This window comes from Adiantum capillus-veneris, chromosome 29 (genome assembly GCF_014529385.1).
Source record: "Adiantum capillus-veneris isolate H3 chromosome 29, ASM1452938v2, whole genome shotgun sequence".
NCBI lineage: Eukaryota > Viridiplantae > Streptophyta > Polypodiopsida > Polypodiales > Pteridaceae > Adiantum > Adiantum capillus-veneris.
In genome coordinates this window covers 30013989-30086077 of record NC_140959.1, presented here as the reverse complement: position 1 = coordinate 30086077, position 72089 = coordinate 30013989, and the positions used below count along the sequence as shown (strand labels likewise).

At 43.5% G+C, this 72089-nt stretch overlaps 1 protein-coding gene across 1 annotated transcript; it reads left to right on the top strand.

Annotated features, from left to right (window-relative positions):
- Positions 1-18980: 18980 nt before the first annotated feature.
- Positions 18981-58839, top strand: LOC147418978 (uncharacterized). The gene is made up of 3 exons (XM_086505363.1): positions 18981-20227; positions 55657-56208; positions 58283-58839. Exons 1-3 carry the CDS (start codon positions 19349-19351, stop codon positions 58376-58378), a joined length of 1527 nt encoding a protein of 508 aa, XP_086361489.1. The 5' UTR covers positions 18981-19348; the 3' UTR covers positions 58379-58839.
- The last annotated feature ends 13250 nt before the right edge of the window (positions 58840-72089 follow it).

Sequence of the window (72089 nt, the reverse complement as noted above, 5' to 3'; positions counted from 1 at the left end):
ACAACTTAATTGTAATGAAATGTGGGAGTTGGTTGAATAGCCAAAAGGCAAGAGGGCCTTACCTTGCACTTGGGTTTACAAAAAGAAGTTTACATCTGATGATCCCAAGCCTAAGTACAAGGCGAGATTGGTTGCTAAGTGATTTAAGCAGTAGACGGAAGATGATTTTGACGAAATCTTCTCTCTCGTGATCAGGATGACTACATTGTGTATAGTGCTTGGCCTAGTAGCCATTGAAGACATGGAACTTTTCCAAATGGATGTGAAGGCAGCCTTTCTTCATGGTTATCTAGAAGAGGATGCTTACATGAAGCAACCTGAAGGTTTTGAACAGCCTAACAGGGAGGAGCTTTACGATTTAAAGCAGGGTTCAAGGCGGTGGTATCAAAATTTTGATGCTTTTATGCAATTGCAGGGTTTTAGAAGGAGTCAAGAGAGTCATTCCTTGTATACAAATAAACTCAATGATGGTTGTTTGGTCATTCTCATTTTATATGTAGATGGCATGCTCATTGTAAGAAAGTCCAATGAGGAGATTCCCAAATTGAAGCAAATGTTGAATAAAAACTTTGCTATGAAGGATTTGGGCAAAGCAAATCATTTTCTTGGTATGTGTATCAGGAGAGATAGGAAAAAGGGAATTCTTGAGTTATCTAAGGAATCCTATATCCACAAGGTCTTGCAGGATTTCAATATATAGGGGGGAAAGGCAATGAGTACCCAGTACATACATATTTGGAACTTAGCAAGGAATATTCTCCCAAATCAGATGTTGAGAGAGCTGAAATGGCAAGTGTGCCATATTCTTCCATTATAGGTTGTCTTATGTATGCTATGGTAGCTATGAGGCCAGACATTGCATTTGTAGTGGGAGTGGTTAGTCGGTATATGGCTTATCCTAGCAAATAGCATTGAATAGCAGTGAAAGACATCCTTAGATGCTTGAAGGGTAAAACAAGCACGTGTTTATGATTCAGTAATAGTGATGCATCTATTGTTGGTTAAAATGGATGCAGATTATGCGGGTTGCAAAGACAGTAGGAGATCTATATCTGGCCATATTTTCATATTTGCAGGAGGAGCTATTTCTTGGACATCATTGTGAAGGAATAGATTGAAGACGTGCGGGTGTGGAGCGAAGGTGGAGAGAGAGAGCACGACACAAGGATGTGGGGTGGAGCTCCCAAGTCTCATTGTATGAGCACATTGTGAGAATCAATGAGAGCTCCTTATTCTTTGTATGTATAAAGAATAAGGAGATAAATGTGGGCGGCCGGACACTAGCAGGCGGACATGGGCAAAGTATGGTGAGGCACACCGTCTTTACCTAACATTCTCCCACTAAAGGCTATGTGCCAATAAGTGGCGAGAAGACTAACCTACAACTAGTATATACAAGAGGTGAGAGAAGACGGCTCTCAGTCTATGCCCACTGGCTCACTCCAAACACGTGAGTGCATCTTTAACCGCTCTGGTGGAAATGCAACATGCATACCACTAGGGCTAGAGCAATGATGACATTCCTGATGCAGGTATCCAGTGACGACCTACATGGCTCCACAATGCACAATGCCAGTGTCAGTCATCGTACAACTGACAACTCCCACTGCAAATGCACCAACTGCATAAGCAAGATCAGGTCTCTAGACCAAAAGGTCAAACACGAGAGACCCGAAAGCCGACGAAATATGCACTATGTGTGCCAACCTATCCTTGTCAGCAACCTCAGTGCCATATGCATCCTCATCATGAACCACCTGACTATGCATCACCATGTTAGCATCGTCGTCTGGCAAAGGCATATCTGCTGGGAATGATTGCAAAACCAAAAAGTCAGCACCACTGCAATCACATAAGCTATGTAAAGGACATTGTCACCCTCAAACGTATCAGACGCATCATAGGACAATGCATCGGTCTCTGGCTCAATTGATATCACCTCAACTAATGACTGACCAAGCTGTGTATCCCCAGAGATACCAGTGTCTGCGTGAACATCATCACAAGACAATTGCACAACCTATTGTCCATGCAGCACATTCGCAAAAGAGACATGTCTCGTCTCTCACTGCAAACATGGCTGCAAATACACAAAGATTACACCGCCTCGTGTGTCAAAAATATGCAAAGGGTATACCAGACCACTCCTAGCACCTCTTGTTATCACCAGTGATCCCCTATGCATCTGGAATGACCGCTCTCCAAGCAGTACACAATGTCCACTACTCTGCAAACTGACGCACTGAAATGAGACTCTGACTGAGTCCTGGTACATAACGAACATCTCGTAGCGTAAGCAATGCATCACTAGGTAAAGACATGCATACATCTCCAGCACCCTCTATGTCATATGTTGAACCATCAACAAAGTGCACACAACCAAGTCTCCCACAAGAGAAAGAGAAAAACAAATCACGACGTGGAATCATGTGAAAAACTGCATGCTCGTCTAGTAGAAAACACGTAGACAATGTGCTATCCCAAGACACAAAATAGTCTGAAGGCAATCTAGACTCAAAAATGACATGCCCTTCACATACATACTCTCCAACATCTGTCCTCATAGTAGCACCATGCATCTGCCTCTTTTGTTGCCTCATACGCCTGAAGCAACGCCGCCTAATATGCCCATTGTCGCCGCTTGGCTAACATGTTAGTCGCGATCGTGAGCGAGAACCGCCTCTAACCTGAAGCTTCTCCATATCCATGCCAAAACAATGGCAAGCAATGCTCGAGATCACAAGCTCTCCCATCCGAGAGCAAACCACTGTCTCAAGCAAAGCAAGTGAGCAAACGGTCAAGCTCACTAGCCTCTACAATAGGCATACATATCTGGTAAAATTTCGACAGAGTCTCCTCTATAATTGGAGCAAAAAACTCAACAGTAAATCGCAACGCTGGTCAATCTTTTTATGACATATTTTAAGCCTCTGAGTCAAGTCAAAACTTAATTTGGCCTAAATTCTCAAGAAAATGTAAATAATCTGATTTTTTGCAAACTCTTGAAAATTTAGCTCAAATGCATCCTTAAGCTTATCCACTGGTTCATACAACTTTTATGAGCATAATCTCTAGCCGGATTCAGTGGTTGACAGTCTTTTGGTGCTATTTCAAGCCGTAGATCTGAAATTTTGCAACTTCACATAAACAACTCACAGAGGATTCTTTTGGAGTGAGCAATGATTTGAGATCTCACCTCGGATTCTACTTACCCTACTCTTACGTTCTATTGCAATTGGGTTGTGGAAAGTATTCATAGACACTTGTTTTCTTGTTTTTTATGGTTTCTTAGCCTTGATCTCAAGACTTGTCTTGTCCGTCAATCATTCTCAAAATCCTAACCTAATCTTACAATCCTATAAGGTACTTAGCAAGTACAATCTACTTCCAAGCTACCTCTACACATCAAAAGATGACACTCTTAAGCTATACGGCTTTAAAGAGAAAGTTTTACTAGGTGATCCTAGAGGAAGCTAAAGGATAACTACACTAAGCGCTCTTGTTCTTCCCTAGTTTAGGTCTATTCGTCCCCGACAACGGTGCCAAATGTGGATGGGTTTCCTCACCTGACTCTTATTTTATTGCAGACATAGCGAGAACCACGAACATAATTGTCAATCCATGGGACGAAGCTGACTCGACTAGTGCATAGAGGTTAGAAGAGGGTGTCAATCTCTTGGAAAACAACAGACAACTCGCATCTAACACAAGCTACACTCAAATGACCTAAGTCATCAATAATCAGCAAACAAAACACGATCGTTATAGCATCAAATGACATCTAAATGTTACGAAACTTCTAGGGACAAGTATATAAGACCTAAGCACATATGCTTATGCTCTCAAATCTTACTTTTGATGAAGTGCAAAAAAACGCGATTATTAACAAAAGAGAGATTTTGACCTAGTCGTTTCTGACCCCGAATGCATCTAAATGCTTAGCAATGATGCCCCAATACCTCGCCTATGCTTACTTTGTGATTTCCTAGCTTAAATTCCTACTTATGATGAAATTAGGCCGCGGGTTGGCGACGCCAAACGCTACGATTTACCATGATATGTTTACGTCAATGCGTAGAGTTGTTACCTACAATTGAAATGCAAGAGACGACACTGCAATGTGAAAATCGACAAGGGAGTAGGAAGCATGGAAGGAGAGAATTGAGCGTCGTTAACTCACGCTGTATATTTCTTATCCAAAACTTAATAATAACTATACAAAATTGGCTTTTATACCTTAGCCAAGGTTTCTTTGGTTAAAAACTAATCATCTGGGAGCTCTAGCTAAGGATAAATTGATACAATCTAGAAGTTTATAGCTCCGGCTCATCGATTACAATATCCACTTGGCAAATAGGAGTTAAAATATTTTCGATTTATCAAAAGAATAAGTGTTTTAACAATAAAGCTCCCAAAAAATGTTACATGGGTTAGCTTGCTGCTAACAAAATTACAAGTTTTGTGATCCCAAGAAGAATGGGACTTGGGTGAAGTATAGCCATGCACTTTTGTTGGGTTAAAAAGGCACTTTTGCTTGCTTTAACCCAAAAAACCACAAGCTTAAAGGTAAAAACCTACTTTTTTCAATTATCTCCTAAAGAGGCCAAAGCTTGCTAAACATTCTGAAGAAAATTCTCTCCCTTCCGCATGACAATTGGCAACTCGTACTGCACAACAACCTATCATTTGTTACAATTGTTCTCACTCCATTGCTTGCTGCGAAAGTTGCAATTCAAGCTTTCAACACCACTTGCAGCATCGATTATAACTACCCATTAAATTTGTGGCAAAATGCCCTCCTATATATTGCTTAATGTAGTAAGGATCCAAGCTTCTCATATATAAGTAAGAATATAACAAGAGAGACCTAAGAAACACCTTTGCATGTGGCTTGAGAAACTCACACTTGCCTCTAGCCAGAGGTGCATACGCTTACATGCAATTTACAATGTTGAGAAAGTGTTTCACTTTGCATATATTACTTCTTAAAGAGTTGATCGATGCCCCATAGTGTAGATCAATGCAGTACTGACTAATACATTGGGTGAAATTAATGTCAACATCTGTTGGGGTACCATCATAGCATAGCTCCAATGTCCAACAATAAATGTCAATCCAGAGTAATGAGCTACCCGGCTAGGCCATGGAAACACTCATCCATTTAGTGAGCTAATCATGGCAGCACGAGCGATGACTCTACAAGGTGAGCTTCTTGGCCTATGGAGGAGCTAAGCCACAAAGATTGACAATCTTCACCTCCACTTTTCTTCACCTCAAATCAAACCAATCACACACTAACGATTGCAACGACGCACACATCACTAGTCACATCATGCAATGCAACCTAGGCATATTGACTCAGTATTCTTTATAGCTTAGAACTCTCATTGAGCCCATAACACATTACAATTATTACAATGGCTTGAATAAATAAAGAAATTACAATACATGGCCATTTTGGGAAAATATGAAAAAATGTATAACTCCAATCTTCACTACTTCTTTGTGTTATCTTTGATGTGCACTTGTAAAACTCGGGCCTTTAGCAGCTCTTGTTAACTAATGTCGGCTCAGTTAACATTCCCCCCTTCTGAATTTAGTGCCCGTCCTCGAGCATTGCGGAGAAGTGTCCGTGGAGGTCGGAAGGTTGTTGATTGATTGTTGATGGGTTGTATTGGGATGAATCTATTGATGAGGATCATTCCGATGTAGCATCTTGAATGTCCAAGTTTGTCTCTGGTGTGAGAGATGATTTGTCCATTGTAGCAGCATAGTGGCAAGGCTTTCTTTTTATTTATTAAGAGTATGTACAAGAGGAGAAGAATGGTGAGGTTCTAGTTTAGGGTCTAATACCTGGATGAACAAAGGGAAAAAACCCAGCAAGAAAAAAGTGCCTTTGGGATACGTTCATAATCGGAGTACTTATTAGCATGGAAAATAGTAATAAAGTACTAAAGGGATTATTTGTTGATAGAAGTAGAAATAAGAGGACTGCAAATATAAGAGTAGCATGATGGGAGGTTGGTTTGCATGTTGTAGTCCACTCAAGGTGCATACATGGACGCAAAAAGGAGTGTCTAATGCATATGTCCAATGATGGGACATCCTATATGCATACACAAAAATGCATGGAAAACAATATGTTGTGCAAGAAAGATTTTTGAGGGGTTCTTCCAAAAGAAGGTGTAGCTATAAAAGCATATGTCGTGGCTTTACAAGATGGCATCCGTTTATGAAGGGTTTTCGATGTTGGCAAGGATAGGTGCTCTCATCTTACTTTGCACCATGCGTAAGCGTTGAACTCTACGTCACTCCACCATGATGAAGTTAATAGACTTTGACTCTTATGCTCCTCTAGCATGAGCGACACGACTTAGATATGCTCAAATGTTAACTCCCTCGTAGCATAGCTCCAAAGAATCAACAAAATTATCAATCCAAGGATGGTAGCGACCCAGCTAGGGCATGGAAACATCACACATGGGTGATTGTGTGAGAGAAATGAGATATAATTGAGTGGGGAAATCACATGAGATTATCTACAATAGGAAGAAGAGAGAACTAATGAAGGCGATTAGTGTATGCACACACGCTAACCCTTATGCTAATCAAGGTTGCTAATTGTTGCATTCTCTACTAATCCTCGTGGTCACATCCTAATCACAAGCACACCCAAGCTCATGGAGTTATGATTAGAGCAATGCATGCACAAATCCTTAATTTGGGTGATGGCAAGTTTCAAACTCAACACCCATCCACACACACACGCAAGCTATTCCTCCTCTCTCCTCCTAATGGGATCGTGACGGCGCGGACCTCCAGCCTGGCCAACTTAGTGTAATTGACACTTGGCCTTCTTTATGCCTTTCCCTACTTCAGAATATTGCTACTATGGTAGACTCGAGTGTAACCTTATTTCTAGTATCATTTGAAAACTTCAAGATATGTTGATTAATCAGTGGTGGTGCTAAATTACATTCATCCTCGGTAAAACTAAGCAGATAAGTATTGCAATTTTCAACTGTGTCAAGACAACACTATCATAAGTCTCCCTATACTAACTCACTCAAATTTGAATTCCAAAGGCTTGATTTCGAAGGTAACTCAAATATGGTTGCTAGTTTATTACAATAAAATATTTGTTGATTTCTCATCTACTTTACATGTCCTTCACAATAAATGTGCTAGATGTTTACTAACGATCTCGATCTGACTACGTATGAAGATGACTTTTTGCAAAGTTGAGGTATTTTTACAAGTACTTTGAGTTTATGTAATTAGATAAGTCACTTCCTCATCCAACCATGTAGATTTATTTGGTTTTTTGAATGGCTAACATAATTGCTTCTCTTTGGTATTGATATAATATGCTTTTTGATTACTATCATTTAGCAGTGTCTCAACATTGATGGCCTTCTTACTAACTTTGCTTCTATGATTACTTGCTAAATCTTTGAGATGTGAGAGATCTTTTAGGTATGTAAATTTGTTTTGTGCATCTAAGGAAGCACCTCTTTTTTAAGAAATCCACATAAATGAGCAATCAAGGAAATTTGAGCAATGCACATAAATGATCAATCAAGGAAATTTGAATAACTAAATAGCATAGTCGTATCTCTTTACTCAAACTTACTTCAATTCAATGACAGACAACTAGCAAATGAGATATAGCTTATACCATGGCCAATTTGTTGGTCACATGTACACATATTCACCGGGTTAGGTAGCGTATAATTTGCTACAATATTGCAAAGACTAAAAGAAAATTTGTAACAATGAACATGATTTATTAGGTATATGATTTAAATGGCACATTGATGTTATTCTTAGTAGTTGATAATGGTGTGATTTATTATTAAAGTGTTATATTAAGAAGTTAGCAATGCTAGTATTTTTGTTGGATGATTTCATGCATGGGGAAAGCTCTATGGTATCTACAACCATCTTGACTCCTATTGCAGTTTGTTTATGGAAACTATGACCATAGAATCTTTTTCTCTCTCCTCTCTACAAGTTTGCGAACACACCTCCTACCCACTTGTTATGAATACATGTAGATATTGTGCTCAAAAAATGATAATGCACCTTACTAGTACATATAATACATGCAAGAAAAACCATCAAACTCAAGTTTCTTTCAAATAGATTGCAATGAACTCATCTCTGTTGCACTAAACTCCATGAATGAAGTAGTCCTTTACGTACTACAAGCATTGAGCCCATGGGTCGTCAAAGCATAGTCAAAAGAGAAGACTAGAGAGAGAGAGAGAGAGAGAGAGAGAGAGAGAGAGAGAGAGAGAGAGAGAGAGAGAGAGAGAGAGAAGTCACCTCATAGTGATTCATATATAACATTTATTTCTCAAATATATAGAGCAATGTCTTCTACGTCTTGAACAATGTCTTTCTATCCAGTTTGAGGGAGGTGCCCATAGAAGCACTCGTGCACATTATTCAGCATTGCATAGATGCATGTGTTGGACCGTCAGGCCCAAAATTTAGGAAGAGTGACCAATTTGTGTCAATTTGTATGGCCGCTTTCAAGACTTTGGAAAATCGCCAAAGCGTACTTGAACGCAACCTCTCTGCACTAAATGTAAATGTTACTCAATTCTTCAAAATGCACTTTGAATCCACGGGGTGTGCCAAGTGTTATCAGGCTAACCCAATAACCAACAGAAGTAGGTCACTAGGCACAATGCCAATGTAGATCAGACAAACCCCATCGGCAATTACAAAGGCAAGCCACCACATAGTGATTCATATATAACATTGATTTCCCAAATATATAGAGAGCAATGTCTTCTATGTCTTGTGCAATGTCTTTCTATCTAGTTTGAGGGAGGTGCCCATAGAAGCGCTTGTGCACATTATTTAGCATTGCACAGACGCATGTGTTGGACCATAAGACTCAACATTTAGGAAGCGTGACCATTTTGTGTCAATTTGTCAATTTAGGCAACACCAACCACAAAGTCGTACTGCCTGTGACTAGCCACCATTGCTAAGAATAAGATTTTGTTAACCTAGCTATATTATGGGCATGATTTGACTTATATTGATGTGGACTTAGATTTGATTTATACTATTGACACATTCATGATTATATCATGATGACATTGCTATGCTATTGATGGATCTTGGTTGTTGGGTGATGATTGTGACCAAATTGATACATTAGGGTATGATACATGTAGCTTATTCAAGTGGTATGGAACACTAGAATATGTCGTATGTGCACAACTTAAGGCACGACCAAGATTGTTTAAGTTTGTACGCTTTTTTGTTTTTTATATGTTATGCTCATGATATGTAATTTTGACCTCTTTTTTTTACAATTCATGACTTGCAAGTTAATAACATAGCAATTGAGAATAGCTGCTCTCTTAACGAGAGAGTATACTATGGTATTTATTTATGGCACACTAATGTATATTTAAGGAGTGATTGACAGGTTGAAAGCAATATCAATTGTTGGACTGCATTTGAAGATCTAATGGATGGTGTTATATGCACATAGATAAGGCTCTATTATTTGAAATTGAGACATTTTAATTTATAAATACTCTCTCTCTCTCGCTCTCTCTCTTTATATATATATATATATATATATATATATATATATATATATATAACTCTTCTAAAATTAATAGGCTCACATCGCTCCATTGAGGGATCCATAAGGGGGGAAGTAGTCTTTACCCCCAGTATTGTGTCATCCTCCTCCTCCTCCTCCTCTCAATCTCTTATCTTCTCTTTTTGCATACATGCGAAGCACTCCAATCTATGAGGCATGCATGTCCTCTCTCTCTCTCTCTCTCTCTCTCTCTCTCTCTCTCTCTCTCTCTCTCTCTCTCTCTCTCTCTCTCCAACAGACTTTGTTGTGGAATGATTGTCATGAAGTGTGATGCATGGTCTTCACTCTTTGTGTACTATATACTTGTGTATTCAGATGGCCGCTCATTCTTTGTTGTTGCATCTTCAATATGGAAGCTATAGTTTTTGGACATTACTAGAGAGAGGGCCCTTGGGATGAGCTACTTGAAAATGAGCTACCTATAGAAATATCCTATGAATAGGATTGCTAAGTGGTGATTCATGATGCTATGTCCTACACTTTTGCAATGAGGCCTAAGGGAGCTTTGATGAGGTTTATGCTATAGAGGTTGTAGTTTTAAAGGAATCGCAATTGTAGTCTTGTTTGTAAGAGACCCAAAAATTTGTGTGAATATGTTGGCATATTTGTACACTCTTTTTGCTACAATATTGCAAAGACTAAAAGAAAATTTGTAACAATGAACATGATTTATTAGGTATATGATTTAAATGGCACATTGATGTTATTCTTAGTAGTTGATAATGGTGTGATTTATTATTACAGTGTTATATTAAGAAGTTAGCAATGCTAGTATTTTTGTTGGATGATTTCATGCATGGGGAAAGCTCTATGGTATCTACAACCATCTTGACTCCTATTGCAGTTTGTTTATGGAAACTATGACCATAGAATCTTTTTCTTTCTCCTCTCTACAAGTTTGCGAACACACCTCCTACCCACTTGTTATGAATACATGTAGATATTGTGCTCAAAAAATGATAATGCACCTTACTAGTACATATAATACATGCAAGAAAAACCATCAAACTCAAGTTTCTTTCAAATAGATTGCAATGAACTCATCTCTGTTGCACTAAACTCCATGAATGAAGTAGTCCTTTACGTACTACAAGCATTGAGCCCATGGGTCGTCAAAGCATAGTCAAAAGAGAAGACTAGAGAGAGAGAGAGAGAGAGAGAGAGAGAGAGAGAGAGAGAGAGAGAGAGAGAGAGAGAGAGAAGTCACCTCATAGTGATTCATATATAACATTTATTTCTCAAATATATAGAGCAATGTCTTCTACGTCTTGAACAATGTCTTTCTATCCAGTTTGAGGGAGGTGCCCATAGAAGCACTCGTGCACATTATTCAGCATTGCACAGATGCATGTGTTGGACCGTCAGGCCCAAAATTTAGGAAGAGTGACCAATTTGTGTCAATTTGTATGGCCGCTTTCAAGACTTTGGAAAATCGCCAAAGCGTACTTGAACGCAACCTCTCTGCAATAAATGCAAATGTTACAAATCTTACTGAGCTACTTGTGAAATTTATGAATTCACAGACGACTGTAGGAGCCCCAGCTGCCACGGTTCAAGGAACCCAAGCTCGCATGACTCAAGGAGTCCAAGAGACAAGTGCTTTTGAAGATGCAGAAGGTAGAAATGCATTGCTTAAGAATATCACTATTCCTGAGTTTCACGATGAAGAGAGTGATCGCAACAAGGATGCGGTCAATACGTTCTTACACAAATGGAGTGATATTCATAGGTTGAGACACACCTCGGATATAAAGATAGTTGTGGAAACAAGTTTATCTCTTAAAGGCAAGGCCTATAAGTGGTGGATAACATTTCCAATAGATGTTCGTCCTCCGTCTTGGGCTGCGTTTCAAGCTTCTTTCTCCAAAGAGTTTTTGGACTCCAATGAAGAGGATAAGGATTGGTTAGCATGGGATGCCGCATGTCTGGCCTCTCTCTCACTCAGTACCTTTCCAAGTATCAAGAAATCATATCAAAACTAGAAGGTCTAGGTGAATTCCAAAAGATACGGGGTTTTAATAGGGGTCTTGACAAAGACTATCGTCTTCATGTCAAGACCAAACATCCAAAAACTTTGGAAGAAGCCATCGATCATGCCCAAAGATATGATGATGACCAAGAGAGGAAGGGAAATGTTCCCTACTCTAAGAATACTTTTGCTAAGAGCAATGTGGCTAATAGCCAATGGGGAGGTAGATCTCCCACACGTTCCAAGAGGAATAAGACACAATCTACCTCTTCACGTCCACAAGAGGCTAAGAAGCTTAAGCAATCACGAGATACTCCACGTGGATCTCTCAACACTATTGATTTTGAGCGTGCAAAGAAACACAATTTGTGTTTCAGATGTCTTTTGGATCAACATGACACAAAGGATTGTCCTCTTTTGCAAGGCAAAGAAAAGGCCATGCACACGGTGCAACGCCTCACATTAGGTTCATCTCCTAAATATTGTGTTGTAGAGGTTCTTCATATGGAAGAAAAGCACAAGTGTTGTGTGCCTGCTTCAATGTGGCAGCCCACCTTTGGCCCCCATGAGTTGATTCGCATGCATGGCACTATTAAGCTAATCAAGAAATTGAAGCTTACACAGACTCTTTGCTCCCACAAGTATGTGGTAGAATAGAGGTCTAGAAATGATAAAGAAGTATGGGACACGGTAGTTCAAGGGATTGAGCTTATTGTTCAAGATCATACGATGACACTTGACTTTCAAGTTATGAACATTGACCATGCTGATGTAGTTTTAGGACGGGAGTGATTGCATAGTTTATGAAACACATTGCACACTAGTTATGAACAAAACTCCTTATCCTTTATGGCCAATGGTAAACATGTGCTTTTGCTTGGTGAAAAAACTATATCATATGCACCTCTTATATGTATAGCCGAGCTTTCTATTTTACAGAAAGCAGATTTAATAGATGAAGTCTTTTTGTGTTACTGCTTGTCTCCAAGTCTTGTGAATTCTCAAGAGCAAAGTGCTGTGAATTCTAGTTATGGTATGCAAAGTGCAATGAATTTTAATGATAAGCAAAGTGTTAACAATTCTAAAGAGTAAAGTGCTCTCAATTTTAATTCTATTGAGTAACGTGCAATTGTTGTAAAACAAACATTATAGGCATTACAAGATTCTTCATCCTAGCATAACTCTAGTTTACTTTCTCCTTTTGCATGACAAAAGCTAACTCACTTACTCACGGAGTATAGTAATGTATTCTCAAGTGATTTACCACCGGGTTTAACCCCTACACGTGATGTACAACATTGCATAGATGTCCTGCTGGGCACTAAACCGGTGAGTAAACCACTTTATTGTATGAGTGCTAGTGAGGCCAAGGAGGTTGAGAGTTAGTTGGCTGACTACCTCGCCCATGGTTTCATTAGACCTAGCACTTCATCTTGGGCATCACCGATTCTATTGGTAAAAAAGAAAGATGGTACTATGCACATGTGTGTAGATTATCACGCATTAAACGCCATAACCATCAAGAACAAGTATCCTCTGCCTCCAGTGGATGAGTTGTTTGATCAACTCCATGGGTCAAGATACTATACAAAGATAGATTTTCGTTTAGGATACCACTAGGTGCGTATCCTTTTGAAAGATATCTCTAAAGCTGCCTTTAGGACGTGGTTCGGGCATTTTGAATTTTTAATTATGCCTTTTGGTTTAACCAATGCTCCAACTACATTTATGACACTCATGGATAGTGTCTTACATCCCTATTTGTTGTGGTTTTCCTTGATGACATTCTCATTTACAGTAAGACTGAAGATGAACACATAGAATACTTACGATTAGTGTTCGAACAGCTACAAACTCACGCTTTGTATGATAAGCAAAGCAAGTACGATTTCTTTAAAACAGAGATACATTACCTCGGTCATGTGATCTCTTATTTTGGCATCAAGATGGACACTGACAAGGTCGCTGCCATTCTTCGATGGCCACATCCCAACACGATTGAGGAGCTTCAAATCTTCTTAGGCATGGCTGGATTTTATCGACAATATATCTGTGATTATGCCAAAATCGTTGTTCCTATGGTGGATCAACTTAAAGCAAAAGGTAAGACCTTCTCTTGGGAAGAAGCCCAACAACGCAGTTTTGAACAACTCAAGGTTATTGTAGCCACTGCTCCCATCCTAGCAATTGTTGACCCACTTAAGCTGTTTGTGGTAGAGACTGATGCTAGTGATAAAGCAATTGGTGCGGTACTTCTCCAGGAGGGCATACCTAAGAGAGAGCTCTATACCATAATTCACGCTTTATGAAAGTGGCGATGCTATTTATATGGTGCCGAGTTTGAATAAATTTTCGATCATGAGAGTATAAAATAGTTTACTACTGAAACGGACTTGAAGGGTCGTAAAGCTAGATGGGCAGAGATCCTTCAAAACTATGATTGTAAGCTACAATATCGCACGGGGCGATATAATGTAGTAGCGGATGCAGTAAGTTGGATGCCGCATATTAATTCACTCGCTTTCACGGAAATAAAGAGTGAATTTTTGGACTCATTACATGGCAAGTGTGCACAAGATCAATCATGTGCTAAAGTGTCGAGTGCAATTTTAAGAAGGGATCCCTCACACTCACATATCTCTGCACAGACAAATCAACATGTTTTTGCATCCGTAGATAAAAACTCCAACACACAGAGCTCCACCCCTACTCAGGAAGAGCTTAGGCGATGGAAGAATTTTTCCATTGATGATGGCTACTTACTGCACAAGGGTAGAGTATGTGTGCCAAAAGACTCAGACACTAGGCGCCAAATATTATTTGAGTATCACGATAGTCCAAGTGCTGGTCATCCAAGTATTCGTAAGACGTATGCCTTAGTTCGACGACAATTTTATTGGCCAGGCTTACATAATGATGTTTAAGAGTAGGTACTAAACTGCCAACAATGCCAAGTTAATAAGACATAGCACCTCAAGGTAGGTGGCCTTTTACATCCTTTAGAGATTCCACAAGGTAAGTAGGAGAGTATCTCTATGGATTTTGTAGGAGGACTACCTACTACAAAATGTGGTCGGAATTAGCAGGGCTATTTGTAGAGCATATATAGAGACTCTACGGTCTTCCAACTAGTATCATTAGTGACAGAGGTCGAAAGTTCGATAATCACTTCTAGAGAGCTGTGTTTCAAAAGTTGGAAACTACACTTAATCTTAGTACGGCTGATCATCTAGAAACATATGGTCAAACCGAAAGAGTTAATCAAGTGCTAGAGGATATGCTACGAGCAAACGTTAGCAAGAAACAAACCAATTGGGAAGACTACTTCCCTATATTGGAATTTGCTTATAATAGTTCAAAGCATGTGACTACAGGGTTTAGTCCATTTCTGCTTTTATATGGTTTTCAACCTAGATCACCCGTTACGGTGGGGTTGGCTAAGGAGAAGATACAATAAGCGAAGGATTTTCTCCAAGACCATTTTGATATGCTTCGAGTTGCTCGACAGAATGTTAAGCAATCTCAAGATTGATATAAGAAGTACGCAGATGAGTAACGTCGTCTTACCACTTTTGAAGAAGGAGACAAGGTTTTTCCTCAAGGTTCCGGAGCATTCAAAAAGTCTGAAGACATGAAAAGTTGCTAAACTTTCACCACGCTATTGTGGATTGTTTACCATTCTCAAACGTATAGGTCAAGTGGCCTATAAGTTAGCTCTTCCCTAGCACTCACGAGTTCATCCTGATTTTTATGTTAGCCGTTTACGAAAACAGCTAGGACAAAATGATAATGTCATTGACGTAGGTGTATTAGTTGACCTTATCGAACCGTCAAGCATCCCTCATGAACCCGAAAAGATTTTGGATTCTCATGAGCTTCGCACCAGACATCATGCCAGATGACATGTGTTGGTAAAATGGCTAGATAGACCTGAAGAAGGTTCTACATGGGAGAATGTCTCCGCACTTAAGAAACGTTTTTCTACGTTCATTTTTGAGGACGAAAATGATTCTCCAAGGGGGTGGGGGGGGGGGTAATGTAAGGACATGGGTCCTATGGGCAAGGCCATCGGCACGACCGAACAATGTATATGCTAGGGGGAGGCTGTAAGATAGCATCGTTTGGGTGGAGACTGGCATACCCATTACTCTCGTCCTTTCACCTACTCCTGCAAGCTCTCGCCATCCCCATATTCATAGCGCAAGCCATGGCTACCCTGGCTATCACTCTTACACCTCCTCCTTGATGTGGCAATCAAAAGCCCAATAATGCACAAACACACTTGTATACAACATCCTTCCTATTCAATGTTGTAGCTTCAACAACTTGTGCAAGTGCATTTAGATAGTGGGCCGCGATAGGACATAGCAAGCGATGTGCAAGAAACACAAAGATGCAATATTGAGGGCATATTGAAGTGCCACATCTACTACAGCCACTTCTAAGTGTAAGTTCTTCTAGCCAATGCTCTTAAAGTTTTTTAGCATACTCTCTTTCAAAAGTGGAAGCCCACACTAGAGACTAGGAGTCCCCCACACTAACATAAAGGAGGGTGTGCCTTTTCATGATAATATAACTAAGAGAGAATAGCACCCCCCCCCCCCCCCCCCCCCCCCCCAAAACATTCGTCTGTAACGATCGTATGTGCAATATGTCTGAGTATAAACACTCGTAGTGTAGAACGTCAATGGATGCGACTTCACACTCATACATGGATAGAATAGTTTCTAGAGTGATATACATTGTTTTATGTTGTCTATGTTTGCAGGGAGGTATACCACTTGGTGTGCGACATTTTTAATCCTCTCCTATTCTTCTAATGTAATAGCAGAGGATTAACACTACTTGCTACTTTCAATTCTTAATATGGAATCTCCACAAGATACTCCACCCACTCTCCATTTCAAAGGCTACACAAAATCACTCATAATTTCAATTTTCATTATTTGAACTCATCATGTTCAATCAACGAGGGTCAAGCTAAACCACTAGGCTATAAGCCTATGGTGGCCTTAAGCATTAAGAACAAGGTGAGGGATCACGAGGGCCTGCCAATGGAAGTACACGAACTGCACATCATGCACTAACTCTGTAGAAGCTTAGTTCATCACGGCTGTCAACTTAATCGCGTGACTCAGCTCTCTCTCTCTCTCTCTCTCTCTCTCTCTCTCTCTCTCTCTCTCTCTCTCTCTCTCTCGTCACAATCACAGCTGTCCGAAAGTACTACTGCATCTCGGCTTCATCTCCCTGAGGCGCCTCGCACGTGCAGTATTCTCTCTCGGGGCGCCAACTGGAGCAGCTAGAGCACGCATCAAAACCTCTGCGCGGCGGCCACCCCTTCTGCTTTTAATCGACTGTTAGTCCCAAGCAGGTTGTCTCCTGCGTGCAAGGCAAGCCCTCACATCCAGACACAAGCAGCTGTCACTCGCTCGTAGTACTTTGGTACTCTCACTCCAGTCACGTAGTACTCTGGAGTCACGGCGTCCCGAATCCTCTCTCCTGAGTCCTCAGTGAATCCAGCTTGGATATTCAATGCTTCATTTGGCTTGACAGTGAGGACCTTGGGACTCCTTGCACAACACGGCATGCCATCGTTTCTGCGGTGTGGGACTCCACAGTACGTCTTCTACGACTATCTGCCCAACTTCTTGCAAAAGCTCTCCACGTGGATGACATCTGTGAAAGAACGCCCAATCGAGCCCAATACTAAGGCCTCTCTTGAGCAGGCCAAAAAGAAGACTAATGTGCCCCCCACGCGCGCTCTCCTCTTTTCTTTTCCTTCACCCTTCCCTTTTACTTTCTTCCCTCTCTCAAAAAACGTTTTTACCTTGTAATTTGATATCAAAGGAGAACTTTCATTCCAACTTAAACTCCCTTTTCCTTTTCTAGTGCCCAAGGGATCTCTTTAGATTCCATCTAATGAAAACGTTGGTACTACCCAGCTCTACTTTCAATTCTTTATATGAAATCTATGGAGATGCCCTTCGCGTCCCAACCTTTCTCAAAAAAACATCAAGCAAGTGCTCTCCCCCTTTCCCCCCACCTTACGCGCTTGTTGCCCTGCCTCCATCCTCAGCATGCATTTGCGCTCAGACAGAGTTGCCCTATCCGTTTGTGCCCTCCCTCACAATGCCGACACAACAACAACACCTTCCCCTAATGCATTGTATAGAAGAGAGATAAAATCTCTCTCTCTCTCTCTCTCTCCAACCTGTGAGGCCCACATGCGAGGGGATGTGTTGTCCCAGCCCCACCTCCGGTGGCTTGCGTGCACACCATCGCTCCCATGCCACTATTGCTTTTGCTTTGACCTCCATTGTTGGATCTCTCTCTCTCTCTCTCTCTCTCTCTCTCTCTCTCTCAGCACAATATCATCCGACTCTCTACCGTTTCTATGTATATCTCCCGCCAATAGAGAGAGTTGTCGTGTCTGGACCAGGAACATTTAGGGAGGGAGAGAGAAAGAGAGATTTGTGCCGTCTCTCAATTCTTGGTCCCGAGTGCCGACCTGCATATCTGCACGGCCTAACAACCACGTGGAACCTCTATGTTGGTTGGCTCGCTCACCTGACACCACTTGTTGACCAACTGTCTAATACATTTTTTTTATTTTCATTTGAAGGAAATACACAAAAACCCCCTTTCTCTTGCTGGTGCTTACCTAATCTTTTGTTTCCTAAAAGAATCCATCGAGATTCCCTCTCTCAAGTAGTTAAATAAAAAGAACCTTTTGACCTTTTAAGTTAAGGAGAACTTTCATTCCATCTCAAACTCTCTTTTCCTTTTATAGTGTCCAAGGGATCTCTTTAGATTCCATCTAATTCAAACGTTGGCACTACCTATATCGGGAAGAATTTGTGCTCTTGCCTCTCCTTTCTTTCAAGTACACACTTTTCCTTTTAACATGTGCAAATCTTATGATAATGCTTTCTTAATGTCCAACACAATATCTACACATGCAAACACTTGCTAATTAATGCTTGCAACTTCAGATCCTTCATTGTAGTGTCATTGAGGGAAATGTACACACACATAGCTAGCCACAACCACAACCACAACCACAGACACAAATACTTAGAGTTGATTGTTTCTAATCTCTCTCTCCCCAATAAAGCTTTTGATTCTCAATAGCGCTTCTCGTGCACATCTAATTTGAGCAACAAAGAAGGAGAGACTTGTATGGTCAACTCACTCTTTGCGTGAGGCTATGAGCAAATGATCTATACTATAGATAGAGGGGGGAGGGATTTCGACAACCCCTGCCACGTGCCTAACTCTCCTAAGTCTGGCTATATATATATATATATATATATATGAGAGAGAGAGAGAGAGGGAGGGAGGCAAGAATCTCCACGTGAAGATCACACTTTTGCACTAGACAACGGCTACGGTCCAGCAAGAGTATTGCAATCCAACGATTCAGATCGAGGACGTAAATTCAGATCCAGGTGACCAGGTCCCCCTTGCCACCAAGCAAGACCTTACGACGACCAAAGGGTCGTGTGGGCGCAGGTTGCGATCAAGACCTTGATAGCCCCATGCCCATTCAGCCAGCTCAACAAAGGACAACTGCTAGCGAGAGTAGCATTAGCACCTTCTCTTATCAAGCGATCCTTCCCCCTTTGCGCTTTGCGGATTTGCGTCCATCTTTTTGATCTTCAACCGAATCTTCCTCCACTCACAGAGATGTAGAGGTTCCTCATTTCAAGAATTAAGGCAATGAGAGGTCTGCTCTATTCAGGACTATGCGACTCTACCCAGTTGAGCGCTCTTTGAGCAGGAGCAAAAGCAGGAGATGGCGACAGATCAGAAAGAGCTCAATCTACCTCATAATAGCCGTTCTTGCTCTGTTCACATGGGCTTGGGTATCCTTGGTATTTGCGCCAAACAATTCGTGCTATCATCCACATCAAACATTCCAAAGCAGCTCTACCATTTTTCCATGGGACCTCATGGAGTTGAATGAACAAATGAACACCACACTTACAGCTGAGACATGGCATGGGCACAGTTTGAATGCAACACATGATCTATCAATGAATCAAATCCAGTTTGGAATTGCAGGGGCTGCTAAGTTATGGCCTCGACGCAAGGAGTATGTAAAGCTATGGTGGAGGCCAAGAGAAATGCGAGGGTTTGTATGGTTAGAAGATAGTGTTGAAGAGGACCCTGGAGAAGGGCTTCCCATTGTCAAGGTATCTGAAGATATCAGCCGTTTCAGCTACACTAATCCAACAGGTCATCCCTCTGGTATTCGCATAGCAAGGATAATAAAAGAAGCATTTGATCAGGGGTTACCTGATGTAAAGTGGTTTGTAATGGGTGATGATGATACTGTGTTTGCGGTAGAAAACCTTTTGCAGTTGTTAAGAAAGTATGATTCAAGTCAGCTATATTACATTGGGAACCCATCCGAAAGTCATTCATCAAACACCTATTTCAGCCATGGCATGTCATTCGGGGGGGGTGGGATCGCAATCAGCCACTCATTGGCAAAAATGCTTTCAGGCATGCTGGATGATTGCATTGAAAGGTACCCTTTTCTGTTTGGGAGTGATGATCGACTCCATGCTTGCATTACTGAGCTGGGGATACCTCTTACCAAGGAGCCTGGGTTTCATCAAGTAAGTTTACATTCTGTAAGAGAGAAGAAAATTCTCTTTGTCCGTACTTTGCCATATTAAGGTGGGCTTTTTTTCCAAAGTTGTTTGGGTCCATCGTAGTTGCTTGTGTTTATACGAATTTTATCTTTTTAAGTCACCTTCATGCTATGTCAATATGTTCTTTGCATCAGCGTATCACTCTAGGAGGTATTGCGTATGGATATGGACAAACATGATAGTACAACTATCTTTGAAGACCTTAATGTGTAGGAATCTCTTCAGGTATGGAAGGGGGAAAGTTGGCATTCTAAAACAAAAAAACTTGTTTTGACTTCACGGAAAGGAAAGCTCACTTAGGATATGTCCTTCTTTGACTGATCAAGTCCATGCAAAGTCATGATAGTATATTCTCTGCAGACAGATGTGTGATTGGGATCAGTCTTAAAACATAGCAAGCAAGCCTTGCGAGAAGAGATCTCTGTAACCAAATATCATTGCCAAAAGAAAGCACCCTGCAACCCCCATAGTGTGGCGCAAATTATGGATGAAAAAACAGCTTCCCAAGGGTGAAAAATGCAGCCGAATAGTTTGCTCAGGATAGAGTTGAAAAAATGCAGACTTTCCCCTTCTCTCTGGGTTGAAAATGCAGGTACCAGAGGCTTTTGGAGTTTGAAACACAAGCGTACCACCTCTCTGGATCAGAAAAATGTTGATGCAAGGTGGTTGCCAGGGATAGGAAAGACAACCTCAGAGTGCGTCTGTTGTGAGGAAAAGGCAGAGGACACATACACTCTCACCACACCTTAGAAATGCAAATACAAGCCGTCCACTCTGTGATGCCACAAGAGCTCTTGCAATCGCTGCCGAGAATGGGCTTTAGCCTACAAACCTACCCTTAGGACATTCACATGACATGAAATTACATGACATGATATGAGATGGTCATTTGGTACATGATTGACTTCCCAAATCAGCCCCTACAATCTGAGGTCGACTCCTCTTCCTAGGGATGCCCCTAAGCAAGAAGAAAAGCGTCTGGAAGGTGAACATAATGCTCTAAAACCCTCCCTCAACAGGGGCGCTCAATCTTGTCGTGCACTATCAAGATAAGGTGGTATGGCTCCAATACTGCATCCATAAGCACCTTCTAGCCCTGGTAATTGGTGGCATCCAGCTTTTGATCCTGTGGAAATATCGACAACACCGGAATCTTCCTCTTGAGTAATTCCTATTGTTATTCGCAAAGGCTCCAAAGCATCATCCACCATGTCTTCATAGACTTTTTCTACAACATCTCCATCATGAGAACTCTATGCAAACATTCTTCTTCTTTGGTGCCATCGTCAAGATACGTCAAGGTCTCAAAGCAATCCTCCATAAACGGGTACAAACTGGGTATCAAGGCTGCAAGCAACCTCCTGTTGAAAGGGATCTCCAATCTCCTCAGCAAGGGTAGGTACACCTCTTCATAACATAGTTCAAATCTCGTCCAACTTTCATGTTGAAAATCTTCAACACTTCTCGTCAAAAATAGGCTGAAAAACGTTGGTACACAAGGGTTCATCACGAGTGACAAAAACGCAGAAAACACCAATCAGCCCCCTTTGGATGCAAAAATGTTGGGATTGGAGATGTTTCGGTGACAAAAACGTAGTCAGATCTTGTCTATGAAAAAACGCAACCTATATCAACCCTCTCGCACCCTGGATCGTCTAGGCGTCGTCAAGCCTAGGCTCTGATACCATGCCAAAGTGTAGCGGCAGACGTGGTGACAAGGGAAACTCGCGGGAGAGAGGGAGAAGAGAAGGCCCTGCACAACACAATTCACCCCCCCCCCCCCCCCCCCCCCCCCCCCCCGCCTTCCCCCTCCAAGGAAGTAATAAAATTGCCCGACCCACATCTCACAAGTTTGTGACGTGGCATGACCAACCTGAAGGATTGATCGAGAGGACAAGGGGTTAGAGTTAAAAAACTCTTAACCCAGAAGAACCTGAAGATGTGGCCATGGTAGGCTGTACGTACATCCACAATTCACGATAGATGCTTTTAAGTTGCTTGTGGCGCATGCTTTTGGGAGCAAAAGCTTTTGGGTTTGGATGCTTTTGGAAGAGAGCTTTTGGGGCTATGCTTTTGGGCATCCCTTGTACTATTTATAAGTGTTCGGAGGGCGAGTCTTTGGAGAGCATATGCACGTAGAGTCTTAGAGAGAACTGGACCCTTAGGGAGTTGTACCTTTGCGAATCAATAATAAAGAAATACGGGTGCATCTAGGGATGGAACTCCAACGTTTTGTGTCGAATCTCCTTCTCTCTCTCTCTCTCTCTCTCTCTCTATATATATATATATATATATATATATATATATATATATATATATATATAGATATTCAAGTTCAATTATTTGCAGTTTTTGTTAATGTGTTGCTTTTGATTTCTCGCTTGGAGTGCCCAAGCCTGCAACAGTGCTATCAGAGCTTTGACGATTCTTCTTTATGAAGAATCCGATCCTTTTTGCAGCACACATGGGTTCTCGTAGAGAATCAAACAAAGAGGACACCCCTCCGACGGTTATTCTGCGGTAGGATAAAGAAAAGCTAAATCCCAATAGGGAGTAGAGGAAACCAACAAAGATTTTGGCAAATTTTTAGAGGAGCTCGGAGCAAATTTTGGGTTGGGAATCTCGATAGAACGGAGTACAAATGTCAACTACAGGTTGACAAGTGCATGAAAAGATCGATCAAATACCGAAATATGTGAGTCACTTGAAGAAGTATCCGCTTGACAAGGTTCACTCTGGATGGCAAGAGGTCGTCCATTTTCTTGTCAAGTCGGTAATGAAACAAAAAGCAAAGCCGAGTGCAAAAAAGAAAAAACCATACTCGCAGACAGAGTTTGATGAAGAAGCTCTTGAAAATACGACAAACCAGTTGATGAAAAGCTTATAGCACTCTCAAAAGAAGAGCAAATCAGCAATTTTCCCAGTTATTTGGGCCGGAAAATCGACTTTCGAGGTGGCTAGCAGATTCAAGAAGTGCAACGGAAATGAAATGGTGAAGATCTAGTTTTACACTTCCACAAATCCTTTTCTTTCTTTCCTTGCGTTGGTGATTTCTTTCAACTCGAATGACGGTTCCTTTTACCTTTCCCTAGAGACGGAATGAGAGAATGCAATAGAGATGTGTAGAGGGAGAGAGAAAGAGAGAGAGAAGGAGAGCGACACCCGATGGGGTCCTAACCAACCCTCTCAAGGGCCCCCCACACTGTGGCCGATGTGTTGTTCACTTTAGATTGCGTAAATGGAATGTACACACAATGCAATACCTCAAGTGTAGACTCTACTGACTCGAGCTAGGTCCAACGATAATTTGGCCAAGGGCACCTTTTGGATCTCGATGCAAAGGAGATGGGGGAAGAGAACCTCGCAGATTCTCTTGTGTTTTGATCTGTACCTTGAGGCTTTTGGATTATTAGCATTGTCTATTCCAAAACTACTGATGAATCAACAATTGAATCTGGTGCGGTACGATTGAATAAGAGGGGAGCCGCTCCACTCCTTCGTCACAAATTGCCTAGATTGAATAAAGTCATTAATTTCTCCTTGAGATTTTAGGGTTACTGACAGGCTGACAGTATTACTCGGAATGACTTTATGAAAAGATGTACATTGAATTGGAAATTTCCTAGAATGAACATGCTCTTCATGTGTGTATTGTTAAGAGTATGTGTTGGAAAGAAAAATTATTTGCAACATTCTATGTGATGAATGATTTGAACCTAGTGCATCTAGCTTTGGCAGTAGTCGAAGTTGTCTGAGGAGTACAAGATGGTGGCCAAGGCAGTACGCTTGCAAATCACGAAGGAAAAGCCAGATTTTGACTATCTAAGCTACGTTCTCATTAAAGTGGAAGCCATCTTAGTCTCGAAGGGCAAAGTTTAAGTCTCGGTCCGACATCTGGATATGTTTGGGTTCAGGTTCTAATGTTCGTTGAGTTTCTTCCACCAAACCCCTCAGTTGTTGGACTCGTTCAATTTTTACTGTTGGGTTTGGATAGGTTCCAATCTTTCTCTTGCAATCCTCATTTTTCGTCTCTCGTGGCTTATCTTGGGGGTTCGCAACTGGGTGGTTTAACTTTGAATACTCTTTTGGTGCTCGTCGTAATTCCCTCTTGTGATCCTCCTCACCAGCCTCATTGGGAATGTGCTCAGCATGATCATCCTCCGAGCTGTCAGAGGCTGCATCTTGTGGCCTCACGTATGCTGCTTCAGTAAAGCACCTCCGAACGCGTCTATTAGATTGCAAAATTGCTGCCTGTTGGCCAGTGTCAGAGTCCAACGAGTTGTAATTGGCAACAACTCGATCTATAATAGATGGGTCTCCAAATTTGCGAATGTGTTGCAAATAAATGTGTCTTGTTCGTCGCACAATATGTTTGCATTGATTACAAGGACATAAGATTCTTGTTGAGAGATAGGCATTTTGATTGGACGGCCCCTCATTGTCGTCAATCACTACTCATAATGAATGAAACCCTTCCGTAAGTAAAAGGAACCTTGAGCACAGTTCGGAGCACTATCTTGAGCAAAGTTCAACATTAACTTCCGCTGCATCTTACAATCCTTTGAGAACATCTACAAGTTTGCCAATGATTATAATAGTACCTTGGCAATTTTTGGAGGCAGCCTAACGATGGGGGATACCTCAAACCGTGTCACCTCTTTGTCAAAGTTTAAGCGCTTCGCGCAACCTGCAGCTTCAAGTCAGCACTCAACACCTTTGCAGAAGAAAATCAAGGAATTTGACAACAAGACCTTTCGGACGGAGGACTAGAAGAAGAATTGATTCTATGATTGCTATCAAACCGGATTGTCCGAAGCAAAAGGTGAATCCACCCATCTCTGCAACGCCAAAGACTGACCACCATTCATTGAATATCTTTGTGATCAGCCTGACCTTCGAGGTCGCAAGGCTTCTGTTTGTTGCAGTTTTTGTTTGTGTGTTGCTATTGAATTCTTGCTTGGGTTTCCAAGCCTGTTATAGAGAGAGCCAAAACTCAAGGCTACACATGGCTAGGAATATCGCAACATGAGAAAGCTACCTCACTTCGGCCGAGCATAGCCACAAAAATAGTCCTCACTGCCTATCACATGTCCCTAAAAGACATTGGGACGGACTGGACCACTCTAGAGAGATACCAAACATGTAGAAGGTGAACATAATGCTCTAATAGAGTAGTCAACAAAGTGATTACCAGCAACACAACGATGAGCAGACAGAGACAAAGAAAGGCAGGCAGGTAAGGGCAGGTACTGAGACACAAGTAATGAGAGAGAGGATTAACGAGGTAGAGTAACCCCCAGATAGACCTTCTCAGGAGAGGTTACCAGATCAGGATTGAGAGGGTGTTTCAGAGCAGTTGGACAAACAGATAGGGCACGAGGATCAACAATTAAAGGTGGTTCAAAATCAACGTGAGGTGTCCCAGGATAGGCCAAGTCAACAACTCTTTGAAGATTTAGTCGCAGGTGCCTCTTACAACAAGCACTATTGGGGGAGAGCAGGATAGTGAGTCTCCTTAGTCTCCTTAGTTACCTGAGGAGTTTGATTATTTAGCAAGTTTTGCATCACCTGCAAATGTCCTATTATCCATGTCTCTGCTTCCTCATTTCTTTGCGTGTTGTCCATGGAGGTCTCGAGAGACATCTTTGAGGGGTGGGGCCATTATGTGTTCACATGTTTTTCTTGTAGATGTCAGCAGACGCCAAAACTTTTCTTGGTCTAGAGAGTTTACTTTTGATTAAATTTAGACTACAGTCATTACATGAGATCTCTTAGACGAGGGATGCTGCCTAGGATATCCTATAGGAGCATATGATGGTGAAGGCCGGCTATTACATGGATATTAGACAGTTCGCAGATTTGTATGAGTGTCAGATTAATGATGCTTTGGGAAAGTTGGTTTGGTCAGAGAGAAGCTCACCTTGGTACCTTCTCTTGGCTTTTTGGTGGAGGAAAAGTGGGTTCCTCCTTCCTCTCTTACAGTTTGGTTGTGCTGGAGATCTGCATCTTATTTTGGAGTACCGCATCTAGAGATGATGGAATGTGTATAGCGGACATGCAGACTTCACATTGTGAAGTTTTCGTCGAGTTACGACCAATTGATATTGTGCTAATTCTTTCTATCGTTTGTGGTGCGTATGCCCTATCAACTACCTCATTTGTGCTATTTTTTTCAATTTCATGCTTCTTTTAGTGCTAGGCTTCATTATGGCTGAGTCTGCCCTTGATCTTCGGAGTCATGACAGAAACTCAGTACTCTGAACTTTGTGTTGATGTATGCTCATGTGTGTGTGCGTGTGGTGTGTTTTGTGTTGGGGAGCATATGTTAGTACCTAGTTCTACACCCACTATTGGGCACTGATGACGTTAGTGGGGATGTCGTTGTATTTAGTCAATACTATGCATGATGGAGCTGATGGTTATATCATCTTGTGGGTGACTACCATGGGTCTATACCTTGCACTTTCCTTCAAGGGTGAATCTGGGCTTATCCTGGATTCATCTAGGTATATCTAGAGATGATGGAATGTGGATGATTTTGGAGGCAAGGCACAACACTGTTAGAGTTTAGATTCCTCTCTAGTGGTGGCTGCAGTATCTCCCAGGAGCAGATTAGGGAGTGGGCAGTCTTGTGACTTTGCTCGGCCGTATTTGAGATAGACGTACCTGTTCTCGGCGATGCACTCCACGGCATTGCTCACCCAATAGGCTGGCATTAGGCGGGATCCCCGTTCCTAGGGTTTCCCAGGGTCGGAGTCTGGAGTGTTTTGCATTTGTGCGACTGAATATGTATGTCTGGTCACTTTTAGCGAGTTTACATATTTATTAGCATTTTTTAGCCATTTATCAAGATCACGGGGTTTTGCAGTAGGTAGGGCAATTCTGGGAATTGCCTATATATGCAACCCACCCCCTTGTACTTTTGGTATGTTGTTCAGTGTAGAGATCCAACGTTTTGGGCTACAGCCTCTCTCTAGCGTTTTGGTGTGTGCGGCTACAATCTCTCTAGCGTTTTCTCTCCACCATCTCTCTCTCTCTCTCTCTCTCTCTCTCTCTCTCTCTCTCTCTCTCTCTCTCTCTCTGTGCGGCGGTTTCCCCTTGCGATCTCCCTCCCTCTTGCTAGCGCTCCCTATTTCCGCGTATGCACACCCTCTTCGTTGTGATATCGTCTACAGGTAGTTCTTGTGCCCGTACAGTGGGCGGTTCGCGCTAGGAGCTTGAGTATGGGAAGATCCATTGGGATAGATTTGAGATATATTGGTTGCCCGGTGCGAGAGGAGGTTTGCTCGCTGTTGTAGACAAGTTCATCACCCAATTCACCCTTTTCCGCTGTACCTTTGACATGGTTTCAAAGCCACGGCATGCTCTTGAATTGGATCGATGATTTGTGCGAGTATTTGGTGCTGAATTTCCACAATGAAAAGAGACGGTTTGCTGTTTTTCTTGCTATAGTGGGCAGATTTGCAGATTTTCTCTCTTCTACCTTGACCTAGCCTCATCACATGCCCAGATTCTCCAACACCATGGAGAGGAGTGATGATTTTGACACAAATTCAGCTTGTGATGACGAAGTACACAATGAGGGTACGATTGGCGATGGTGATGAACCACCCGTCAACGAGGAGTGCTACTCCGGCATAGGTGATCAACCAATCAAAATACCTACCCTCCCTACCTTTCCCTCAGATTGGCAAGTGAATGGAGACAACTATGCCATTTGGAAAGCAACCATGATGGTGATCTTCGACTCTTACGAGCTTGGAGGCTTTGTTTCAAGCAACTTTCAAAAGCCAAAGGACCTTGCGGGAGCTAAGCTATGGGAGCATGTCAACGCTCGAATCAAATCTTTCATTATCCTCAACAATACACCATCAATTACCAGTCACATACGATTGATGAAATGCGAAGTTGATTTGGGTTCGGCTTTCTTTACTTTGTGATCGAGTTTCTTCAATGAAGCGGATAGCCCTCGAGGTGCAGTTGAGAACCCTTGATGCAAAGAACTCTTCCATGCAGGATCACATCAACAAGATGCAGGAGCTTCAACAAGAGATACTTCATATGGGAAAGCTTATCAGTTCAGAGGAATGGCCATCCAACTTTTGGCTCAATTACCTCCTTGGTATACCCCTTCTATTCTTCATTGATTACAAGTGGCCTACTGAATACTATCTCTTGAGACGAGATTGTTCCAATGGTAATGGACCGTGAAGACAAGAAGAGTGATGCCGAACAGGAAGCCTTGAAGGCAGAACGACATTGCAACAGTTGTGGTGAGAAGGGACATTATTGGAGGAAGTGTCCAAAGCAAGTTGGAGATGCTTCAACTTCTTCGGCGGCAGTGGTGCAGTTAGCAGCCTTTGTTCATTCGGAGATTCTCCCCTCACAAGACTCAACATAGGACGTTGCGTCGACTCTTGCGGTTCGAGATGATCGTGATTGGATTCTAGATAGTGATGCGTCACGGCACATGATACCTTCGAAGGATCTTTTATCCATTATGCGGCAACGTTGTGGTACCATCTTTATTGGCGACAAATCTGAAATTCCTATTCATTAGCGAGGGATCTATGGAGTTGATTCTCGATGGCAGAGGGGGTATGCATACCTCCAAGGTATTGTATGCTCCAAAGCTGGGATTTCATCGTATGTCTGTGCACGAGGTGTGCATGCTTGGCATGGAGGTGATTTTCACAGAGGATGTGATATCTATTTGGAATCGCGAGTCAGGCAAGGAGATCAGAGGGGGTTCAATGGAGAACGGACTCTACAGGCTCCATGCTCTTTCTTCAGCGACATGGATACCTATAGGTGATCTTTGGCATTACAGATTTGGCCATTTGAACAATGAAGCTCTTTGGCTTGCTTTTTGTGAGTATATGCTTACAAGCTTACCAGATGCTGGGAGTAAGTATGGGAAATGCATTACTTGCATTCGTGGGAAGCAACATTAAGAATCTATTGAGAGGCTTGCTACAGGTCGAGCCATTGCCGTTTTGGAGTTGGTCCACACTAACCTTTGTGTACCTATGCAGACCCCTTTCCTCGGCAAGGCTCTCTATTTCATGCTGTTGGTGGATGATTTCAACCGCTTTACTTGGGTATACTTTCTACAACACGCATTTGGCCTCTTCAAGAATTGGCGCTCTCTTGTGGAGAAGGAAAGCAATCAAATGTTGAAGACCATTCGATCGAACAAAGGCGGGGAGTTTACCTCTAGAGATTTCATTCAGTTTTGTGCAGACAATGGCTTGCAAATACCATATCACCTTCAGAGAATGGAGTTGGGGAGCAAAAAAATAGGACAATGGTAGAAATTGTTAGACTTACACTACTCTGTTGCTTCATAGGTCTAGGGCATACTTGTATGACTAGTATGTCTCCGGGCTGGCCACCCATAGTCTAGGTTGCTCTTGGTTCGGCTGCCCGAGTTTGGGGCTGGCCATCCACTTTGTTCGGGCGCCCTCATATATTTTCATATATCACTTTTCTATTGGGTCGTGGGGTTTTTTTATCAGGTCTTGTGTAACAAACTGCTGACGTGTCGACTTACTGAAGAACGGAGCTACTGGCCGAGGGACCTAAACCCTAAGAAGAACAAGCAAGAGAAGAAGTGTCACAAAGTGATGACGTAGTTGTCCGAGTGCAGAAAACCCTAACCCTAATTTTTGCCAAAAACCCTAATTGTTGAAACCCTAATTGCTGAAACCCTAACCCTAAAACTGTAGAAACCCTAACCCTAACCCTAAGGGCAGTAGGCTGATTTCCGAAATTTGCGCTGGTTGATGACGTGGCAAGCTGTACGGATTTCCGTGATTTACGCTGGCAGCTTTTTGGCTTTGCTTTTGGACCAGAAGCTTTTAAGTTTGAAGGCTTTTTACTGTAAATTGCTTTTTAGGCCAAGGGCCTTTAAATATGAGGTTAGGGCTCATTCTCTGGCATGCTTCTTGGAGAAGGTGCAGAGTCTGGAGTACCGGCTTATACTTTGATGATGCAATATAAAGAAATACCGAAAGGGGCGCCAAGGTTTGGGGCCAATACTCTCTGGGGTGGAATTCCGCCACTCCGTGTTGCGTGTCGTCTCTCTCTTTCAGTTCAGTTGTTATTGAAGTGCTAAAAGTGTGTTCAGTCTGTTCTTTTCTATTGGCACGTGGTGCCCATCTTGTGACAGTGGTATTAGAGCATCAGGCGTGTGCTTTTCTAAAAGCATACTGGTCCTACAAAAGAGCAGACAGAGCTATTGGAATTTGATTCGAGGTATCTTCGCCCTCCAACCCGGACTTATTAGCCACTCCCACCCTTACTTCATCGCGCAGCGGGCGCGCTCCCGTCTTCACCGCAGTGTCTTACAGGGCATAAGCCAATTAAGATCACTTGCAAGAGAAGGATCCAGATTTGTTTCAAGTCACTGTTTTTTTTCTCAGAAGCAGTGCCATGTAGATGTTGATGTCTAAAACTACCAAGCAACATACTCCCAAGTACTTGGCAAGCTTTCAAGAAAATTTTTGCCCGAAGTTGTATGGTTTCTGACATCTTCCTTCGGAGTGCAACTTCTGGCAGAGTGGGATATCCTGAAATGCTTGCCATGGAAACCCTAGCAGATTATATCTTCAAATTTCTCGACATCTCTCAATCGATGTCTCTTCACGAGCAGATGATTTTGGAGGTTTAGTGCGATTGCTATCTTGGGACTACCATCACCGCCAAAGCAACACTGTTTGTCCAAGAGCTGACGGACCATGCTGTACTCGGCTACAACCTCATGGAAGGAACCTAACCCTTATTTTTGGTGCAGGTTTCAAGATGGAAAGTCAATCGACTTTTCGAGCTCGACTGATGTCAAGATTGCTTTTTAAGTTTGAGTTCTGTTTGATCTTGTTTGGTGATCCTGTTTGGAATTTGTTTGAAATGGATGGTATCTGTTTTGAACGTGTTTTGGTGCCGATTTGAATTGTTTGACTCTGGTTTGATACTGGTTTCAATGATTGGTGATTTTACTCCCGGGTGGAGAAGTGAGAAATACTGTTTTGGTATTGTTTGAACCTCGGAACGACGCAGGCCGATGCCTGGGGAGCATTTCGTTGTATGTTTGAAAACATCCAAACGACGTAGGCCGATGCCTGGGGAGCGTTTGGTTGTATGCTTGTAAAATAATTGTTGTTGTGACTCGTGGCTGGGACCTGGATGGTTATGCGGGAGGAGTATTAAGAAGTCTGAGCAGTGGTTACTCTTAGCACCTCCAAACGACGCAGGCTGCGGTCTGGGGGGCGTTTGGTTGTAAAAGGCCTCTATATCTCCCGGCCCGGACCTTTTTAGGTTATGCGGGAGGAGTGATGAGGGAGTCGTTGAATATCTCCTGGCCCGGACCTTGTTAGGCTATGCGGGAGGAGTGTTCATCGGCGGCTTTATGTTTCTATGTCTTGTAACATGCATATGTGAGCATTTGTGTTGCATTGTGATGTGCCAACCAGTGAATATTCCTAATTGGATGAGATTGCCTGGGTATGTAATTTTAGTGCATCAAGACACCTGTAGAAGATCAGTACGGTCTGGGTGTGATGGCTAATTTTACTACGCCGGAATATCAAGAGTTCCGATATGGAGAAAGGAGAAGCTAACTCCTTGATCAAAACAGTCGAAAGGAGAAGCTAACTCCTTGATCAAAAGAGCAGAAAGGAGAAGCTAACTCCTTAATAAAAAGAGCAAATTGATTGTCCCTCGGAATGACCCTCCGAAATTTTTGAACTAACTTGAGTTGTTTTGCAGATATGCTGTAATCGCGGACGATTACTCTCTTTCAAGAAGGGGAGATGTAACAAACTGTTGACGTGTCGACCTACTGAAGAACGGAGCTATGATTTACGCTGGCAGCTTTTTGGCTTTGCTTTTGGACCAGAAGCTTTTAAGTTTGAAGGCTTTTAACTGTAAACTGCTTTTTAGGCCAAGGGCCTTTAAATATGAGGTTAGGGCTCATTCTCTGGCATGCTTCCTGGAGAAGGAGCAGAGTTTGGAGTACCGGCTTGTACTTTGATGATGCAATATAAAGAAATACCGAAAGGGGCGCCAAGGTTTGGGGCCAATACTCTCTGGGGTGGATTTCCGCCACTCCGTGTCGCGTGTCGTCTCTCTTTCAGTTCAGTTGTTATTGAAGTGCTAAAAGTCTGTTCAGTCTGTTCTTTTCTATTGGCACGTGGTGCCCGTCTTGTGACACCTTGCCCTACCTCCCCTTGGGCACCTATATATGGGGCCAGGGGGGTACCCATTTCCACATCTCATCACGCAGAGATCATCAAATATTGATTGTACTACGGGTCTTCTGCTCATGGTAGTCACGGGGGGCTGATCGTCCCCTACATATTGCGTTTGTGGTCTACTCTCTCTCTCTCTCTCTCTCTCCTCTCTCACGCTTCCGCACACATGCACTCTCACATGGTATCAACAAGTTCAGGCTCTGCCGTGCTCCAAGGCGCATCTCCTCATCAAGAACTTCTCCCAAGATCAGCAACAGCCAACGTTTTTGCATCAGGCTGCTAACGCTTCACTTTTTGGGACTTTTGTCGACGGAAAACCCTTCCCCTCTACTTGCGTGTTTGCAGCCCATCAGCGTTTTTTCCGGAGAGGGGGCAACGCTCAGCTTTGCTCCACCAGATCTTGCCTACGACACACGGCCTTGCATCCGGTGCATTGCTGGTCAAATTCCTCTTCAGATCTTCAGATTTCAGCCAGCAATACCGCTGTTTTCTGTGTTTTCAGCCCACTTGGGTTGTGCCAAGGATTCACCATCCTCCTCATACCTCTGCACCGCTCCGGACCATGCCGGGAGCGTACAAGCACGCTGAAAATGGCTGGAAAGCAGCGTTTTCATCACCTCGCAGTTGCGTTTTTGGGTGGACAGCAGCCACATGGCTTGTGTTTTTCACAGAGGATGAAGTTACCTCCTGCTAGGACACCATCCGGTGGTGGTCCATGCGGTCTCTCAGTGACTGCTGCAGTACACGGTGTCTCAACATCGGCTTGATCATCTACGGGCGTACGATCCTTGGGAGATCCATTCATTCCAGCCATCATTCGGCGGTTGCGCACTCCAAAGGGGGTGGTGACTTGTGGTTTTCTATGGACACATCTAAGCACTCATCAGAGGAGTTCACATGAGATATGGCCATGCTCATGGCATATGGGATTCCGACATTCCCAGAGAAGACTCCACCATCTTGGGTGGACAAACACTTACCACTTGACCTCGACACGTCAGATCACTTGCTTCCACAGGAGCATCTACATGGACTTAGGGAGAGGATCTTGGATCTCTTCTTGGGCAGATTCATTGCTTGGATCTACAGACTGGCGTGGGACTTCAGTGCTTTGGACTCTCTTGGAGAGTTTACTTGCGAGATGCGGGAGATCAAGCATCATTATGCAACTACATCCGGACTCCGGAGTCACTCGGTGCTTGGCTTGGATAGTAGTGCAATTGCTCTTCAACACTCCTGATCATTTGGATTGCTACCTTCAAGGTTGCTTATACTCACCCTCGGTAACCTTACAACAGACTTATCCCCCGACCTCGGCAGTAGGCCACTCCTAGCTCATTCACATTGAGAACCACACCGAGATGCGGTTTGGTGGCGTGGATTTTGTTTGGTTTACACCGGAGGATTGGAGGCAGGAGATACAGGCAAGACGACGCAGACAGATTGGTCTGGCCTTTCCTCTTCTTAGAGGATCTTCACTGCATAGATTGCTCAATCTGGCTTCCCTTTTTCATACAGGACGATTACGGTGTAGACAAATTGGTTTGACCACACCTCTTCTCAGAGGCCCTACACAGCGCAGACTGTTGAGTCTGGCTTCCCCCTCATCTTGGATTACCCTACCTACTGACAGGACACCATCCGGTGGTGGTCCATGTGATCTCTCGGTGACTGTTGCTGCTTACGATAGCTTCTATAGTGCAGACTGTTTAGTTTGGCTTTGACGTTTACGACACAGATTGCTACATCTGGCCTTCCGGGAGTTTTATATTGTAACAAACTGCTGACGTGTCAAAGCCTAAAGAATGGAGCCAACTTACAGATGTGGCCGAGCGGCCTAAATTGTCACAAAGTGATGACGTGGCTGTCCGAGAGTAAAAACCCCAACCCTAATTTCTACAAGAAACCCTAATTCTAGAAACCCTAACCCTAAACTTGCAAACCCTAATTTTGGAAACCCTAACCCTAAACCCTGCAAACCCTAATTTTGGAAACCCTGACCCTAAAACTGCAGAAACCCTAACCCTAACCCTAAGGGCAGCAGGGAGATTTTCGAAAATTGCGCTCGTTGATGAGGTGATAGGCTGTACGGATTTCCGTGATTTACGCTGGCAACTTTTTGGCTTTGCTTTTGGACCAGATGCTGTCACGAGGACGTGGCAACTGCTAACCTTAGTTGGTTTCTTTCCAATGATTTTTGTTTACTTTTTGAGACTCTCTTTTTGAAGTTGTAAATGGTCGGACATTGTATGGCCAATGTGAACGGTAGTTTCACCCGCAGACAGGAAGTGGTCGGCACTGGAATTCGTATAGTAAGAGGATGTCTAGGCTCAGAGCAAGATCATATAGGTCCCCTCGTGGCACTTAGCAAGTTGGTGGATACTAGGAAGTGAACTCAATAAAGGCATAAAGTCAAGGTGGGATCACCAACAAAAAGTATCCGATAGTTGGACCACATTGCACTTTTGGATGCGGTCCCAATGAGGATAGATGGTCAGAAGATCACAGGGAGCCCAACGGAAGCATCTCCTAAAAATTAGGGAACTGCTATTTTGGGTCGTGAAATGTGTTCGCGTCATTACCTCCGGTATGACAAGGGGAACATTTTAGTAATCTGCTGCAAAGTCAATTGATGCACCGGTTGAGAGATTTTTAAGCAGGAAACCCAATGCGGGGAAATTGCATGCATGAGTGCCAAGTGGCACTTTTTGGTCAATTTACCAAGTTTGGGAGAACAGAACTCGTAACTGACTTTTTGGAGCAGTTTTGGAGGCTGTTAACTCTGATTTTCAGCCATTTCTCTCCATTTTTGAGCTTCCCATGACTTTGCCTAGGTCCAAGGAGCTCATTTTCAGCATTGGAAGGCATCAGATGCGTGTTTACAGGGCTGTTTTGCTGCGTTTTCAGCGATACGCAGGTTTTGGCAGCCATGGAAATCTTCCTCTTTTTGCATCTATTTGTTCATAGATGCATTACAGGTCAAGGGCAGCAGAGGGGGCCCTCGATTTATGCTGGGAGGATGCTTCATTGAGAACCTATCACAGGTTAAGAGCTATGGAGTGCATGCTTTCCTCTCTATGTACAGTGTGGTGCTAGGAGTGATGACCTGCACACTACACACTGCTCTCTCTCTCCCCTACGTGCAGTTATGTGATGCCCCACAAGAGGGCTCTTCATTTGACTGATGTACAGCTATGTGGGTTCATGCTTTTGTGTTGAGGCAAGAGCCTCCTTGAGCAGGAACAGGGGTAGCTAACTGCTACTCCAAAGCAGGCACCGGTGAGGGTCATAACCTCACCGTACAGGTGCGTTTTCAGCGCTGTGTATGCGCTGTAAATTGACTGTTTTTCAGCCATACGGACGGCAGAACCATTGGGAATAGTGCCCCACTGGCAGAGGATAGTCAGGGCACTGTTTGGGGCTGAAAACAGGGCAAAAACCAGTAAATACAGCGTGCTGAATTTACTGTTTTTGGGCAGGAATAAGAGGGTTTATGCCAGTGGAAGTGAGTTCCAGTAGGGGAATTGGTTTCGCGCAGGTTTTGGGACTGTTATGTTGCCGAAATTTGGCCAAATCAAGTGGTATCTAGTTGGATATAGACAAAGGATTCCCAAGACTCTACTTTGTAAATTTACCCTCTCAAAGTATAAAGAAATACCGAAAGGGGCGCCAATCTTGGGGCCTACAGGTTGTCGGCGTCTGCTCGGGCATTCTAGCTTCCGAGCCGTGTGTGTTCTTAAGTGTTAATTCCCGTTGTAGGTTCTCTTTGCAATGTGCTCTGTGTGTGTGTCTAAAGTAAAGAATTTCGGGTGAAAGCCAACGCCCACCGCCCCACCACGGCCCGGTTTCATGGTTCCATTGCCGGGATATCAATCACTTTTTCCTCAAAGAGTGAGCCTCGGTTGTTTTGGGTAAAGACACAGAGTACAGGAACGCGGGATTACACTAAGGCCCCGACAAAGTGAAGGGTATTATGGAAGAGGGTTTCTCTTCATAGGACAGACATGAAATTCCGCATGTTCGCCTTGCCAAAAAGTGGTCAAATTAGGGCTGATTTTCGGCTGCGTTTTTAGGGTTTGCAAGTATGAGCCAAGATGGGATAGGGAGAGGTCTCACGGTGGATTGGCCACTAGATCTCCTGCGGGAGTGATGTGGGTCTGCCAGGTGACGCGTTGCTTGCCGATTCTCTGAGGTGATTGCTTGGATTCTATGACGCATTGGTAAATCATCTTGAAATTTGAGCTTACTTGGTCGTGGGTGGTACGTCAGTGTTGTGGAATTATGCTTGTTTGCAGAGGCAAGAGCCTCTTGCACAGGTAAAATGTTAAGGGACAGGTTGCAAGATGCCATGTGGTGAAGTTCAAGAACTATCCACCTATGGATGCAAAGTGGATGGAAGAGCATGAATTGTCAGAGTCACCAAATGTATTGCAGCTTTACCTTGAGGCCTTTGGGTTACAGCCTACGTATGCCCCAACACAATGTCTACAAAAGAGGGGTAATGATAGAGCTAGCACATGAAATGTACTTATAGATTCAGTGCAACAGGAGTGTATAGTTTGACAAAAGTATGAAGGTCTCATTAAGTCATTTGTACATATGTTTTGACAGTCTTTCTTGCGGATACATGCGATGATAAAAGAGTGCTAACAACACAAGATCATCAGTGGCATGTATTTATGATATGCAATCGAGGACGATTGCGATTTCAAGAGGGGGGTATGTCATGAGGACGTGGCAATTGCTAACCTTAGTTGTTGGTTTCTTTCCAATGATTTTTGTTTACTTTTTGAGACCCTCTTTTTGAAGTTGCAAATGGTCGCACATTGTATGGCCAATGTGAACGGTAGTTTCACCCGCAGACAGGAAGTGGTCGGCACTGGAATTCGTATAGTAAGAGGATGTCTAGGCTCAGAGCAAGATCATATAGGTCCCCTCGTGGCACTTAGCAAGTTGGTGGATACTAGGAAGTGAACTCAATAAAGGCATAAAGTCAAGGTGGGATCACCAACAAAAAGTATCCGATAGTTGGGCCACATTGCACTTTTGGATGCGGTCCCAATGAGGATAGATGGTCAGAAGATCACAGGGAGCCCAACGGAAGCATCTCCTAAAAATTAGGAACTGCTATTTTGGGTCGTGAAATGTGTTCGCGTCATTACCTCCGGTATGACAAGGGGAACATTTTAGTAATCTGCTGCAAAGTCAATTGATGCACCGGTTGAGAGATTTTTAAGCAGGAAACCCAATGCGGGGAAATTGCATGCATGAGTGCCAAGTGGCACTTTTTGGTCAATTTACCAAGTTTGGGAGAACAGAACTCGTAACTGACTTTTTGGAGCAGTTTTGGAGGCTGTTAACTCTGATTTTCAGCCATTTCTCTCCATTTTTGAGCTTCCCATGACTTTGCCTAGGTCCAAGGAGCTCATTTTCAGCATTGGAAGGCATCAGATGCGTGTTTACAGGGCTGTTTTGCTGCGTTTTCAGCGATACGCAGGTTTTGGCAGCCATGGAAATCTTCCTCTTTTTGCATCTATTTGTTCATAGATGCATTACAGGTCAAGGGCAGCAGAGGGGGCCCTCGATTTATGCTGGGAGGATGCTTCATTGAGAACCTATCACAGGTTAAGAGCTATGGAGTGCATGCTTTCCTCTCTATGTACAGTGTGGTGCTAGGAGTGATGACCTGCACACTACACACTGCTCTCTCTCTCCCCTACGTGCAGTTATGTGATGCCCCACAAGAGGGCTCTTCATTTGACTGATGTACAGCTATGTGGGTTCATGCTTTTGTGTTGAGGCAAGAGCCTCCTTGAGCAGGAACAGGGGTAGCTAACTGCTACTCCAAAGCAGGCACCGGTGAGGGTCATAACCTCACCGTACAGGTGCGTTTGCAGCGCTGTGTATGCGCTGTAAATTGACTGTTTTTCAGCCATACGGACGGCAGAACCATTGGGAATAGTGCCCCACTGGCAGAGGATAGTCAGGGCACTGTTTGGGGCTGAAAACAGGGCAAAAACCAGTAAATACAGCGTGCTGAATTTACTGTTTTTGGGCAGGAATAAGAGGGTTTATGCCAGTGAAAGTGAGTTCCAGCAGGGGAATTGGTTTCGCGCAGGTTTTGGGGCTGTTATGTTTCCGAAATTTGGCCAAATCAAGTGGTATCTAGTTGGATATAGACAAAGGATTCCCAAGACTCTACTTTGTAAATTTACCCTCTCAAAGTATAAAGAAATACCAAAAGGGGCGCCAATCTTGGGGCCTACAGGTTGTCGGCGTCTGCTCGGGCATTCTAGCTTCCGAGCCGTGTGTGTTCTTAAGAAGGGCAGCCATAGAAGCAGAATTTTATCGCAAGAACAAAGCACAAATGCAAGAGTTATTGCGACTCTTTTCTCAAGCTGAGGCAGAGATGCAACAGAATCGGAAAAAGGAGACTCTCTCAGTCTCTTCTTCTCCAAAGCATGACACACAGGATTTGCATGATTGTGTGAAGCATGATGATGATTTGATTGACAATGATTTGCATGATGATAAGCATGATGATTTGAATGACAAGCATGATGATTTGGATGCCAATGATGAACATGATGATTTGCATGATCAAGATGTGATTTCTCACAAGCATGATGAGTTGCATGAAGATGATGTGATTGTTCACAAGGATGATGTGTTATTGGATGCTTTTCCTAGCGAAACTAACCTCGTTGTATATTTGATCAATCACGAAGATCCGATCTTGGCTTTCGAGTCGAGGTCTCAAGAACCCCCACAGGACAATTCGATCATTCAGGAAGGATCGATCTTGGCTTTTGAGTCGAGCACCACAGATCCCCCACAAGAAGATTTGATAGATCCCGAAGAAGCGATCTTGGCTCTCGAGCCTTGGTCCAAAGAACCCTCACAGGAAGTATTATGTGTTCGCATGATTGATACGCACGCATTGTTCGAGTGTTTCATTCGTGAAGGTTTCCTGTATTTTAGTCAGCATCGTTATGTGATCCCTTTTCCTAGGCATGACATATTGTATGTTGAGCACGTTTCTATCATGAATGAGCACGAATGTATGCGGATTGTTCATGAAAAGCTGAAAAGTTTGTATGTAAGGAAGTCACATTCCATGTCTCTTCCTTGGTATGACACAGTTTCCGAAAGAGCACATGATTGTATGAGCACCAAGCATGGGCATTTCCATTGTGATTTGCCACAGTTGATTGATTTCGATCATACAGAAAAGATTCGACCGCATTGTTTGCATGTGTTTGATGAACGGGTTGTCACTCCGTCTCTATGTTCATCGACATTGCATACACAGTCTTTAGAGAAGACCAGATTTTTTTCCTTCACTTTACATGGAATGGGTATGTTCATGGTTTTGTGTTGGAGATTGTTTCAGGAATTTTCAGCCATGGAGATTCTTGAAGACGAAAAAAGCAGGACTCTAGACGAAGTTGAAGCAAGAAAGGAGATTCAGAAGACTTTGTGTCGCTTTCGGTGCGGCCCAAAGAAGCAAGCATTGCAGACCTTTATGAAGTTTAAGTACTGCACAACCCACACATCAGAGTGGGCCGGCGAAGAGTCCCTTCCAGGATTTCGGATGCTGTTGGCGATCTCCCTCGATGCCATATAGTTCGGTACCAGTACCTCACTTTGAAAAGGAGGGGATGTCACGTGACACATCCCAACCCTATGTGTCCGTGGACAAGCTACACCGCAGCAGGGTTTAGTCAAGTCAAGTCAAGTTTAGAATAGCAGTGATCTGGCACTTTTGTGAGTCTATTCGTAGACCGTGCATGCCCAGTCACTTAGTATAGATGCATATCCTCCGGTTGCACACAGCACGATCATCGGAATTCCCATCAGAATCCATTCGCATCAGTTAGGGGAATTTTCCAGTGCATTTAGCCTATTTTCCTATTTATTGGTATTTTCACTTATTATTTTTAAGTGACTTTCCAACAAAAGTAGGTAGGGCAATTTTGCTAAGTTAATATATAAGCAAACCCAAGTTAGCACTTTCTTGCAGAAGAGGCAGCAGGAGCACCTTGCTCAACAGGCAACTTCTCAGCAAGACCAACCCCCGCAACTACTCTGGCGTTTTCTCCACAGAAGACCTAGCGTTTTTGCATCAGATCAGCCTTGGCGATTTGTGCACAGCAGATCAGCCCCGGCGTCATCACGACACAGCAGATCAGCCTAGCGTTTTTGCATTTGCAGAACCCCGGCGACAGAAGGACCAATTTCAGCCCCTGGCGTTTTTGGATTTCAGCAGCAAATTAAGACCGGCATTATTCACCTAAAGTGTAGCAGATTCAGCCCGTAAAGACCATCAGTTTTCAGCCCTAAGAAACCTCATTTTTCAGCCAAGAAAACGCAGCCAAAACAGTCATTTTCAGCCACTGAAACAGTCCCAAAATTCAGCGATTAGAAGATCTCAGATTTCAGCCATCGTCGTCGTCGTCGTCATCGGCATAGTCCCATTGCATCAGTCCATTGCATACGCATTGTACACCTTTGTGCAATCAAAGTAGACCACTCTCGCCGACGAGAGTGGGGCCTTCGGAGGAGGGTTTTACAACCTCTCGGGTGTCGTATCTCTTCTCTCTCCTTCTCTCAGTCTCATTCACTTGCACACACAATATCTACTCACTTTGTTCGTGATCATAGCACTCTCCATAAGACGGAAAGCTCTCTTTCCCTCAAGAACCAAAAGGAACCTTGAGCAATAAAGATCACTAATCTTGAGAAAATACAACATTCATTCCGCTGCACCTTACATAGCCACTCCCACCCTTACTTCATCACGCATTGGGCGCTCTCCCGTCTTCACCGCTCATGTCTTCTTAAAATAAAGCAGGACCCACACACACAGAGGAAGAATTGCGTAGCAGCTGATGACTTGGCAGCTATACGGCAAATCCGGAAATTGCGCTGACATGATGACGTGGCAAACTGTACGGATTTTCACATTTTGCGCAGACTGGTGTACGGAATTCCGTGATTTACGCTGATAGCTTTTTGGCATTGCTTTTGGACCAGAAGCTTTTGAGTTTGAAGGCTTTTTATGTAAACTGCTTTTCATAGGCCAAGGGCCTTTAAATATGTGCTAAGGGCTCATTCTATGTCATGCTTCCTGGAGAAGGTGCAGAGTCTCGAGTACCGGCTTGTACTGTGTTGATGCAATATAAAGAAACACTGAAAGGGGCGCCAAGGTTTGGGGCCAATACTCTCTGGGGTGGAATTCCGCCACTTCGTGTCGCATGTCGTCTCTCTCTCTCTCTCTCTCTCTCTCTCTCTTAGTTCAATTGTTATTGAAGTGCTAAAAGTTTGTTCAGTCTATTCTTTTCTATTGGCACGTGGTGCCCGTCTTGTGACAGTGGTATCGGAGCATCAGACGTGTGCTTTTCTGAAAGCACACCGGTCCTACCAAGGAGCAGACAGAGCAAGATTGCACTTCCAAAAGTTCATTGGAAATGTTAGCTTCGTGCTCCGACCCCGGACTTATTAGCCACTCCCACCCTTACTTCATCGCGCATCGGGCGCGCTCCTGTCTTCACCGCTCATGTCTTATAGGGAATAAGCCATGAAGATCACTTACAAGAGAAGGATCCAAGATTTGTTTCGAGCTGCTGTTTTTGTCAAAGGAAGTGCCATGCAGATGTTGATAGCTACCAAGCAGCATACTCCAAGTACTTGGCAAGCTTTCAAGAATTTTTTTGCCCGAAGTTATACGGTGTCTGACATCTTCCTTTGGAGTGCAACTTCTGGCAGAGTGGGGTATCCTGAAATGCTTGCCATGGAAACCCTAGCAGATTATAACTTGAAATTTCTATACATCTCTCAGCAGGTGTCTCTTGTTGATAACCTCGGAGGTCCGGTGTGATTGCTATCTTGGGACTACCATTGCCGCCAAAGAAAACACTTTGTCCAAGAGCTGATGGACCATGCTGTGCTTGGCTACAACCTTATGGAATGAACCTAACCCTAATTTTTGGTGCAGGTTTCAGGATGGAAAGTCAGTCGACTTTTTGAGCTTGAGTGATGTCGAGATTGCTTTTTGCTTTTGAAGTTTGAAATGTTTGAGAACTTGTTTGGTGATCCTGTTTAGAATTTGTTTGAAATGGATGGTATCTGTTTCGAACGTGTTTTGGTGCCGATTTGAAATGTTTGACTCTGGTTTTAATACCGGTTTCATTGATTGGTGATTTTACTCCCGGGTGGAGAAGTGAGAAATACTGTTTTGGTATTGTTTGAACCTCCGAACGACGCAGGCCGATGCCTGGGGAGCGTTTGGTTGTATGCTTGAACTTCCAAGCGACGGAGACTGCGATCTGGGGAGCGTTTGGTTATACAGTCCTCTGAGCTCATGGTCCGGATCTTTTTAGGTTATTTGCAGGGGGAGTGACGAGGTAGTCATTGAGTAGCTTCATATTGCAGACCGTTTGTCTCGGGGAAGTTCTGAGCGGTGCTGTTTGTTGTGTCTTGTAACATGCATATGTAAGCATTTGAGTTGCATTGTGATGTGCCAACCATTGAATATTCCTAATTGGATGAGATTGCCTAGGTATGTAATTTTAGTGCATCAAGACACCCGTGGAAGATTAGTATGGTCTGGGTGTGATTGCTAATTGTACTATGGCGGAATATCAAGAGTTTCGATCTGGACGAAAGCAGAAGCTAACTCCTTGATCAAAAGAGCTCCTTAACAAAAAGAGCAAACTGATTGTCCCTCGGAATGTCCCTCGGAATGACCCTCGGAAATTTTGTGAGCTATCTTGAGTTGTTTTGCAGATATGCTTTAATTGCGGACGATTACTCTCTTTCAAGAAGGGGAGATGTCACAAACTACTGACGTGTCAAAGTTCTGAAGAATGGAGCCAACTTGCAGATGCCGGCCGAGGGGCCTAAACCTAAGAAGAACAAGTAACAGAAGAAGAAGTCCTACCAACTTATGGGACCCCGTCCGATGGGGCCCCAAGAGACATAAAGGATTAAAATAAAGCAGGATCCACACACACAGAGAAAGAGTTGCGTAGTAGCTGATGACGTGGCAGTTGTACGACAAATCCGGAAATGGCGCTGACATGATGACGTGGCTGACTGTACAGATTTCCGCGTTTTGCGTGCTGACTGCTGTATGGAATTCTGTGATTTACGCTGGCAGCTTTTTGGGATTGCTTTTGGACCAGAAGCTTTTGAGTTTGAAGGCTTTTTATGTAAACTGCTTTTCATAGGCCAAGGGCCTTTAAATATGTGCTAAGGGCTCATTGTCTGGCAGGCTTCCCGGAGAAGGTGCAGAGTCTTGAGTACCGGCTTGTACTGTGTTGATGCAATATAAAGAAATACCGAAAGGGGCGCCAAGGTTTGGGGCCAACACTCTCTGGGGTGGAATTCCGCCACTCCGTGTTGCGTGTCGTCTCTCTCTCTTTCAATTCAGTTGTTATTGAAGTGCTAAAAGTCTGTTCAGTCTGTTCTTTTCTATTGGCACGTGGTGCCCGTCTTGTGACAGTGGTATCAGAGCATCATACGTGTGCTTTTCTGAAAGCATACCGGTCCTACCAAGGAGTAGATAGAGCAAGATTGCACTTTCAGAAGTTCATTGGAAATTTTAGCTTCGTGCTCCGACCCCGGACTTATTAGCCACTCCCACCCTTACTTCATCGCGCATCGGGTGCACACCCGTCTTCACCGCTCATGTCTTACATGGAATAAGCCATAAAGATCACTTACAAGAGAAGGATTCAAGATTTGTTTCGAGCTACTGTTTTTCTCATAGGAAGTGCCATGCAGATGTTGATAGCTACCAAGCAGCATACTCCAAGTACTTGGCAATCTTTCAAGAAGTTTTTTGCCCGAAGTTGTATGGTTTCTGACATCTTCCTTCCGAGTGCAACTTTTGGCAGAGTGGGGTATCCCGAAATGCTTGCCATGGAAACCCTAGCAGATTATAACTTGAAGTTTCTTTACATCTCTCAGCAGGTGTCTCTTGTTGATAACCTTGGAGGTCCGGTGTGACTGCTATCTTGGGACTACCATCGCCACCAAAGAAAACACTGTTTGTCCAAGAGCTGATGGACCATGCTGTGCTTGGCTACGACCTTATGGAATGAACCTAACCCTAATTTTTGGTGCAGGTTTCAGGATGGAAAGTCAGTCGACTTTTTGAGCTCGAGTGATGTCGAGATTGCTTTTTGCTTTTGAAGTTTGAAATGTTTGAGAACTTGTTTGGTGATCGTGTTTGGAATTTGTTTGAAATGGATGGTATCTGTTTCGAACTTGTTTTGGTGCCGATTTGAAATGTTTGACTCTGGTTTTAATACCTGTTTCATTGATTGGTGATTTTACTCCCGGCCCCCGGGTGGAGAAGTGAGAAATACTGTTTTGGTATTGTCTGAACCTCCGAAGGACGCAGGCCGATGCCTGGGGAGCGTTCCGTTGTATGCTAGAAAACCTCCGAAAGACGCAGGCCGATCACTGGGGAGCGTTTGGTCGTATGCTTGAACCTCCAACCGACGCAGACTGCGATCTGGGGAGCGTTTGCTTGTACAGTCCTCTGAGCTCATGGCCCGGATCTTTTTAGGTTATTTGCGGGGGGAGTGACGAGGTAGTTGAAACCGGTCCGTAGGGCCGTAGGCGTTGGCTTTCACCCAAAATTCTTTACTTTATACACACACACAGAGCACTTTGCAAAGAGAACCTGCGACGGGAGTTAACACTAAAACACACACACGGCTCGGAAGCTAGAATGCTCCGAGCAGACGCCGACAACCTGTAGGCCCCAAAATTGGCGCCCCTTTCGGTATTTCTTTATTCTTTAGGAGGGTAAATTACAAGGTAAGGTCCTGGGAATCCTTCACGTGTATCCACCTAGATACCATTTGATTTGGCCAAATTTCGGCAGCATAACAGCCCCAAAACTTGCGCGAAGCCAATTCCCGTGCTGGAACTCGCTTGCACTGGCGTATACCCTCTGATTCCTGTCCAAAAACAGTAAATTCAGCACGCTGTATTTACTGGTTTTTGCCCTGTTTTCAGCCCCAAAGAGTCCCCTAACTGTCCTTTGCCAGTGGGGCACGATTCCCAATGATCCTGGCGTCCGTACGGCTGAAAAATAGTGAATTTACAGCGCATACACAACGCTAATTTTGCACCTGTACGGTGAGGTTATGACCCTCACCAGTGCCTGCTTTGGAGCAGCAGTTAGCTACCCCTGTTCCTGCTCAAGGAGGCTCTTGCCTCAGCATAAAAGCATGAACCCACACAACTGTACATCAATCAAATGAGTAGCCCTCTTGTGGGGCATCACATAACTGCACTTAGGGGAGAGAGAGAGCAGTGTGTAGTGTGCAGGGCATCACTCCTAGCACCACACTGTACATGAGAGGGAAAGGAAGCACTCCATAGCTCTTAACCTGTGACAAAAGCTGAAATGAGGCCTCTCCCAGCTTAAAAATCAGCGCCCATTTTTCTGCAAGAGGAAAGTTCACGAAAATGTGACACTTGGGCGCATTTTCAAGCATTTTCCCGTTTCGGGTTTGCCGCTTAAAAATATCCTGACCGGTTGCCCAGTTGACTTCGCGGCAGAGTTATAAAATGTTCCCCTAGTCATACCGGAGGTAATGACGCGAACACATTTCACGGCCCAAAATAGCAGTTTCCTAAATTTTAGGAGATGCTTCCGTTGGGCTCCCACTGGTCTTCTGACCATCTATCCTCATTGGAGCCGCATCCAAAAGTGCAATGTGGCCCAACTGTCGGATACTTTTTGTTGGTAGTCTCACCTTGACTTTACGCCTTAATTGAGTTCACTTCCTAGTATCCACCAACTTGCTAAGTGCGACGGGGGGGGGACCTATATGATCTTGCTCTGAGCCTAGACATCCTCTTACCATACGAATTCCAGTGCCGACCACTTCCCGTCTGCGGGTGAATCTACCGTTCACATTGGCCATACAATGTCCGACCGTTTGCTACTTCAAAAAGAGGGTCTTAAACAAATAAAATAAACCCCATTGGAAAGAAACCAACAACCAAGGTTAGCAGTTGCCACATCTCTGTGACATGGTTAATAACTGCCACGTCCTCGTGACATACCCCCCTCTTGAAATCGCAAACGTCCTCGATTGCATTCCATAAATACACGCCACTGATGATCTTGTGCTATCAACATTCTTTTATCATCACATGTATCCGCAAGAAAGGTCGTAACATACATAGATACAAATGACTTAATGAGGCCTTCATACTTTTGCCATTTCCATCTATGGCACTGAACTCATATGTACATTTGATGTACTAGCTCTATCATTACCCCTCCTTTGCACACATTGGGTTGGGGCATAAGTAGGCTGTAACCCAAAGGCTTCAAGGTAAAGCTGCAATACATTTGGTGACTCTGACAGTTCATGCTCTTCCATCCACTTTGCATCCATAGGTGGATAGTTCTTGAACTTCACCAAATAGCGTCTTGCAACTTGTCCTTTAACTTTTCTGTCCTTATGTGCCAAAACTTGCTCAGGTACCAAGATCTCATCAAGTTCCTCAACTTCTGGCTGATCCTCAACTGGCATATCTTCTGGCACATCACCCACGAAGGGTCTTAGAAGACTCACGTGAAACGCATTATGAATCTTCCACGCATCAGACAATTTCAGCCTGTAAGCCACATCGCTGATCTTGTCAAGCACTTGAAAAGGCCCATAGTAACGCATGCTGAGCTTAGGAAACAACCGTTCCTTGCGCTTCATTTTCTTTAACCTTGCCTTTTCGAACCTTAGCAGAACCCAATCACTAGGTGATAACAACAATTCACGACGGTGACGATCAGCAGCCTTTTTCTGCTTTGCCTGAGTCTTCTCCAAGGCAACTTTAATTTTCTTATACATCTCATCCATGTTCTCAACATATCGATCTGCCTCAAAGATCTTGTCCTTTGTGTGCAAAATGGGAGGAACCTTTTTGCCGCCTTCAACAATTTCAAAAGGTGCTTTGCCAGTAGACGAATGCACCGTATTATTGTACGCATACTCAAGCATAGGCAAATACTGTTCCCACTTGCCCTTATTATCTGACACATAACATTTCAGCAGATCTAAGACAATAGAATTGGCCTCTTCTGACTGTCCATCAGTTTGTGGATGAAACGAAGACGAGAACTTGAGCGTAGTACCCATGTTCTCAAACAATCCTCTCCAGAACAAACTGGTCATGCGAGGATCACGATCACTGATAGTCGATTGTGGCATACCATGGTACTTAAACACATTGCACATGAACAAGCGTGCCATCTGATCAGATTTTATCTTCTTCCTGACAGGGATAAAATGGGCTTGCTTGCTGAACCTGCAGATAATGGTCCATATACCATCATTCCCTGTTGGCGTTCTTGGAAGATCAAAGATAAAGTCCATAGCAATGCTTTCCCATCGCTTATCCGGAATCGGGAGTGGTTGTAACAACCCTGGTGCCTTTTGCCTGTCAAACTTGACCTTTTGGCAAACTATGCATGCTCGCACAAAGGCATCCATATCTCTCCTCAAGGTAGGCCAATAGAAGAACGTCTCTACCGCTTTAACTGTCGCATCAATGCCACGATGCCCTGCATACGGTGGGACATGACTCTCTTCCATGACCTTATGTCGCAGTGGTCTAGTGACACAAAGTCTGCCATGCATCATCATAAAACCATCTCTGAGGAGGTAGTGCTCGTGATGTTGCCCCTCTTGTAACTGTTCAAAGATCCTTGCAAAATCTTCATCAGCAATATACTGTTCCTTCATGTCATCTAACTCATGATGATAAGGAATTGACACAACTGAAATTTGTGGCTTTCTTGATAACGCATCAGCCACAACATTCTTCTTGCCTTACACATGCATAATCTGGAAGTGGAACATGGAAAGAATGTTTGCCCATCGCATATGCTTTTCGGATAACTTTGACTGTGTCAAGAAGTATCGCAAGGTCTGATGATCTGTTTGGACAACAAAATCAACACCTAAGAGGTAGTGCTTCCAGCTAGAAAGCGCATGAATAACGGCCAAGAGCTCTTTCTCATAGACTTGCATAGTCCTCTCTGGCCCTTGCAAAATTCGGCTTTCATAGGCTACTACCCGTCCATCTTGCATTAGCACTGCTCCGATGCTATTGCCACACGCGTCACACTGGACCACAAATGACTTCCTGAGGTCAGGCAAAACAATAACTGGATCTGAAGTCAACTTTTCCTTTAAGAGACTAAAAGCTGAAATCTCTTTTTAGGTCCATCTAAAAGTGACCTCTTTCTTTTGCAATGCGTGAAGAGGCGATGCTATCTCTGCAAAATTTCTGATAAACCTTCTATAGTAGGAACACAATCCCAAGAAGCTTCTGACATCGTGCACAGTCTTCAAGTCTGGCCATGTCTTGATAGCTTCGACCTTTGCGGGATCCATTCTAACACCATCCTTTGAGACTATGTGGCCCAGAAAGTGGATCTCTTCGAGGAAGAATTCACTTTTCTTAGGATTGACAAGTAACCTGTGATTGCGCACCTCTTCGAACACAATGGTCAAGTGACGCCTATGCTCCTCTTCATTCTTCGAATACACAATCATGTCATCGAAGAATGTTCCAACAAACTGTTGATGCGAGCGGAAAATCCGGTCCATCATTCTGTTGAACGTGGCAGGAGCATTTGTTAGCCCAAACGGCATCACTAGAAAATCATAAAGACCAAATGTCGTTCTAAACGCAGTCTTGTGCACATCCTCTGGGCTTATACGAATCTGATGGTACCCACTCTTAAGGTCCATCCTGCTGAAAATTGCAGCACCCTCTAAACGATCGAGAATATCATCAATGCGAGGAATAGGAAACCTATTCTTGATGGTATTCTTATTCAACGCACGGTAATCAATACACATGCGCCATGAGCCATCCTTCTTCTGCAATAGGAGCACTGGGGAGCAAAAAGGTGAAGAACTAGGCTGGATAAGCCCCTTCTCTAATAACTCCTCAATTTGGCCCATAATCTCTTTCTGCTGCGCCGCACTAACCCTGTAGGGAGGTCTATTTGGTGGGCTACACCCTGGCACCAAATCTATCCGATGGTCCTCAGGTCTCTCTGGCGGCAATTGCGACGGTAATGAATCAGAAAAACAGTCACTAAACTTTTGCAAAAATGCTGACCTTTCTTTATCTAACACAGATAAATTTGACTGATCATTATCTGAGACATCACGTGAGTACACAGAAAGATGATTCTTTATTACAGAAGTGATAGCAGAAGCAAATACAATAGGGACTGACTCTCCTTTAAGCTTAACATCCAAGATGTGAGTTTTGCCCCTATGATGTACAGTGATCTTTTTGTTGTAGGCATCCAAGACTCCATGCACTCGGAACATCCACGGGATCCCCAACAAAGCGTCACAACCTTCCAGCGGCATGATGTAAAACTCTTCAGTGTCCACATACGACTGAATATGCAGACGCAGTTTTCCAATGATGGGAGTAACACACTCTGAGTGGCCAGGACATGCCAACCCTGCCTCTGCGGTGTACCCCATCTCTTTAGCTCTGATGCCCAGCTTCATAGCTAACTCTGGTGAGATAAAGTTGGCTTTGGCACCTGGATCAAAGAAGATGAGTGCCGTCTGATCCCTAACTTTACCCCATGCCCTGCATAACTCACTGGCATCTGTGCTGAGCGTGTCACCCACCATGTCTGGCACTAAACCTGCCGTGGGTTTAGGCTTCTTGCCTTTCTGGTCTTCTTTATCCTCTGAGTCAGCTGGCCTTTTCCTTTGTGGACAATTGATAGAAATATGACCAGGCTGCTCACATATAAAGCTCACATATAAAGCATTTGTTCTCAGCCATTAGGACCTTCTTTTCCTCGAGCGACTTGCGCACAAAAGGCTTCCTTTTCTGTTTCTTTGCCTGCGCTCCAGAAGTCCCAGCTGAATCCTTGTCTTTGGTGGCCTGTTCTGACCCCTGTGACGCATCAGGAGCCGTTTTCACAAAGGGCTTCTTCGCTGAATTTTTCTTTTGCTGCCCTCCTTTATCACTGCTCGGAAATCCACTGTCCTCTCCTTTCAACAGGGCAAGACCAGTGTTCGCAACTTCCAGAAGTTGAGTAAGGGTAGCCACTCTGTTCTTTGTACAGTAATCGCGAAGCCCTTTAGGCAGCCCACAACAATACTTCTCTATCTGCTCTGTCAATGGCACAAATGTGTAGGAGGTCACTGAGAGTAATGCTTTACAAAACCTCCTATTGTACTCCAGCAAGCTCTTGCACGAAGCTGCCGTAAGCTGGTGCCAATGTGTCAGGACATGGGCTTCAAATTCATTTGATAGCCAAGCAAATGCAAACATTTGCTTGAAGTAAACCCAAGTGGCGGGTGCCTGTCCTTGCATTAACAATGTCGTCCACCATGTAAGCGCATTGTCCTTTAAGAAAGTGGCAGCTTTCCTGACCTTCGAGGCCTTTGTAAAATTCCCTCCCGCATAAGCTGTATCAAACTGTTGGAGGAAAGTGAGTGCCTTTGTCTTATCCTCGAAACCACTGAAGGTACTGAACTTTACCGCTGCACCACCTTCTTTGTAAGCCTTCGACTTCTCTAGTGCCCCCAAGTTGTCATACGGGATGGTCTGCAACATGGGCACTGTACTAGGCATGATCGGCACGTGTTGGCCATTCACATTTTGCGTTAGAGGTGCGATATCTGGCTGCTGTCCAGAAAAACCAGCCATGCCAAAATGACCCTGTGGCACCCCAAACTGACCATGGTTGCAATGGAAACCTTGCTGCATGCCGATAGTACCATACATGGGGTTTGGCATGATGCCTTGCATACCCCCGAACACTGTTCCTGGCATGTACAACTGACTTCCAGACGCATAACCAGCCATACTTTGGAACACTGATCCACCCCCGAAATACCCAGGATGTACCGTGGGTGGTGGAAAAACTGAGTGCATAGCCTGGTATCGAGCTCCCTGCCCATTCAAGACAGCATGCTGGCTCTGAAAGGTGGCAGGCTGAACTGGCATAACCTGTGGAATAGGCGTTCTAGCCACCTGTTCAAGCACGGGAGGAACCTGCTTTGGAGCCCCTGACTCCGCAACATGCGAGTGTTCCCTTTCCTCCTGCGCCTCATGAAGTACCTGGGCTTGAGCTTCAACAAGCTCCGTACGCGGCGTAGGTTGCCTATTTTGCTGTTGCACTCGTGGCGCTTGCAAGAATTCCATAAACCTCGGATTCTGCACCAGCTGCGAAAAGACATTCACCGCGGCAACTAACTGAGTCTTAAACGCATCATCCTCAAGTTGCCCTGTCATAAAGCCTTGTACTACTGGAGGGACATTCACGTTGACAAGAGGTACAGACTGACGTGGCCGTGAGCTCTCGCCAATCTCAAAAACCATAGGAATCTCCTGCCTGTCCTTTGGAGAGGAACCCTCTTCCATAATTCCCTTCCCCTTGTCGGCCATAGTGTAATCCCCGCGTTCTTGCACTGTGTGTCTTTACCCTGAACAATCCAGGCTCACTCTTTGAGGAAAAAGTGATTGATGTCCCGGCAACGGAACCATGAAACCGGCCCGTAGGGCGGTAGGCGTTGGCTTTCACCCGAAATTCTTTACTTTATACACACACACAGAGCACTTTGCAAAGAGAACCTGCGACGGGAGTTAACACTAAAACACACACACGGCTTGGAAGCTAGAATGCTCCGAGCAGACGACGCCGACAACCTGTAGGCCCCAAAATTGGCGCCCCTTTCGGTATTTCTTTATTCTTTAGGAGAGTAAATTACAAGGTAAGGTCCTGGGAATCCTTCACGTGTATCCACCTAGATACCATTTGATTTGGCCAAATTTCGGCAGCATAACAGCCCCAAAACTTGCACGAAACCAATTCCCCTGCTGGAACTCGCTTGCACTGGCGTATACCCTCTGATTCCTGTCCAAAAACAGTAAATTCAGCACGCTGTATTTACTGGTTTTTGCCCTGTTTTCAGCCCCAAAGAGTCCCCTAACTGTCCTTTGCCAGTGGGGCACGATTCCCAATGATCTTGGCGTCCGTACGGCTGAAAAACAGTGAATTTACAGCGCATACACAACGCTAATTTTGCACCTGTACGGTGAGGTTATGACCCTCACCAGTGCCTGCTTTGGAGCAGCAGTTAGCTACCCCTGTTCCTGCTCAAGGAGGCTCTTGCCTCAGCATAAAAGCATGAACCCACACAACTGTACATCAATCAAATGAGTAGCCCTCTTGTGGGGCATCACATAACTGCACTTAGGGGAGAGAGAGAGCAGTGTGTAGTGTGCAGGGCATCACTCCTAGCACCACACTGTACATGAGAGGGAAAGGAAGCACTCCATAGCTCTTAACCTGTGACAAAAGCTGAAATGAGGCCTCTCCGAGCTTAAAAATCAGCGCCCATTTTTCTGCAAGAGGAAAGTTCACGAAAATGTGACACTTGGGCGCATTTTCAAGCATTTTCCCGTTTCGGGTTTGCCGCTTAAAAATATCCTGACCGGTTGCCCAGTTGACTTCGCGGCAGAGTTATAAAATGTTCCCCTAGTCATACCGGAGGTAATGACGCGAACACATTTCACGGCCCAAAATAGCAGTTCCCTAAATTTTAGGAGATGCTTCCGTTGGGCTCCCACTAGTCTTCTGACCATCTATCCTCATTGGAGCCGCATCCAAAAGTGCAATGTGGCCCAACTGTCGGATACTTTTTGTTGGTAGTCCCACCTTGACTTTACGCCTTAATTGAGTTCACTTCCTAGTATCCACCAACTTGCTAAGTGCGACGGGGGGGGACCTATATGATCTTGCTCTGAGCCTAGACATCCTCTTACCATACGAATTCCAGTGCCGACCACTTCCCGTCTGCGGGTGAATCTACCGTTCACATTGGCCATACAATGTCCGACCGTTTGCTACTTCAAAAAGAGGGTCTTAAACAAATAAAATAAACCCCATTGGAAAGAAACCAACAACCAAGGTTAGCAGTTGCCACATCTCTGTGACATGGTTAATAACTGCCACGTCCTCGTGACATACCCCCCTCTTGAAATCGCAAACGTCCTCGATTGCATTCCATAAATACACGCCACTGATGATCTTGTGCTATCAACATTCTTTTATCATCGCATGTATCCGCAAGAAAGGTCGTAACATACATAGATACAAATGACTTAATGAGGCCTTCATACTTTTGCCATTTCCATCTATGGCACTGAATTCATATGTACATTTGATGTACTAGCTCTATCATTACCCCTCCTTTGCACACATTGGGTTGGGGCATAAGTAGGCTGTAACCCAAAGGCTTCAAGGTAAAGCTGCAATACATTTGGTGACTCTGACAGTTCATGCTCTTCCATCCACTTTGCATCCATAGGTGGATAGTTCTTGAACTTCACCAAATAGCGTCTTGCAACTTGTCCTTTAACTTTTCTGTCCTTATGTGCCAAAACTTGCTCAGGTACCAAGATCTCATCAAGTTCCTCAACTTCTGGCTGATCCTCAACTGGCATATCTTCTGTCGTACAACTTATGGAGGGACATTCACGTTGACAAGTTGTACGACAAATCCGGAAATTGCGTTGACATGATGACGTGGCATACTGTACTGTACGGAATTCCGTGATTTACGTTGGCAGCTTTTTGGCATTGCTTTTGGACCAGAAGCTTTTTAGTTTGAAGGCTTTTTATGTAAACTTCTTTTCATAGGCCAAGGGCCTTTAAATATGTGCTAAGGGCTCATTCTCTGGCATGCTTCCTGGAGAAGGTGCAGAGTCTCGTGTACCGGCTTGTACTGTGTTGATGCAATATAAAAAAATACCAAAAGGGGCGCCAAGGTTTGGGGCCAATACTCTCTGGGGTGGAATTCCGCCACTCTGTGTCGCATGTCGTCTCTCTCTCTCTTTCAATTCAGTTGTTATTGAAGTGCTAAAAGTCTGTTCAGTCTGTTCTTTTCTATTGGCACGTGGTGCCCGTCTTGTGACACTTTCACAACCGAAGTGGAAGTTTGCATGGCGATCTTGAAGAAGAGTTGTACATGGTGCAACCGGAAGGTTTTGTCATCCCTAGCAAGGAAGATCTTGTGTGTATGCTCAAAAGAAGTTTGTATGGGCTGAAACAAGCTTCTAAACGATGGTATAAAAAGTTTGACACTTTCATGCTAAAACTCGCAGCCGTCGGCCATTTCACACTAGCCACACAGTGTCTGGCCATTTGTGACTTGAAAAAGAGGGTCATCCTGGATACTCTTGACTCGAGCAATGTAGTGCCAGAGATAAGAAGAGGATGTCTGCCAGGAGCGCTTTTAGGCTGCAGCAGACTAGATGGCGATGAGATGAGAAATGCAGTTAAGGAGTGGAGTTTGTGATTTGCCTCAAAAACACCAAGGGGGAGTAGAGGCTGCAGTCCAATTTGCAAACACTAGAGAGAGTGAGCGCTCAAAAAACTATGATGATAAGTGATAAGTGAGGCCTAAGGGTGTTTTTATATGGGCTTACGTGGCCTGGAGTTCTGCATCATAAGTGGCTGTTCTAGATGTGCAATGTACCCTTTTAGTGATTTTTTGGCATCGAAATGGCCATAACTCAATGACCAGTATTGTGATTGACAAGGGAACTGGCCTAGCATGTTCCTCCAGCCTAGATTTACATGCTCATCTTGCGAGATGCTCACCGACGTGTAATAACATCTGTCCAAATGTGTGTACAAACCATTTATGCAAGTGGGTTCCAAAACTTGAAAACCTAATCTAATGGATCTGTCTGGGCATGCAGGTCTTTGCGAACAAGCTCACAATTTTGCCGAAATGAAATCCCCCAGGATCTAAGACATTGCTATATACAGGATTGGCTTTGGAAGTCATTGTAGCATGTCCATGTGGCACAAAGAGCCGTTTGCACGTGACAACGGGGAGCGGGCGTGGGACAGGTTGCAACGTGCAAGGGGGGATGGGGGGTTTTGTGAAAGATTCATGTTATTGCAAAGAGTTAAATTTGGATTTGAAATTTTACCAGAAAGCTGCATGTCTAAATTGATATGCTATGTTACAAAAGAATTCATAGTATCACTCTGCTGTTTCTAGCCTTAAATGAGTCTCATTGCTGTTTGCTCATGTTTTGCAGTTTGACATTCATGGAAATGCTTTTGGATTTCTAGCAGCTCATCCCATTGCACCTTTTATATCCATGCATCATCTGGACGAGATCGGTCCTGTTATTCCACGATATAATGCCCTTGATGGTTTGCATCATTTGACAAAAGCCATGCAGACAGATCCCAGCAGTTTTCTGCAGCGCTGTATTTGCTATAGTCAGAGCAAAAGGCTTACATTCTCTGTTTCTTTAGGTTATGTTGTACAAGTATATCCATTTATAATTCTTCCGAGGGACTTGGAGAGAGCTGAAATAACCTTCAAAGCGTGGAACAAAAAAGATGGTGGAGGGGAGTTTGATTTTGATACTCGAACTGCAAGCAAGTCTGTGTGCAATAGGCCTTTTCTTTTTTTCCTCGATAGAATTGATCGCGAAGGGTCAAAAGTTGTGGGCATTTATAAGCGGGACACCACTGTTGATAGCCACAAACGGTGGTTTTTCTGCTTTTTTTCGGCGTCTCTTGAAAAGAGGGTGCAGCAGATCCGAGTTGTGAGCAAGCCTCTGGATAAGCATTGGTTTAAGGTAGGTTTTACTATCCCATTATTTTTTGTTATGCCATATTAAGTTGGTTTTGTTTTCTGCTCCATCGAATGCATTTGCGTAACTTCTAAAATTGTAGGACATCATGTATATAACCTGGTTACAGGCCAGAATACTTTTCTTCCACTTTTTCGATACATATAGTCTGTTTGTTTTAGCAGCTTGTCACTGCACATAGGGTGCTATATAAATTTTCATCACATTAGCCAACTTCTTCCCAAGTTTGTCAACCATGGCTATGGGCCCTTTTTAAGTCTGGTGACGGAGGCACATATGACCTGCTGGTCAGTAGACATAGTCACACAATTGTTATTATAGAAGCTAATTTCTTCATGGGGCTTCTGCCCCATTACTCATTTTCTTGGCTATTCCCTATGACAATGAAGACTGCCTGATGCTTATGCCAGTCGAAGTCAACAAGCTCTCACTATGCTTCCCCTGCCATGAGTTGTTGCTGTGTTATACTGGAGTGTGGCTGGTTTTGACTCCTTGTATATTGTTTCTATTGACGGGGCATGCATTGGTAGGTGTACAGTGGAGAAGGCTAGATTTATTTATTCTAACCAGTACAAGTAATGTGCTTTAAAGTTGGGTGCCCAAAAACCAGAGCAGAAGAGAAAACTGACTAATGTCAGAACTTCCACATAACATGCTAGAGAAAGGCGTGCTGCCTTTCTGTGTGACTGTTTTTGGACCTTGTTTGCTCATATGCTAGTCATTACATGATTTTTAAAACAGAAAAAAAGCTTCTATATCCGGAAATAAGAGTAAGGGATTGGCGTCTGAGTCAACTGTGTGCATTCTTGATCGTGGTTAATCTGTTTGCAAGAGAATGATAGGACAAAACTGATATCAGGAATGCTATTAGTGTTTTTACATCCAAGTGGCTCATTTATATCCATGCTGAAGGAAGCAACTTAGATAGAAGTCTCAAACCTAGTTAAGTTCTGCTACATTGTGAGGGGCTTACAAAGAACCGTCTCATTGGAGCAAACGACAGTTCATGCTACCTGACCAAAAACGGCATTCTAGAGTTGTCTTGATTATGTAAGCCAGCTTGTCTAGCTTGTAGTTGGTCGTGAGTGGGTTGCAAGGTTGTCCATGTCCGCCAAGGGCCAACCAGCATGGGCCCAAAGTTCAAGCCTCATGTGCTGCAAAGATGCCATTTGGGCCTATCAACTATGGCATCCTAAGCTCTTTTCTAGACTCTCTTACATGTCGTACTAGATTTGGATTACTCCATTTCGTACTGTAGTGACATTGGACTGTATTAGCATTGGCGCTTAGACGTGTCAACCCTGGTGTGATGTGCATATATTTCATTTTTAAAGACTGTATTAAACACAGTTGAGTGCCTGCAAGGGCCAGCCATAAGGCTCCACATTGTGCACATTCTCTCCACACTCCACTTCACATTGCGTGACGAAACGCCATGGTCGACTGTAGGCATTTTCCATATGTCTCTTTAGATGTATATCTTAGTCTCTCTACCGTTTGTAGATTTACAAACCACTAGCATAAATTATGATAGGAACACCAAAGTTTTTAACTTGCCATTTCCTTTAAAGGTAAATTTGGGCTTTTCCAAGATTCATCTACCTATGGGTGTGCATACGAGTGCATTCGTGTGTGGGTGCCTTCCCTCACTTCAAGGTTTTCACTATTGATTAGTAAAAAAACAAGAAGTCATGTGTGTGGTTGTAAAAGTTGTGAAAAAGGTTAAACAGTGAGAGCAGGATATTGCATGGGGCTGAAACAGAAAATTGCTTTTTGTAGAACATTGTACTTGTTTGGAAGACTGTCCTATAAAGAGTACTTCTTTGGCTTTCTAAAAGAAGCCTCAGAGGAGAAGAGAGTTAAGCAGACATTTTAAATTTTATTAGTTCCATCACTGATCGGACCTACCTTTTTGTGTGAATAGTTGAAATCTTCTTTTGTTTAGTTTGTCAATTGATGGGGCTTTTTATTTCACAACGTTTGATGACTTGACTTTCCTTCCATTTCATTCTTTTAGAATGAGAATGTAAATCTTCACCTTATTCTTCTTTGTTGTCAGGTGCCAAGGAGACAATGCTGTAAGGTGACATCTGTACAAGATGAAGAAATGACCATTTATGTGAATTCATGCCAGGTTAAGGAGAGGAGTCCATAACTCTGTGCAAGCAATGTGATTGGTCAGATTTGGCCCATTGCAAGATTCCACTTGTAATCGAGGCCCGTGCGCTGTATGTTTCAAATCGAAGTGAGCGGCCCTTTTGATAGCGTCATGAAGAGAAAATACCAGCTATATTCATCGCTTCATTGAAAGAGGGCTCCAAGAAATGAGCGCACATATTTTGTGCTGTATTTTTGTAATTCATTTGTTCTGAAACATGGACATTAAAGCAGGAACACAATTTTTTCTTTCCCCCCCCCCAACACACACACACACACACACACACACACACCACTGCCACCACCACAAAGAGATTTTTCTGGTAACCTTCTGATGGCTTTTTACTTCACGGCATTGTTCGCTTTGGTGTGTGTGTTGTGCCAACCATACAACACACTGGATGATCTCTCTTTCTCCCATCATTGTAATGTTTTGCAGCCACCACGATTAGCTCTTGTGGTAGTGTGTTGTTTTACTTTCTTCGTTCCTTTTCTTCTCACTTGGGAGTGGGATAGCCTCTCTATTTTGGGTACTCTTTCCTCTGGGCATGGCTATATAGTCCCCTCCTCTGTCCCCCTGGTTGTGAGCTACTCCAGTAGTGATTCTTTGGCAGCCACCTTGAGCGAGTGGAGTGCCTCCTTCAACTCCTCTTGGTTGTGCTCGAGATGAATGAGCTTCATTTTCCTTCAATCTTGCTGTAGTTCTTGGATTTCTCCTTGTGCCTTCTTCACATACATCCTTGTCCGGTGCCATGCATTGTATTTCTGCATAGTTGTCCTTTTGGATTGTTAGAAGGGCTTGTTGGTCTTTGTGATCACCAATGCTCAACATTATTGAGGGGTCAGAGGGCGGGAGTTCCCTCTCTACCTTTTTCTCTCTTCAGGAGAGGTGGTTTACCTAGCCTTTCATTGGTTTATAACTATTAGGCTTACTCGTAACATTTTATTGCCTTAACAACTTTGTATTCCCTTAGGGGACATTCATTTTGCGCATTAACCGTTTTTTGGTTAATAGAAATCAACTGTGTGTGTGTGTGTGTGTGTGTGTGTGTGTAGACGGATTTGGCTTTTTGGGACGCTTTAGTCTCCGCAGTCTCAGTTTTGCTTGGGTCATATTTTGGGTTCTGTGGGCCATCTGGCACCATCGCAACTTCCTGATTGCCTTGTTTTCCTAGTTTAAACTGTTGCTTGGCCAAGTGCTGCATTTTGCTTATGAGGCTAGGGACATTACTCTTAATGCATACAGGATTTACTTTGTTTGTTTCTAGCCCTTGGAGCCCCATAGAGCTCCACCTTCTGTATCTCTTCTTTTCCATAGGTTTTCCTCAGTTTGAGGTTTCCCACTTGTAAATTAATCAAATCTGGTTTACCAAAGAAAAAAAAAGGTGTGTGTGTGTGTGTGTGAGAGAGAGAGAGAGAGAGAGAGAGAGAGAGAGAGAGATTACATGTTCACTTGCGAACTATTAAAAGTATCTTGATGGCTTATGTTCAATTCTATTTGCCATTGTTGCATTGGCCTCGCCATTGTCTCACTTCTCTTATTGCATCAATATTGTCTCATTTGTGGTGAACTCGTGCTTACAAAAAAGGCTTGTATTTGATGTCGATAAGGAAACTTTGCACTCCCAAGTGCTTTGGCGGTCTCCATGTCTTGGACTTGCACCCGCATGTTCTTGCTAGGAGAGCTATTGCTTGTGTTTGCATGTTACTTCCTCCTTTGGTCATTGGCAACGATCTCTCTGGGAGCTCGTATTTGGCAAGATGGAAGGATACATTCCTAGATGTCTTGTTACTTCCAGTTTGATTTTTGCTTGGAAAGATGTTACAATTCGTTTATTGTGGCATGGTCGATAGTAGCAGGAAGGGAATTCACTTCGATTGGAGAGTCTTTATTGGAGTTGGGCATTCTCTCTTGCTCTGGGTGATCGTTCGTTTCACCAGGCATACTTTCTCTCTCTTCTTCTTCTTCTTCTTGTGGTATTCGAGTAGTTGGTGGTGTGGTTGATGAGGTGGGCTACACTTTTCAGTTTTCCATTGTTGCTCGATATTTTGGATTGGGTATGCATTACTGTCAGCTTTGCACGTCCTTCGAGGCTATGTCTGCTAGTTAGGTTTATGCTCTTCTTCTACCACGACCCTAGCTTGCTGACCACTATAATGTCCTATGGTCAATGCAGAAATACGTGGTGGAAGAAGCCACTATTTGCTCTCTGGAAGAGCCACTTGCCTTGGAAGGAGCGATTGTTTCTTTGACGATGCTTGCTTGGAGTTCTCCTTGTGGGCTCTTTTCTCAGTGCATGTAATATCTGCTCCTCGTTGTGTTTGTTGCTCGACTACGGAAGAGATTGTTAGTTACCTGCTTTGGGATTGCTGCATAACTAGAGGTTTTCTTCGCCGCATGGCAGCTTGTATTCTGCTCCATTTTCCTCTATGGTCTTCCACAAAAGGTTATGGGCTTTTGGCATTCTCCCGCCTTCCTTAGAGTGATTTGCGATTTTCTTTGTGGGTCAGATTTTGGGCTTATTGGACCGTGTGGTGTCAACGTAATGGTTGCATGTTTCTTTGCTTTGATGTAGATCCCTTTCATTTTCTCAAGCTTTCCCTTGGGCAATCTTTACGTTTTGCCTGGGAAGTTGGTGATATTACCTCAGAGATGCATTAGCTTTCCTGTGAATGCTTTTAGCCCTGTCACAGATGAACATTTCAATGTTCGTGCTTTTGTATATGATCCTTTCTGTGGGTTTTCCTCGCCTTGAGGTTTCCCACTTGTAAATTAATCACAAAGATCTACTCCCAAAAAAATGTGTGTTTGTGTGTGTGTAGAGAGAGAGAGAGAGAGAGAGAGAGAGAGAGAGAGTCTCACGTTGTTTAGTTGGAAAGTTTATGGAAAATCACGGTGCAACATATGATAGTTTACGTGATATCATCTCTCTCACAAATTGTGCAGTGAAGATTTATGAAGTTTAAGAAATGCATTTCTACATGGTTGTCCTTTTAGACTGGTAGTAGGCCTTAATGTTTCCTTGTAGTTAAAAATCAAATAAATCTTATGATTAGATTGGCCACTTGGTAAAACAAACTATACCCTTAACTACTTGGAAGTTGCTTCGAGGCGCCACTACGTGTTTCATGTTTTCAAGTATATCATATACATTGCCCCACCCATCAGCTGTTGGGTTAAAGGTCCGTGTGCCCGGCTGCCCGTTGTTCAGCCAACTATGTACAACCATTCTTTTACTTATTCATAATAACTATACTCATAACTACACATTGTAGTGTGAGTATCGCTCCGCCACACACTGTGTCTATCTCCTTCTTCGTGATGGCTCTCTGTGTGTGCTCTCCGATCCCAACAAGTGGTATCAGAGCTTGGTAGTGAGAGCTTCATCATCATTGTTGAGTGTGCTAGAAATTGCTGCTGTTTTATTGTCATTTTTCGGTCTCGCGCACGTGCACATTTCTAAAGAGCAGAAGGTTTTTCTGAGCTTGGCATTGGGAGGTTCAGCACTCCGCGAGTATTTTCAGCAAGTGTCCTAAAATTTAACCCCCCTTTCGGAGCCATTTGTGCCATCAGAAATCCCATTCGAGCTACAGACTAGGAGCTGTGTTTTTCAACTCTCTTTGGTAGTTTTCTTCTGCCAGAGCTTCCATAGCCATTACAAGTGCCATTGCTGCAGTGTTTTCCACTTACGTGAGTCCACAACTCATTTGAGAGTGTGTCGCCTCTTCTTGGAGTGGCCTCATACACACAGATAGAGTGGGAGTTTGGCGGCATTGTCTTCTTCGACTACAGGTACAGGGAGCTTTGGATACAGGTTTCTTTTGTGGTTACAAAACATGTATTTTGACTATGGGACAGCCATGTATATGGTTGTGGTTTGAGTGGGAGCTTCTACTTTTTTGGGCAGTCTGTTTATGCGTGTTTTTGAGCTACAGGTTTACATCATCTATGTATGTTGATGGATGTGGATATGGCAGTTTGACAGACACTCTTTATGCATGATATTGTGGAGATTTGGTTCACTTATACATAGAGCGGGTTTGCTCTTGCTTGTAGTGTTGCGGTTTGAGTACGGACAGGTACTTGGTTGACAGTAGAGATTGGACTTCGTTGAGCTTGTGCATTGGTTATATGCTCACTTGGATCCATTTATGCTCATGGATTTGTGTAAGCTTGGTCAGCTTATGTCTCTATTGTGGTTATTCATACATGGAGTATGTTTATGTCTCTATGACATCTCATTGTTGATGCATTTTGTGGCACGGTTTGCTTAGGCCGGTTGAGTTACAGGTGTCACAGGTTTATGCATTTGTTTGTGGATTTCTACGTACGTTTTTTGACCATATTATGTGCTGATTTATACTCTATGCGTTTGCTCTTTGATTGAGCAGCAGGTGTTGTTAGATTTGCAGCACTACTTTGTTGTGGCAGTTTGTTGGTTGGTTACAGGTTTCTGATTGTTGCATTCTTGTTGTAATGGGCACTAAAGAGGACACAATTTTCAATATTGAGAAGTTGGATAGTGCTAACCTTTCATATTGGAAACATCAGATTTGGGATGTCTTGGTGCAGAAGAAACAGATTTGACCTCTAAAGTTGCAGGGAGTTAAGCCAGAGAACATGGAGAGGGATGATTGGGAGGAGTTGGATGAGATGTGCAGCTCTACCATTAGGCTTTCCCTTTCAAAGTCTGTTTATTACAATGTGAAAGATGCACAGGGTCGAGCTTATGAGCTATGGCAACGGATTTGCGATATGTATGATAAGCATTCAACTGCTTCTATGGTGTATTGGATTAAAAAGCTTATTGATTTTCGAATGGAGGAAGGTGCTTCCATGAATGCGCATTTGAATGAGTTCAATACAATTTTCAGCCAACTTGCTACGCAGAAAATTACGTTTGAGGACAATGTAAAAGCTATGTTTTTACTTGTTACGTTGCCTGAGTCATGGGACACATTTAGGACAGCCATAAGTAACTCGGTTCCTGCGGATGAGTTGACAAGTACTAATGTGGAGTCTAGTCTTCTCACGGAAGAGATTAATCGAAAGAATAATGCAGGTAGTAAGTCTTCTAGTGCAATGGTTGTCAAAGGCAGGACTATGGACAAGTACAAGTCCAACAGGGGTAAATCTAGAAGCAAGTCCTATGCAGGCACAAGTAAAAAGGATGTGGAATGTTTTCATTGTGGTAGAAAAGGCTATTTCAAAAAGGATTGCTACAAGTGGAAAAGGGAAAATGGAGATGGTAAGAAGAAAGACCATGATGCTAAGGACAAGCCTAAGTCCAATGTCAAGAGTGAGGAGTTAAATGCAACACAGGGAGAGTGTAGCTCACAAGATGACCATGTATATGCTCTAACTAGTGCTACTAGTGAAGAGCTTGGTGATGTGCTGCTTGTATCCTATTGTGATGATGCTTTTCTTCTCACTCATGAGAGTAGTATGCCTATGGATTGGGTCATTGACAGTGGTGCTTCTTTTCATGTTACGCCTCATAGGTCGTGGTTTCATGACTATGATGCTTCGAGCACAGGTACTGTCAGGATTGCCGATGGGCGTTCTATGCAAATTCATGGCATTGGGGATATTCATTTGGCTATGCCAAACTCTACTACATTTGTCTTGCAGGGTGTGCGTCATGTGCCGGCTCTTGCAAAAAGCTTGATTAGTGTGGGTCATTTGGATTCACTTGGTTTCAATGTATCTTTTGGTGATGGAGGTTGGAAGCTCACTAAGGGCAGCCTTGTTTTGGTTAAAGGTGCTAAGAGGAATACGTTGTATTCCCTTTCTGTAGCTAGTGTGGTTGATCACATTGTGGGGATCACTGAGCAACCTCCTGCTTCTTTATGGCATCAGCGTTTGAGGCATATGTCATTGAAAGGTTTGAAGTTGTTGGCACGTGCGAATTACATTCCCGTTTCAGATTTTGGTGGTTTTGAGTTTTGTGAGCATTGCCTTTATGGTCGACATGCTCGGTCTTCTTATAAGAAGAGTGTTCCACATAGATCTTTGGAAAAGCTAGCTTTGGTGCATAGTGATGTATGTGGGCCGATGCCCAATGCTTCTCTTGGAGGTGCTATGTACTTTGTTACGTTCATTTATGATGCTAGTAGGAAGGTATGGGCATACCCCATTCGTAAGAAGGATATGGTGTTTGATATATTTAAGCAATGGTTGGCTCTTGTTGAGAACCAATCAGGTTGTAAGTTGAAGTGCTTACGTACGAACAATGGAGGTGAATTTATGTCTCATGCTTTCACTACATTATGTGTTTAGAAGGGTATACGGCGTGAGCTCAGTGCTCCCTATACACCTCCTCAAAATGGTGTGGCAAAGCGCATGAACAGGACTATACAGAAGAAAGTCCGTAGTATGCTTTCTATGGCTGGTTTGTCAGATGGATTTTGGGCTGAAGCAGTTGCCCCTTTTGTGCATTTGATAAATCGTTCACCTAGTGCTCCTTTGGGCTTCAAAGTGCCTGAAGAGGTATGAATAGGTTTGCCACCTTCGTATGGTCACCTTCGTGTTTTTGGTTGTGAAGCTTATGTACATGTACCTAAGGCAAAACGCAGCAAATTGGATCCAAAGAGCAAGAGATGTATCTTCTTGGGTTATGGTAGCTCTGGTGAGATGGGTTATCGATTGTGGGATCCTATTGACAGGAAGATTGTGTGCAGCCATGATGTTGTTTTTCATGAGGACTCTATGTATAGAGCATCACCGCGAACGGTTGAGGTTCGGCGTGTGATATTTGAGGAGGATGGTCATCGTTATGATGGTTCCATGGCTGCTCGTGGGCAGCCCATTGACCCTCAGGTGGGAGATCAGCCCTTGTTGGGAGATCATGTAGATGTGGGATAGCCAGATGCACCTCCTGCACAGTTTTTGAGGCGTTCAGAGCGGCGTGCAAGACAGCCTCAACGTTTTGTGCCTTCTATGGATTATGTATTGTTGACTGATTGCGGGGAGCCATCATGTTATGATGAGGCCATGTCTAGTGTTGACAAGCTCAAGTGGGAGCAGGCTATGCAGTCAGAGATGGATTCGTTGATCCAAAATGATATGTGGGAGCTTACTCCTTTGCCAAAGGGTAAGAAGGCACTACCATGCAAGTGGGTTTACAAGATAAAATTGTGTTCAATGGATGCAAAGCCTAGGTACAAAGCAAGGCTTGTGGCTAAAGGATTCAAGCAACAGAAGGGCATTGATTTTGATGAGATCTTCTCCCCAGTGGTGAAGATGTCTACTTTGCGTATGTTGTTTGCTTTGGTAGCTACAGAAGACATGGAGTTGAAGCAAATGGATGTAAAGACAGCTTTCTTACATCCAGACTTGCACGAGGATTTGTACATGGAGCAACCAAGTGAGTTTGTTATTCATGGTTCAAAGAAGATGGTATGCCGGCTTCTTAAGACCTTGTATGGGCTGAAGCAATCACCTCGTGAATGGTATCGTAAGTTTGATGCATTCATGAGTTCATTGGGCTATGTACGCAGTTATGAGGACCCATGCCTCTATACTCGCAAGGCTGCAGATGGCAGTCTTATTGTTTTGGTTTTGTATGTGGATGACATGCTGATCGCAGGGAAGTGTATTTCTGATGTGGATGCCTTGAAACATAGGCTACATGAGACCTTTGCCATGAAGGATCTTGAGGATGCCAGTCATATCTTGGGTATGCGGATCACTCGTGATCGTTCTCGCAGGGTGCTCTTTCTTAGTCAGAAAGAGTACATTGACAGGGTGCTTGAGTGTTTTCATATGGAAGGGGAGAAGGCCATTAGTACCCCGTTGCCTCCATATGTAAAACTCAGCCATGATGACTGCCCTCAGACAGATTTGGAGACTGCAGAGATGTCTCAGATTCCCTATGCGTCAGCTGTTAGTTCCTTGATGTATGCTATGGTGGCTACGTGTCCAGATCTTGCTCATGTAGTTGGTGTGGTTAGCAGGTACATGTCTAACCCGGGCAAGTGTCATTGGGATGCAGTGAGAGGTATTCTCAGATACTTGAGAGGGACTTCAGAGTTGTCCCTATGTTATGGTGAGAAGGATATGTCTGTTTGCAGATATACAGATTCAGACTATGCAGGGTCAGTGGACTCGAGGAAGTCTACTAGTGGCTATGTGTTCACAGTTGCAGGTGGACCGGTTTCGTGGGCATCACGTTTACAGCCATGCGTTGCTTTGAGCACTACAGAGGCTGAATATATGGCTGCCACTGAGGCTGCCAAGGAGGCCATATGGCTCTCACGACTAGTGGGAGATCTTGGTATGGCTGGTGATGCTCCGATGCTACATTATGATAGCCAGAGTGCCATAGCGTTGGCACAGAATCCTGTCTTCCATGCAAAGACAAAGCACATTGAGGTGAGGTATCACTTCATACAAGAGGTGCTAGAGGACAAGCGCATAGAGCTTGTCAAGGTACACACTGACGATAACCCTGCTGACCTACTCACGAAGTCGTTAGCCTCACAACGGTTTGCACACTGCAGATCGCTGATGGGTATGGCTTGACTTCTTTTGCTGTACTTTGGCCACTTTAAAGGCACACTTCCTTTAAGTGGGAGATTGTTGGGTTAAAGGCCCGTGTGCCCGGCTGCCCGTTGTTCAGCCGCCCATGTACAACCATTCTTTTACTCATTTAATAACTATACTCATAACTACACATTGTAGTGTGAGTACCGCCCCGCCACACACTGTGTCTATCTCCTTCTTCGTGCTGGCTCTCTGTGTGTGTGCTCTCCGATCCCAACATCAGCTTCCTTCCTTGCCTTTTGCATGTATTTCCATTCTCTCTCTACCTTGTCTCTAAAATGCCATAGGGGGGGGCCTTCGTGGAAAAAGATAACTAGCTTGCATGTTTTATATTTGTTCATTCCTTTTTGTGGAAGAGCATGTGGTATAAGATATAGTGGCGGGTGGGTGCAAGTGTGAGGGTGTGCATGTCTTCGAGTGCGCGCGTATGTCTATGTGTTGGAGGGGTTGGGGGGGGGGGGGGTGGGGGGGTGGGGGGGTCGGGTGTTTGTTTGTATGTGTTTTTTTTTTTTTTTGTGGTCTCATTGCTTTAGCTTCCGGGCACCACATATTAAATGATATTTGTCTCTCCCATCATTGTGATGTTTTGCGGCCACCCACAACTAGCCCCTGTGGTAGCATGACTCCTTTTTCTTTACTTTCTTAGATCCTTCTCACTTGGGGGTGGTGTGACATCTCTCTTTTGAGTACTCTTTCATCTTGGCATGGCTCCATGGTTACCTACTATGTCCTCTAGTTGTGAGCTCCTCCAATAGCAATACTTCAACAACCACCTTGAGCAAGAGGAGGGGATGTTAGAACTCTTCCTCTTGGTTGTACTCAGTATCAACAAGCTTTAGTTTCCCAAAAGCTACAATACTGAGTGACATCTATCGAGTTGGGACTTCCCTTTAGCGCCATGGGAATTGTGAATCGAGTGTCTCCACAACTCTCTCTCCCCAATTTTCACTTGAGAGACTACCTACCCAAAGTAACATTGTTCACTAGTAAAGAAGGCATTTGAAACCTCTAACTAGCGTGTGTGGAAATTTTTCTCCTCACCATCAATGAGTGAGAGGAAGATAAAAACAAGAGAGAAAACAAGAATGTACTAGTAGCTATCCCTTGCAAAATTAAGAGCATTCTTTATAGCTTTGGAAGGTGATTTTTTGAGTTTTCCCTCTGACATAGTTTTTTTCACATATCAAAGACAAGACTCTAATACGACCAAGGCTATTTCCTTTATCTCATCTTGCTCATGTTGTTGAGCCAATATTCAATAGGCTGGGCACCAAGAATGTACTTCATAATATTTTGCAATGGCCTGAGGAACAATTCTATCAAACTATGTAAATATCGCCAATCAAGAATCAAGAAAGCTTTCTCAATACCAAGAAAGAGAGAAGAAAGTTAGTGATAAAAGAGAAAAGGTTATAATCGATTATTTCAAACATTATACACAAAAAAAAAGTTTCAATCACGAAATCTTTGAGAGGTTGCTTCGATTAACAAGTCCTTGAGGGCTCATAATAAGGGTTGAAAGAAAAGAAACAAGTCTAGACAAAGTTCTCTAGAAAGGATAGGAAGATAGTTTTAGATACAGAGGGGTGCACATAACAAAGAATGAGGCAGAAAGCATAAGGTAAAGAGAGCCACGAAGTGAGCACAAGGCTAGAAAGTAACTTTGACATTATTAATGGAGCCGAGAAACTGTTGGATGGGCTTTGCGCACACACACACACACACACACACACACACACACACACACAGAGAGAGAGAGAGAGAGAGAGAGAGAGAGAGAGAGAGAGAGAGAGAGAGAGAGAGAGAGAGAGAGAGAGAGAGAGAGAAAGCGTCTATATAAATGAAATGATATCACCATGAGAAAAAAATGATATCTTTTTTCTTTAATTGTCTAAATATAAGAGGTAGGGTAAATGAATATGAGAGAGAGAGAGAGAGAGAGAGAGAGAGAGAGAGAGAGAGAGAGAGAGAGAGAGAGAAAGCGTCTATATAAATGAAATGATATCACCATGAGAAAAAAATGATATCTTTTTTCTTTAATTGTCTAAATATAAGAGGTAGGGTAAATGAATATGAGAGAGAGAGAGAGAGAGAGAGAGAGAGAGAGAGAGAGAGAGAGAATGTAGACTAAAAAACATAGCATAACTTTTATTGAAGAATAGGCCGTTACATACAAGTCAGTTACGGTTTACCACATCATTGCTTACTAGGGATTTCTTTAACATCATAGCTTATGTTATCCAACCTTCTCTCTTTACTAGCACAAGTTCCCATGCTCTAACTCATCCATCTCATCTCTTCTCTAAATCTCTTTCCCATACTTACAATCTACAACACTCAACTTTTTCACATATTCCCCTCAAAGATTAGATCTTTGCACATACCATGTCCTTTATGCCTACTTCCCACATAGCATAGCTAGCCCATGGTGCCCCAAAACTCATACAACCCTACATTGGTGGGCCTGAGCCTTGACTAATTCATATAGAACATACAATAGGGGTAAAAACAAACACCACTTGTAGACTGTGGTCGTTTGCTGGTAATCTCAACCATCATTGGACTATAAGTGTTGGAGTTCCTTCTCACTTCTTCATTTTCCTTCTTCAACTCTTCATTCGTTGTGCTAGAACTTATCTTCTTCTTCTATGTTTTTCTGGGATAGTTCAATTGCTACAGATGGATGCATTGTGTACTTGCAAAATACACAAAATACCATGCTACATATGATAAAATCCACAGATCTACATTATTGGCAATGCATATACACCCATGATCCAATGCAAGAGTAACCAAACAGAGATAGAAAGCGAGAGAGAGCACGAGAGCACGTGCATGTGCATGTGCACCTCTTAAAGTAGAGTGCTATGCATATCGTGAGAGAGATGAAGAAGGGAATCGAGTACTGGGTACAATTTCGCCCCGTGCAAGAGTGAGGATTTTTCTATTGCACGTATTTATTTATAGACTTCTTCAAAGCTAAAGAATGCTTACAATTGTCCATCCGGACATAAATTGACCATTGCTCATAAATAACTCTCTAATAATAAAATATGCATGAACTTGCTATTCTTTCACATAGTCCATAATTCACTTATGCTTCCGCCACTGTGAGCTACAATAAATAATATTTATCAATTTTTATTACATACCTCTTTGTTAGGAAAGCAAATGTTCTCAGTGGCTATGTTATTAATGTGCAAATCATGCTTATAAAAAACAATGGTTAAAATTATGTGTGAAAATGTCATGTATGAAAAGAAAAACTCATAAACTTAAATAGACAAATTTTCTTATGCTTACTGTAGTCCATAAACTACATATTCTAATGTTCCATACCACAAGAATATGTAGTATATGTCATATCCCAATTAGAGTGCGACATCAACTACATTTTTTGTCGATTTCGAGCTTAGATGGCAACACTCCCGCCCGGTGGTTGGAGGCGACATTGGCTTGGCGTTTCAGCACTGACCTTTTGGCATCAATTTCATCAACGGTTTTACTCTTGGCATGCACGGGCGAGATACCTTTGTCATAGAGGAGTGATGGCTGGCATCCGATTCGAGCACATTTTCGTCCGACGGCCAAAATCGGCATCGACATTCCCAGTCTACACCGACGTGCAAGTTACAGGGGTTTTTCAAGCCCATATACACCATTTTTCTCTAGGTTTTTAGATGTTTACAGGCACAGCGCCTTCACAGGCTTTTTCTGGCAGTCATTTTCGTAACCGTTCCTCTGCAGATGACCATGCATTGACAGATGCATATTTTTTAAAGCACACAGAGTGCTATTGAGCTCGTTTGTGAGTAGATATCCCCGCAGGGATCCTTTTTACTCCACGCAGTAGTTCTTGGCGCCTGTTCGTGTGCGATCACTCATATGCGTTGAATTGCGGTTACTGCCTTTGTACGTCTTTTGTGGCACCATTTTGGCTTGACATTTTGGCAGTTTTTTCCGACTATTTTTGAGACTTAGACCAAAAGAGCCCTTTCTGAGACTGTGGCTAGTCGTTTTGAGTTTGCTTAGCCTTTGGAGGGTCATTGCTTGAGGTTTTCTTTGAGCTAGGGTATTCTCAAATGTTGAGATATCTTCGGTGATACAGGTTTCTGGAGTTCCCATGTTACGAGACCCTCGCCATAGGACATGTATCTGGTCAGATATTCTTGCTTTTGATGTCGAGTTGGCGATCACATGATATTTGTTTTGAGAAGTTTATGCCCAGTGGTTGTTTTGAGCAGTTTATGCGCTTACTTTTGCCCTGTTGGGTTTGAGAGTTTGCTCCCCATTCAGAGGAGAACCTGTCGGATTTTTTTGGCGAGTCCATTTTTGGCACATTTGACCGTTCTTACACAGTGATTCTGCTACATTTGGTTTGATTTTCTGCTCCTGTTATAGGGAAACTCTACCAAAATTATCCCAAGAAATTCGCCATAAAGTTTTTGGCCACATTCTCTTGAGTCACAGCTACAACTAGTGCTTTCGAAAGAGAAGAGTAATACACCAAAAAATTTGATGGCATAAACTTTGCTATTTGGCGGCAGCATATGCAAGATGTTTTGATCAACAAAGACTTGATAAGACCCTTGCGTGAAAGAAGAGAGAATGCGTCACTGATGATCAGTGGAAAGATTAGAATGAGCGTGCTATGGAAACCATTCATCTGCACCTTGGTGAATCCATTTACTTTACTATAATAGATAAGCTCAATGCCAAAGATTTTTGGGATGCCCTATGTGGAGCATAGGATGGCAACAATGCTTCGAACAAGGTTTTCTTGATGAAGAAGCTTATGCGCATCAACAACATATTTTCACAGCTTACTTCAAAAGGTTTCAATTTTGATGATGAAATGAAGGCCCATTTTCTTGCTATGGTCGCTACCATCTTCATGGGATACTTTCAACATATCCATTAGCAATTATGCGCCTAATGACAAGCTAGTTTTCAGCGATGTTGCTAATGCGTTGCTCACTTAGGAGATTTGATGTCAATCTCTTGATGCAAGTGGACATGATGATGCGTATGTGGCTAGTGGCAATCGTACAAGCACATGCTCCCCCTAGAGATTATTTGGGTGTGAGGCATTCTCACATGTGCCAAAAGAGCTTAGAAAAAAGTTGGATCCCAAATCACACAAGTTCATCTTCATTGGATATGG

What these genes read in the sequence shown, in the direction of transcription:
- LOC147418978 (XM_086505363.1), top strand. Translation starts at nt 19,349, where the DNA reads ATGCGACTCTACCCAGTTGAGCGCTCTTTGAGCAGGAGCAAAAGCAGG. An exon ending in AGGAGCCTGGGTTTCATCAA is followed by an intron (nt 20,228 to 55,656) that starts GTAAGTTTACAT and finishes CATGTTTTGCAG; the next exon opens with TTTGACATTCATGGAAATGC. An exon ending in TGGATAAGCATTGGTTTAAG is followed by an intron (nt 56,209 to 58,282) that starts GTAGGTTTTACT and finishes CTTTGTTGTCAG; the next exon opens with GTGCCAAGGAGACAATGCTG.